At 38.4% G+C, this 69973-nt stretch overlaps 7 protein-coding genes and 1 long non-coding RNA gene across 15 annotated transcripts in view; 4 read left to right on the top strand and 4 right to left on the bottom strand.

The window, feature by feature from the left end:
* The first annotated feature begins 12604 nt into the window (after nt 1-12604).
* LOC112190798 (transcription factor bHLH68) lies at nt 12605-15844 on the top strand. Of its 4 annotated transcripts, none has more exons than XM_024330271.2 (9): nt 12605-13061; nt 13284-13650; nt 13784-13858; nt 14036-14101; nt 14317-14382; nt 14574-14633; nt 14827-14871; nt 15177-15224; nt 15473-15844. In XM_024330271.2, exons 1-9 carry the CDS (start codon nt 12904-12906, stop codon nt 15614-15616), a joined length of 1029 nt encoding a protein of 342 aa, XP_024186039.1. In that variant the 5' UTR covers nt 12605-12903; the 3' UTR covers nt 15617-15844. The 4 variants fall into 4 exon arrangements, with proteins under 4 accessions (XP_024186039.1, XP_024186041.1, XP_024186040.1 ...); XM_024330272.2 differs by having other exon boundaries at nt 12607-13061; nt 15476-15844; XM_024330273.2 differs by lacking the exon at nt 14827-14871 and having other exon boundaries at nt 12606-13061.
* A 14908-nt stretch (nt 15845-30752) lies between these two features.
* On the top strand, nt 30753-33381 carry LOC112190404 (probable inactive nicotinamidase At3g16190). Of its 2 annotated transcripts, none has more exons than XM_024329833.2 (5): nt 30753-30912; nt 30997-31110; nt 31407-31641; nt 31737-31853; nt 33083-33381. In XM_024329833.2, the coding sequence occupies exons 1-5, from the start codon at nt 30865-30867 to the stop codon at nt 33154-33156; spliced, it is 588 nt and encodes a 195-aa protein (XP_024185601.1). In that variant the 5' UTR covers nt 30753-30864; the 3' UTR covers nt 33157-33381. The 2 variants fall into 2 exon arrangements, with proteins under 2 accessions (XP_024185601.1, XP_040371681.1); XM_040515747.1 differs by having other exon boundaries at nt 30790-30912; nt 31001-31110.
* Nucleotides 33382-33574: 193 nt separating this feature from the next.
* Nucleotides 33575-37282, top strand: LOC112190405 (probable inactive nicotinamidase At3g16190). 2 transcript variants are annotated; one of them, XM_024329835.2, is made up of 5 exons: nt 33575-34901; nt 34990-35097; nt 35385-35619; nt 35711-35827; nt 36890-37282. In XM_024329835.2, exons 1-5 carry the CDS (start codon nt 34854-34856, stop codon nt 36895-36897), a joined length of 516 nt encoding a protein of 171 aa, XP_024185603.1. In that variant the 5' UTR covers nt 33575-34853; the 3' UTR covers nt 36898-37282. The 2 variants fall into 2 exon arrangements, with proteins under 2 accessions (XP_024185603.1, XP_024185602.1); XM_024329834.2 differs by having other exon boundaries at nt 36903-37277.
* Nucleotides 37283-38314: 1032 nt separating this feature from the next.
* LOC112187964 (AUGMIN subunit 4) lies at nt 38315-42646 on the bottom strand. Its single transcript, XM_024326946.2, has 13 exons — nt 42432-42646; nt 42279-42326; nt 42063-42188; nt 41281-41625; nt 41010-41109; nt 40557-40602; nt 40015-40108; nt 39843-39914; nt 39649-39707; nt 39402-39470; nt 39274-39325; nt 38752-38829; nt 38315-38677 (listed from the first exon to the last, which is right to left on the bottom strand). Exons 1-13 carry the CDS (start codon nt 42561-42563, stop codon nt 38600-38602), a joined length of 1299 nt encoding a protein of 432 aa, XP_024182714.1. The 5' UTR covers nt 42564-42646; the 3' UTR covers nt 38315-38599.
* Nucleotides 42647-51118: 8472 nt separating this feature from the next.
* Nucleotides 51119-52600, bottom strand: LOC121051491. The gene is made up of 3 exons (XR_005805876.1): nt 52485-52600; nt 52210-52326; nt 51119-52071 (listed from the first exon to the last, which is right to left on the bottom strand). It is a non-coding gene; the product is annotated as an uncharacterized LOC121051491 (long non-coding RNA).
* Nucleotides 52601-60359: 7759 nt separating this feature from the next.
* Nucleotides 60360-61591, top strand: LOC112188539 (hevamine-A). The gene has a single exon (XM_024327673.2). It carries the CDS (start codon nt 60623-60625, stop codon nt 61520-61522), a length of 900 nt encoding a protein of 299 aa, XP_024183441.1. The 5' UTR covers nt 60360-60622; the 3' UTR covers nt 61523-61591.
* A 599-nt stretch (nt 61592-62190) lies between these two features.
* On the bottom strand, nt 62191-63083 carry LOC112188540. Of its 2 annotated transcripts, none has more exons than XM_024327674.2 (3): nt 62837-63071; nt 62603-62740; nt 62191-62468 (listed from the first exon to the last, which is right to left on the bottom strand). In XM_024327674.2, the coding sequence occupies exons 1-3, from the start codon at nt 62999-63001 to the stop codon at nt 62301-62303; spliced, it is 471 nt and encodes a 156-aa protein (XP_024183442.1). In that variant the 5' UTR covers nt 63002-63071; the 3' UTR covers nt 62191-62300. The 2 variants fall into 2 exon arrangements, with proteins under 2 accessions (XP_024183442.1, XP_024183447.1); XM_024327679.2 differs by having other exon boundaries at nt 62306-62468; nt 62598-62740; nt 62837-63083.
* Nucleotides 63084-68671: 5588 nt separating this feature from the next.
* LOC112187693 (malonate--CoA ligase) overlaps nt 68672-69973 on the bottom strand; it is a 6330-nt gene continuing 5028 nt past the window's right edge. For both annotated transcript variants that reach the window (XM_024326581.2, XM_024326582.2), the window contains exons 13-17: nt 69947-69973; nt 69666-69739; nt 69328-69507; nt 69169-69222; nt 68672-69065 (exon numbers count right to left, since the gene is read on the bottom strand). The exon at nt 69947-69973 is cut by the window's right edge and continues 64 nt beyond it. In XM_024326581.2, the coding sequence (XP_024182349.1) occupies nt 69015-69065; nt 69169-69222; nt 69328-69507; nt 69666-69739; nt 69947-69973 (386 nt within the window). In that variant the 3' untranslated portion in view covers nt 68672-69014. The remainder of the gene's footprint in view (nt 69066-69168; nt 69223-69327; nt 69508-69665; nt 69740-69946) is intronic.

The following is a 69973-nucleotide window of genomic DNA, read 5'->3' as shown; positions in this document are numbered from 1 at the left end:
AGATCAATTCCAATCGCAATTTATTTTTACACGTTATCAGCACGCTCAGAGCCAATAGCCAAGAAAGAAAACCTTAGTTTTCTAGTTTCTTTCTTTCTCCCGTTGAAAAAAAAATTGTTCTTCTTCTGTGCCACCACCAATTCCCGCGCGCACCCCGCCTCGCAAAAGCCCCGGCACCCCTGCCCTGCCTGCTGCTGCTGCAAATCCCAGACTCGTGCCTTACTCGCCCCTAGTGCAGATCCTAGCCATCATGGCCTAGCCCCACATGCAGATCCTAGCGCAGCCCAGCCTCCGCGCGCAAGCCGATCCCAACTGCCTCACCTCGGCCTACACTGCCTCCCAACGCACTGCAGCCCAACCCCTGCCCAGTCGTACGACCTGCTGCACACCATCGTTGCAGACACCCATCTGCAATCCAGAAGGAAGGAGAAGAGATAACCGGAAGGAAGAAAGAAGACGCGAAGAAGAAGAGAGAGAGGGAGAAAAAAAAAACAGAAGAAAACCAAGGCCAAAGAAAAGGCCCTCGGCCCAAAGAAAAAAAAAAGGGAATCACGCCTTGTGCCCAAGAAAAAGAAAAAAAACAAGGCCTTGTGGCCTATTACTGAAAAAAAAAAACAATAAAAAGAGGAAGTGGCCCAGTTTTTCTTAAGCCCAAAAACATCGCTACGTACGCTTGTATCAACATGCGCGTGCGCTAGGATTGTTTTATTTTCTCCAAACCAAGTATGTTCTCTTTTATTTATTTAATTTCATACTATGGTATATTTAATTGTTTATAATTAGAACTTTTGAGCATGTTTAGTTAGATAATTTTGATCTTTTTAAGCATGCCTTTTTATTTATGTTTTACATGATTATGCTTAAGCATGTTTTAATTATGCTATGGTTTATACTTTATTTTGAACATGCCATAAATATATATATATATATATATATATATTTGTTATATATTATTTATGTAATTTTGAGCATGTTTTATGAATTTTATTTGCGCTTATATAATTATTCCTAAGCATGCCTTTATTTTTATTTTTTTGAATAAAGGGAGGTGTGGCAGCCCTGAAGCCTTGAATAATGAAACCGTCGAATACAAGGGGGGAGATTGAGCCAAAACCCCTGATTACAAAAAGCATATAGAGAACGACCTGAAATGCTATCCTGAGTCTCTACGAAATACTTGCATTCAACAAAGCACCAAATAGCCAAGAGCGCGCAACTGGCGACTCCACTTCCTAAGCATGCCTTTATATTATTCTATAGTTTATATTTTATTTTACGCATGATATATTATTGATATTATTATGTGTAACATATATTTTGTTGTATATTTGTGAATTTTGAGCATGCCATGTACTTTATTTTTATATATGCTATGTTTTATTTATTATTACATATGTATGGTTAATTTTAGAATGCAACATATAAATTCCGTTTTGTCATGATGATGAAAATTCATGCGCATTATCCATACATACTTACTGTGATAAAGCATTTTCACATAGCATCGAAAGAAAAAATGTGACCATTATGAATCTTGGTCTTGAAATCTAATTCATATTTCTGAAAAATAATTTACGTGGATGTCTTTATGACTGCGTAATTTATATCTTCTCTCTTGTTTATGTAGATGGTTGATCCAACTCGACTTGAATGTGACATTTTGGACTCAGAAGGAATTGAGTACCATCGTTGGGTTTCAGATGTAGAAACTGCTTTTGTGGCAAAAGACTACACTGCCACCATCAAAACTCTCGCCGACCCCAAAGACGATGGACCGTCTGACAAGGTAAAAGCAAATGCATTAATGTTTGTTAGGCAACATATTGATCCTAGCCTACGCTGGGAGTACCTTCAGTTGAAGACACCCAAAGAACTGTGGGACACCCTTAAGGGACATTTTGGGAACATTCATGACACTTTACTCCTAGAATTGGTCGTTCAGTGGAATGAAATCCACTTGCTTGACTACAAAAGGGTCAATGACTTCAACAAGGACATGTTGCGCTTAAAGGCACGTCTCAATTTCTATGGAAGGGAAATTAGAGAAGATGATATGATCGAAAAGACTCTTTCCACATTTCCTACTTCAGCGCTTACACTAGCGAACCAGTATAGGCTGGAGTATGACAACAAAAGAATCACAACATTCAATAAGCTGATTAGCCTACTGCAAGTGGCTGAGAGGCATAATGAGGTTCTCTTGAACAACAATGTCAGGCTGACTGGGACAAAGTGAATTCTCGAGGCTAATTATGGCAAAGAAAAAGGTGGAAAAAAATCCCAAAGCAAAGAGAGTTGGACGTGCTGATCCCTACCCACATGGCAACAATGCACCACGTGGCAAGGGACGTGGGGGCGTGGTATGGGCCTTGGAGGCCCTCCTAATGTACGGCGCAGAGATGGTGGTGCTTGCCCTTGTGATCATGGAAACAAGGTGCTAGGGCACCTAAGAACCATTCCGTCAAACAGGAAAGAGTTGATAAATTAGATTTCTGAACAAGACCTTGATTTGATTATCGTTGGCTTATTAATAAATTTCAAATTTTATTCTGAAGCACTGAATTTATTCAAATTTATTTACTATACACATATTTACATGGTTCAAAATAGCACTATAAAGATGTAAAGCAATACATCTAGCTAGAAAAAGAAAAAAAATTTTATTTGAATGAAAAGATTATCATTATACCTAAAATAGAAATACTCTAAAGAATATTAGATATATTTAATGCTACAGACGCTTTGTATGCACTAAGAGCTAATCGAACCTTGTTAAGTTTCAAAGATATTCGTGCCAACGGTTATCATGTAAAAACACACTGTGAGAATGAAACTGAATACCTTTATATTACCTCTAATAAATGTGGAAGGAAACACATTTTAGAGAAACTTATGGGTCAATCTAGTGGACTCTACCTCACTACGATTCGCATCATTGAATCCTATGCTGTCACCGACAATGAAATGTGGGACACTGACTCACACAGGCTTTGGCACGACCGCCTAGGGCACCTCAGTCATGACACGATGATCCATATTTCAAAAAACTCACACGGACATCCCTTCTTTCGAGTGAAAAATAAAATGGAAGAAAATCTGCCACACTGTAAGGTGTCGGTCCTAGTACTGCTCAAATGCAGCCATTACCTTCTGAAGTACCAGAAGCACTACCTCTCTCCCATTATGCCTCATTGACTATTTCAAAGGCACATCACTTGTTTTGCAAAACCTGCTCTTTAGCAAAAATAGGATCGAGACCTTCCTATGCTAAAGATACAAAACAAAACATTCCATTCTTACAAAGGATACAAGAAGATATCTGTGGACCTATCCATCCAGAATGTGGACCATTCAAGTACTTTATGGTTCTGGTGGATGCTTCGACATGCTGGTCACATGTCGTTTTATTGTCCACAAGAAATGTTGCATTTGCAAAACTCCTAGCACAGATTATACGTTTAAGGGCTCACCACCCTGATCACCCTATCAAGTCTATAAGGCTTGATAACGTTGGAGAGTTTACATCAAAAACATTTGATGAATATTGCATGTCTATTGGGATCGATGTAGAGTATCATGTACCCCATGTGCATACACAAAATGGTCTTGCATAAGCCACCATCAAAAGGCTACAGATGGTGGCTAGGGCATTGGTTATGCGCACCAACCTGCCTATATCTGCCTGGGGTTATGCAATATTGCACGCAACTTTACTTATTCGTTTCAGACCCATTGCTAGCCAACCATTTTATGCGTACTAGTTGGTAATTGGATATGAGCCTGACATTTCACACTTACGCATATTTGGTTGCGTAGTATATGTGCCTATTGCACCCCCACAGCGCATCAAAATGGGTCCTCAGAGACGATTAAGTATTTATGTTGGATACGAATCCCCAACAATTATCCGCTACTTGGAACCCTTGACAGGCGATCTCTTTACTGCTAGATTTGCGGATTGTCACTTGGATGAGACAGTCTTCCAGTCGTTAAGGGGAGATAGGAAAAAGGATTTTCCAAGGGAACGACAGGAATTGTCGTGGTTTTTCCCACTTTGTCTAATTTTGATCCCCGCACTTCACAAAGTGAAAGTGAATTGAAAAGAATAATCGATCTTCAGAACGTAGCAGATTCGATGCCTGATGTGTTTACTGATATCGCAAAAGTGACAAGATCACATATACCAGCTGCAAATGTGCCTGCAAGGTTAGAAGTCCCCAACAAGGGGCACGATGCAACAGATAAAGCCACTGCAACCACACTTAGTGGAGGTGTGGTTGAGGTCGTGGCTCCCCAAAGGAAGAGGGGGAGGCCACTTGGTTCGATTAACACTTACCCAAGGAAGAAGAGGGCGAGTAAGGCACAAACCGATCTATTAATAATCAATATATGTAGAGAATCCCTCCCATGAGATTGTCTCTGATTATAGTTATGTCCATGAATCAATACTGGAGGACGCTTCGATGTTTTAAATGATTACAGAGAACAAAGAAATCTCAATGGATTATGAGAGTGCATATGAGTTGATAGAAAGATCTTCCATACACATTGATGATGTATTTACATATACTATTGCTCAAGAAATCATAGAGCACGATGATATCAAACCACGCTCTGTTGCAGAATGTCAACAAAGAGCAGATTGGCCTAAATGGAAAGAAGCAATCCAGGCAGAACTAGATTCTCTGGCAAAGAGACAGGTATTTGGTCCGGTAGTGCTAACCCCACTAACTATAAAGCTTGTAGGACATAAATGGGTCTTTATCAGAAAGCGTAATGAGAAGAATGAAGTCTTGAGGTACAAGGTTCGCCTTGTGGCGTAAGGTGTCTCACAATGCCCTAGCGTAATGGACGTTATAACGTTCCGCCACTTAGTTAGCTTGGTAGTTTCCGAAGGATTGGAAATGCAGCTCATGGATGTGGTTACTGCATATCTCTATGGGAATCTTGATTTATATATATATATATATATATATATATATATATGAAAGTGCTTGATGGCCTTACATTACCCAAGTCAAGTGACTCTAAACCAAGGAGTTTGCAAATAAGTTGAAATGCTCACTTTACAGATTGAAACAATCTGGGCGGATGTGGTATACCCGTCTAAGTGACTACTTGATTGGGAAGGGATATAAGAGCGATGAATTATGCCCCTGTGTATTCATAAAGAAAACAAGTTCCTGATTTGCAATTGTAGTTATATATGTCGATGATATGAACATAATAGGTACTCTTGATGAAATAAGAGAAACCGCGAGCTACTTGAAATCCCAATTTGAGATGAAGGATCTTGAGAAAACTCGATTCTGTTTAGGCCTTGAACTAGAACACCGAGTTTGTGGAATACTAATCCACCAATACTCATATGTCCAAAAGTCATGCGATTTAACATAGACAAAGCGCATTCTGCTATCGCTCCCATGATCGGTCGAAGTTTGGATGCAAACAAAGATCCATTTCGTCCAAAGGAAGATGACGAAGAGGTGTTAGGAGCTGAAATTCCCTATCTAAGTGCAATAGGCGCATTATTGTACTTAGCCCAATGTCGTCGATTAGACATTGCATTCTCAGTAAACTTGCTAGCTAGATTTAGCTTAGCACCAACGCAGTGTCACTGGAATGGTATCAAGAACATTTTCAGATACCTAAAAAGAACCATTGACTTGGGACTGTTTTTTCGCTACAGAGAGACAAGAGGTACTGCAGATGGAACTGCAATCCCTAAAGAAAATGTTGATGGCGAAAGCGCCACTCACTACACCGAAACGCCAAATGACATTTTGGTTAGTTTTGCTGATGCTGGGTACCTCTATGACCCACATAAAGGTCGTTCTCAGACTGGTTAAGTATTTACCATTGAGAACACGGTGATATCTTGGAGATCAATCAAGCAACCCTTGTGGCTACCTCCTCGAGCCACTCAGAGATCATTACTTTACATGTGGCGGTTCGTGAGCGTATATGGTTAAGAGCTATCATTACACATATTCGAGAGACTAGTGGTTTGAGTTCTACCACTGAAGAGCCTACTTGCATTTATGAAGATAATGCAGCTTGCATCGAACAGATGAAGCTAGGTTATATCAAGGGTGATAACACAAAACACATATCACCAAAGTTTTTCTACAATCAGCAACAATAGGCACTCCTCTTGATTCAAGTGAATTAAGTGAGGTCTGAGGAGAATGTGGCAGATTTGTTCACCAAATCATTGCCCAAGGCCATATTTGAGAAACATGTGAAAAACATAGGAATGCGAAGACTTTCCAAGCTCCCTTGATTAATGTAAGTATCAGGGGGAGGTGTAGACATCAGGGAGAGTCTAACACACACATGTCATCCTCAATGTAGAAGATGTGCTCTTTTCCTTCGACCAATGTGTATTTTTTGTCCCACAGGATTTTTATTGTTACTTGGCAAGGTTTTTAGCTAGTGAGGCAACAACTCATGCACCATTTCGTCTTTGACTTTGCACAAGGGGGAATGTTAAAGGAAAAACATATTATGTGCCTTCGTCAAAGCGACTGACGAAGAAAGAATCAAGGAATCATCTATTACCATCAATCAACACAATTACAGATCAATCAACATTTAATGGCATAATTGTAATTGATCTTTCCGTTGAAATTCTTTCCCTATATAAAGGGGTTATGAAATGAAATGAGTAAACCAATTCCAATCGCAATTTACTTTTACAAAAGCGGTCTTATATGATATTGGCCTAATTAATTTTAGGCTTGGGAATTGCAACAAGCATCATATCAGAAAGCTCATTGTTAACTCATATATGGTGATTCGAAGTCACTTGATGCAAAATGACAACAACCCCCCAGAGAGCCGTACTTCCAAATCGTAGATATATCCCAATTCCCAAGTTGCTGTCTTCTCAAGTATATATAATTTGGAGATCGAGCAAGGTTTTCGTTTCATGGCCAGCCCTCATCCTCATGCTATTCTAGATAATGAGAATATCTTATACTAGGTCTTCTTAATTTTGTATTTGTTTCTTGTGTTTTAAGCTTTGTCAAGGGCGGAGCTAGGATGTTAAAATGGGGTAAGCTAACTAAGATATGTTAATAAAAGTTTACTAATTTTTTTTTTTTTTTTAAATTTATGTTTTTGTTTGTTTGTTTGTTTTTTTAAATAATTTTACTAGGAACCTGCAATAGTCTTTTCTTAAGTTAAATTACATTGTAGATTAAACACATGTCAAAAATAATCAAATAGCCAACTGATCCAAGAAAAAAAACAACTTTATAACGTTTGATAGTAATTCGATAACTAAAGTCTAAGAGTCAGAGATGTGACATGAGGTTGCTCATTGAGTATTGTACCATCAATATTGGATGCGGGAGCAGTAGGAACAAAATCTCTAGGTGTTGAACCAACAATAGGAACAAACTCTCTAGGCTCTTATATAGGAGAAGTGACATGATGATGCTTATTGATTATTTGTACTATCAGTATTAGATACATTAGCAATAGGAACAAACGCTCTAGGCTTGAGTATAGAAAATATGACATGATGATGCTCATTAGATGCAAGGGGTGTATTGCTATATTATGATATTCTCTTATTTTTTTTAGCCATGAATCTCTAGGGTTTTACTTTAGGGTTTCTACTCATGGCTCAATTATGTTGTAGCCGGGGATCCGGTGAGTCATTTTGTAATGTTACCTACATTTACATTCAATGGATTGACGTCCCCCTTGGGTTTCAAAAAAAAAGAAAGAAAGAGATTTTACTTTCTTTGTTAATCGATTATGATCAGACATTATATTTAAGTACCTAACCATCACCAACTGACAAATACAACAATAAAATCAACCATCTATTATAGAAGAGAGTTTCTATTGGGACATCTTAATTTACTCACTATACCTCCCTTATTTTTTTAATTATTAAATAACTATGTATCCTTATATCAAAAGACTGTTATAGACAACAAATTAATAAGGAAAATTAAGGAAAAAATGCAGAGATTTACAATAATAGAAACACATTATAGTATTCTTATTATTTTTTTCCATTTTAGTTCTCATCTCCTACTTCTCATTTTCTTTGTTTATAAAAGAAGAAGTTTTAAATACACACCCCTAATTACTTAATACACATTCCATACTTAATACACCACCCATTTAATTTCTCATTCTAATATTTTACTAAATACACAACCCAAAGTACCTAGAATATCCTTAATCTAAAAAATCATGAAATATCCTACTTTTTTTTTTTACTATATTAGGATTACTATTTAATACGATTAGTATATTCTATTGTATTGACGTTTTGTAAATGACAATATTGATTACTTTTGTTTGTTATTGAGAAATCCATAAAGATTTATTATTGTTCCCTTTAAATAGATGTATATAAATAGGTTTTGTGTTATTTGAGCTCACATCTACCAAACACCATGTTAATCAAGTATAAAATTATGAGTTGAACATTCAACCAAAACTATATAAGTAGTTTCTCACTTTCTCCACAGTAGTTGAACTAAAAAGTTGTCAACTTGTCATTAGAGGGATCAAACAAATTAACAGTTGCAAAGTTTTTTCACATGTTTTATATTAGAAAATAAATTGATTAATCATAACTCTTAGAACAAAAAAGAAAATTAACTAAAAAATGGGAGTAAAGTGATATGTTTTAAAAATATTTAATGCCATTGATTTTGAAATTCTAAATATTATGGTTTCTAACCTCATTTAATTACAATTTATTTAAGGAAAAATTAAATTAGATAGTTTCTAACTTTGTTCTTGTATTAAATTGGGAGGCCATGTATAGAAATTTTTTTGTGTTTATCTAACTATTTATACATAAATATTTAAATAGAATAATATAAGGAAAATATGACTATTTTTTTTCTTCTAAAATGCATAGATGTCTGTTTTTGTCATTTAACCTACCTACAAAATCTAATTTGAAATATAAAATAATAGGGATGTGTATTGAGTGATTAGGGATGTGTATTTAAAATTTCTCTTATAAAAGCTTTCAAAAAAAAAAAAAAAAAAGCTTTCGAAGAAAAAAAAATCGAGAGAAAATGCATTCAAAATTACTTAGTGAATTATAGAAAAATAAAACTATGATGCAAGAAAGAAAAAAAAATAGACAAAGGTCTCCCTCATCAATATTACAAAATCATGAAACAAGGGACATAGAGCGCTTGTGTAAACTAACCAAATAAATTTGTGAAGAGGCATATAAGACAAAACTAAATATTAAAAAAATGAACAAATCTAATTTTGCAACCTATCTAAAAGTCCAGCAACCATCAACCATAAGATTTAAGCTTTGGAAATCCATAATTAAGCATGAAATATTAGGCTTGAAAAAACGTCTAATAATTTTTTGTTAATTAGTTACACTATCTTTTTTCAATAATTATCTCAGTTTTTTTTTTTGGACAATGTCAAGTTTCTTTTTGGGTAAATAAATAATTATGGGAGCATTATAACTCATCCTTAATGCTCGGAAACATTTCCTTGTATGAGTAAGGTTAAGTTAAGTATTTGAAAGAGGTTTACTTAGCAAATTTTATTTTTTAAAAGTAAATAGGAGGTGTAAAGAGATGAGATGTCAAATGAGCAAATATGGAGGTTTCAATAGAAAAACTCATTATAGAAAGCATAACAATTCAAAATGAATAACATAGATCAATTGATATAAAATACTATGAACAATGAATGATATATTGAATTATTCGAGATGAATATATAATTTGTAATAAAGAGAGTTATTTACATACCAAGAACTTGGATTGGTGATGTGAAGTGAAGTGATTGGTTAAAAAATCAAGAATTTGGTTGAATTTCATGAAAGCTACACAATTCAAAATTTCAAACAATAATAATCAAATGGAAAATTCAAAATCACCCTTTTGAATTGAGTAGAATATACTCAAAAGTAATATACTTACCAAGCAGTGATGTTAATATATAGAACAACAAAAATTTCTGATGCAGAGAAGAAAATTGTGGGGCTGAGTTCTAAATCCCTTTCAAAAAAAAATTGTGGAATGTGGAATTAGAGTTTTTCCTCTTTCGTCAGTTTGTTTGATCTTTTTCCTCTCTCGTCAGTTTGTTTGATCTTTTTCCTTCTCGACTGACTCTTTTCGACTTTGCCTTTTTTAAAATTTTTTTCCTCTCTTATTTTGTTTTTAAATCATGCAATTGATTTAATTAGGATAGTTTTTATGTGGCAATGACTTGAGTAATATGGGCTAAGTTTAGAAATTTGGGGTGAGCTGTTTTTTAATATTTTTAATTTTGTAAACTAAAATTAAGTTATAAATTAATGTTTTTTTTTCAAAATTTGACTTGGGTTATAGGCCACCGCAATCCATATATAGATCCGCCCTTGAGCTTTGCCCCCATGGAACCAAAAAAAAAGGAGGAAAAATTTCTTCTTGTTTTTTTTTCTCATTCCTCTAACTTGTTTTTGGTAGATAATCCACCAAGTTAGTCAATCAATTTCTACTAATATCTGTGTACGTCATTGAAACATGTCCAATGTCAACCTCTTTCTCTAACTTTTATTTTGGTCAATGGCAACTTTACTTAAGAATGACGTTGTGATTGCAAATAGTTATACTGCCAATATCTCTCCAGAAACTTTGCATTTGAACTCAAATTAGCTAGATTTGGGTATATATGCTGTTCAAAATGGCTAGTTGATTTGGGTACAGCCTCTCACTCATTGGCAGCATATTAATTATTTGATGTCATGGTGTGGTCTTATTAATGTTATTTTGATATACCCCGGGACGGAGGTTCCTTCGACTGTTTTAGTTGTTCTAGATTGGAGGTTCATGCTTCTAGTCATTTGGGCACAGTCTGAAGCTCCTTCTATTAAAATTCAAATGGTTTGTTAGCCCATTATGAAGCATCCTTGGAGTTGCAGTTGGCTTATCTTGGAGATTTTACCAAGTCATTTAGAAATGGATATTAAGAAGTGAACACATTGTTTTCACTTCCTCATTTCGGGTATTTATATATCTGTACCTCATGAATGTAATCAGGCAGCTAGCACATATTAAAAATGCATTTTTGCTTTATACATTTAGTGTTTAGATCAAGGATTGACCATCTTAGCTATCATATGTACTAATATGTATTCCATGTATTATGAATTTCAATTAATGCATTTTATTTCATTCGGCCAAAAAAAAAATTGCTACAGTTTTTTTTTTTTTTCAATTATGAAATGAATTAATGAAACATACCCAAGAGCGCCAACAACCATTCATAAGTAGGAGATCTTAGTTTGGTTCTAATGATCGTATATAGCTTATTGTATTGAAATTCCTAAAAACAAAATCTAAGATAAAAATATGTGGAGAATGGTTATATTAGAGTGGCTATTGGACGTGACTTTATTACCCTATAGTGAACATCAACGAATGATTTTTGAGTGAATGATATGTAACCAATTAAATTGTCCTGCGTAACATTGCTGAACATACTTTACTATGTTTAATTTCCTCAACAAACTGAAGGATTAAGAAATAGTACTGTACTCGTGTTGTTTGTTTTCCATGTATAAGCAGCTAGAACCAATCATTTTAATTCTCAATGATCCTATGTTTAATAATTTCTTGTTGATAAATTATAAATCCAACATTGCAATGGTTATGGATTCGATTCTTACTGGCAAATGTAAAAGTGGGTGAGCTAAGAGATTTAAAAATAATAATAATAAATAAATCATTTCTTGAAGTTCTTAGTTATATATACTCATAAAATAACCAAATTATCTCTCAATTAATGGATATAAACCGTAGCATCCTTGCTTCCGTACGTGTCAGCTGCTATGTAGTATTACTTGCATAATCGTTATCATGACTAGATCTTGTTCTGGTAGGGCTAGAATCAAGCATAAGGGATCTTGAATTGGTCGTGCAAACTAGAAACCTATGCTTATATTTTCTATGCCAATTTAAGTCTCTATTTAATAATCTCCTTTTAATGCAAACTCTAAATGCTAGTCTATAATATGTTGCTCTATGAGTGAATAAAGTGTTAAAATATATATCACAACTAAGTGGAGATTATATATATAGTACTCTTATAACAAAAGTTGATCTCTTATGTATTTAGATTTAAGATTCTAATTTGGATTATCAAAAGAGAGAATAGGATTCAAATTTACTTCCACTATAGCTGCCAACACATATGCATGACAGTCAAGTGTTTCTAACGCTTTTTTTTTTTGTAGGATTTCCAACATGATCTATATCAAACATTTATATATATCTATTGTTTTATTTTTGTTCACCCACATGTGGTTTATTGAAGTGAATTACTGCATCAAGAAATAAACCATATGGACATTGATACTACAAATAGTAATAGGGCTAACTTCAATCAAAAGAAGACCCAACTTCCTAAGGTACAACCCCAATTAGAGGAAGTAACCCCTAGGAACCATTAAATAGTTAATGAGGGCCAGAAAACGCTCCCTCACCAGCTTTTTTGCTATCACTTTATTTAAAAAGCAAAAGCAGGAATAAAAAAAAAGATATTACTAAAGAAATGAATTGAAAGTTTGAAACAAGAGAAACACATAAGCAAAAGGTTTCTCAATCCACCCTCTCTATAAGTTTTCTTTAAAGCCACAGACTTATAAGCTTCCAATTCAACCTCATCGGAGAAAAGCAAATAGTACCCACAAAAGCTTTTAGCTAGCAAAGTCTTGTTTGGGTGCACATACAGGGAAATATAGAAAAGTGAGAAAGAAAGCAAAAGAGAAAGGAAAGCAAAGGGAACCAAAGAAGAGGAAAGGAGAATTCTTTTCTAGTTTCCTTTGTGATCTTTGGATCGTTCAAAGCGCGCATGAAGTAGTGAGTAGAAGACGCTAGTGTTTTTCATTAGTGGTCATAAGTGCAACAAATGATGGCCGGAAACCCTAACTGGTGGAGCACGCATCCACCGTCATCTATCTTCCCTTCTCAATATGTGCTTGGATCTTCTAATTCACTCCCTCAGCTCAATTCATTCCCTGATCAGCATAACCTACAGCCTCCTCAATCTTGGAGCCAATTGCTTCTGTAACTACTCTCTCTCTCTCTCTGTTATTTGAGTAGTACTTCTGCAAACGTTTAACTGCTGGGTGTATCTGTAAGTCGCATGCACACAGTCACACTTTAACTTGGGCTTATTATGACTTCTTTCTCTGTCACGATAGTCGGTGACATGAAGTTGCAATGAAATTATGTTTGTGGGATTTTCATAATTAGGTGGATGTTTTTTTTATCTTTTTTTTTTTTCAGGGGCGGATTGTCCGGAGAAGATCAAGACAACTTTGGAAGTTTGAATCATTTTCCACCTAAAAGGTTGGAAAATTGGGAGGATCATCAGCAGCAAATATTGATTCCACAGTCGTATCCAAGGGTTAATCCTGTTGTTGACAGTAATATTATAAAGCAAGAGGTTAATTCCCAGAACAACAGCAACTTGTGTGGTGGAGATGGAGGAGAAGAATTTCAGGCACCTTATAATAATAGGCCATCTTGGTCAGCAGCACAAATCAACATGCCAGTTTCATCCCCTAGGTCTTGTATCACTAGTTTAAGTAGTAACAATATCTTGGACTTTTCCTATAACCAGAAAAACCAACATGCAGATCACTCATCTGAGGTAAGTGATCACAGTATTGAACCACACCCCCCCCCCCCCCCCCCGGTTCATTTGTATTTGTATTATTGTAATTTATCTGGGTTTTTTTTATATTTTCCATAACCAACATGCATATGTTGTTTTTCCTTACCAGTGCAATAGTCCTCCCACCGACGGAATGTGCAAGAAAGCTAGGGTTCAACCATCTTCAAGCCAACCACCATTAAAGGTTAAATCTCTCTCTCTCTCTGTAGGTTACTATATAATTAATGTGAAGTCTTAGTTTATCAAATTCAATTATCTTGAGCACTCAAGTGTCTAATTAAATTCTCAACTGATGATCATCACATCCTAATTTAATCACACTTCTAATTTAGTTTTCCTTATATGTACTGTGCATAACCAGGTGAGAAAGGAGAAGCTAGGAGATAGAATAACAGCCCTTCATCAAATAGTTTCCCCATTTGGAAAGGTCCAGACCCTCCTCCCTCCTCCCTCCTCCCTTCATCTAACTCATATTGATTATTAAGTTATGAACAACAGCGGTCATACTCATTAATTTCAATTATCTTCTTTATGTCACTTGGATTCTCTTTTGACATCAAAGAGGAGCAGAAGCTAGAGATGCCATATATACATGACTTATTTAAATGTTGAGGTTTGTGCATGTGTATTTCTCTTTTGCAGACTGACACTGCTTCTGTCTTGTTAGAAGCCATTGGGTATATCAGATTCCTCCAGAGTCAAATTGAGGTGATGTTTCTATGAAATTGTATATAGTACAATGCTCTGCTACTGCTAGCAACTCAGAATCACGCACTTAAAGTTGGTTCAATAATTCATGCTTTCTCAAAAAAAAAAAAAAAAAAAGGAGGAAGAAGACATTCTTTTCTTATGAAAGTCAGACTTTATAATCCTTTCCTCCTTCCTTTTGAACATTTCAGGCCCTCAGCTCCCCTTACTTGGGCAATGCCTCCAAAAACATGAGGAATAATCCCCACTCTGTAAGTTCCCATACTTTTGCATACCGATCCCATTTTCCAAAGCATATATAACCAATTCTCTCTCTCTCTCTCTCTCTCTCTCTCTCTCTCTCTCTCAAACACAGTCACGAAGCATGTGGACAAGCTTAGTTAGTGTGTTTTTTTAATTATTAGAGGATATAATTGATGAGAGAGATCAATTTAATCACCTTAGGTTCAAGGAGAAAGGAATTGTGTGTTTCCTGAAGACCCTGGTCAGGTATGCTTTATTGGATCCATCACCCCCCACAAAAGCAAAGCACATCTAGCTAGGGAGGCTTTGAATATAAAAAGATAGCATATATCTAATGAACTATTTTAATCACATATATATGATAAAGATCAGAGCACTATAGGAACAAGGTTCTCAGCTTTATACAAAACTTTTATAGTATTTAAAATGAATTAGAAAACATAATCTGTTGCAAATGGGACTACCAAACTAGCTAGCTAGGTTGGAATCAAAGGGAGGAGAAACATTTTAAACATTACTGATACTTTTCTTTTTCTTTTTTGCCTATTTAGCTGTTGAATGACAACTGCAGCCTGAAAAGAAAAGGGGCTTCTAACCAGGTATATATTCCTTGGTCTCATCACTAGCACTGTTCCTTTCTATCCCCAAATTGCTTATAATATGTGATGCACTGTATACAATGACGATCAACATCATCAGGCTTACTCTTAATCATCATACAATAATGAGGAATAAATAGTTAATTAGGGCACCAGTGCTGTTATTAGTTTTAACAGTTTGGATTTCAGTTTCTGACATTCTAGAACAAAAAGAATTGATTACTTCCTATTATGATGTGGTTATAAAGCAGGATTCTCATCAAGACTATAAGGCAAAGGATTTAAGAAGTAAAGGATTGTGTTTGGTTCCTGTTTCTTGCACTCAGAATGTTGGGGGTGACATTAACATTGGAGCTGATTATTGGGCTCCGGCTTATGGGAGCGGGTTTTAGTTTAAGACTCTAGGACTGGATGCAGCTAGCATATATTTGTATGGTACGCTGCTTTTGTAGAATGAGATAACATAATGAGCATTCACTCTGTTAGAATTTAATAATTAAGATTGATTGCTCATCATGCTATTTGCATTCTAAATTAGAAGTGTACTGTTGTGAGCTAGTAATTTATTGCACTACTTAACTAATTAATTAAATAAATTAAGCTACTCTCTCTCTCTCTCTGTCAAGATCTTGCAAGCTTAATTATTCTAAGTAATATATATTTTTTAATATAAACTCAATTTGGCCAGGAGTTCGGTTTTAAGGACCTCTATAATTTAGTAAAATAGAAGAGATCGAGATGCTTGGTAGACTCCACTTTCCAAATTAATAAATCCATCCATTTACCAGCTCTAACAGATAACACAGTACAATATTACATGTTACTTTCTACACTATGAGAGTTAAAAAAAAAACCAGATAATTATGTCTGTTTGTTTATCTGTTCACATATGGAAATTAGGGTTTCGTTTGAAGAGCTTAAGAGCTAGCACGTTATAGTAATTGCAACAACAGTCCTTGTACAGTTTGATGCTGCATCATGCAGGGTTTCTGGTTCTCTGGGGTTTAGGGCTATAAGGAGCATCAATTTTGCATGCCAGGATAATTCAAACATTAATCTTTCATTTTCTGCATTCAGGGCATGGGGTTTTAAATCTTATTTTAGAGTTCAAGGCCAAGTACACCCACATTACATGTTGATCCATGACATATGTCTTAGACGTACAGTTCAAGGATTTGCATGGTTTAGTTTTTAATTTTATTTGCCAATAACTATGCAAAAAATCGTCACTAAGTATACTCTTAAACCTTATAAAAAAAAAAGTATGTTTAAACCCCCGGATATATCTTTCTTATTTTTTCTCTACATTCAGGGGGGTTCATTGTAGGATTAAGGACAAATAGATACGTAGCGCTCGTGTTGCTGAATCATGCTGATCATCCTCAACATTCAGTTTATTATCGTTGTTAATTTTGTACTCAAGATAGCTAAGCATACATAACATGACGTCAAACCTGAAAATTAATTAAGGAATGGTATATATTATTTCCCATATCAAATCCATGTTGTTTGGCCTTGCCTTTTCTAGCTCTGACTGCCTAACTGGAAAGTTGAAAGAGCTCTAGACCAGACACTCATGTGGGCATCCTCTGTTTGAGTCTGACTCGAATAATATGCCAAAATACACCACATTTTCGGGTCCTTTTTCTGGACCACTTTAGTTTATCGACATGGCCCATACTCTGCACGCTTCTCAATATATACAGCACCACATTCATCGATCGATGGCAACCTTGACGCTATATCATGCATCACAAATTGTTTTCCTCAAAAAACAAAGAAGTGCATCACAAATTATATGTTCACAACCAACCATATAATACATATATAACTCGGTCTAATAGATATGTTTTCTTTTCTATCCTGGCCATTGAGACGTACTCATGCTAAAGCAGTAAAGCCCTAATTCTAACAGCACTATTTATACTTTGCGTGAATGCAACACACTGCAGCTAAGAATCGAGAATAACATGGGAGAGTTTTCGGTACATGGCGTGAAGATATACGCATCGTTGAGATTGAACGGTTTTGAGTGATAAATAACGGACCTTACATATAAACGGCTGAGATTATATATTTTGTGTATGTGGACTTACACCGCCGTGTATAGAAGAATTCTGGAATAACGTACACTCAAATTCACTACAGTTACAGAAGTTTAACAAAACTCACACGTCACTTGATTTTTGTTTTTAGGTGAGAGAGTATCCTTTCGTTGTCAGTCTGTTAATTTGGCTCTAGACTCAACATCAATCAGCAGATTTATTGATGGAAAGGTACGTTAACGGTTGGGTTGATTTGATGAAAATTTGAACCTCCCGTATTCTAAAAGCTCGCACCAAGAACATCGACCTACTTGCTTATAGTAAAAAAAAACAAAAAAAAGGAGACCAACTTCTACCTCCATTTCTGAGGAGATGACGGACCGACGCTCATATAAACCTGACATAGTAATGTACATGTGTTAGGGTTTGTTAATCAAGTTCAAGCATATAATCGGCTATTTTATTCAATCAACGTCAAAGTTTTTTTTTTCGTTGAAACTGAAATTAAGTTTGTTTGACAGGAACATATCTGTGTAGTACGTGATATACGCAGGAACATATCTGTGTAGTACGTGATATACGTATCTTCATTTTCCAAATGACATGCATATTGATTCATTAAATAAAATACTGTTCCCATGCTTGCAAGCTAGTTAAGTTGGGTTCTATATAGCTAATAAATGCAAGTGGTTTCGTGATTGAAACTCTTTTATTCATTTGTAAAGTTGAACGTCTCATAGATACCCTAATGGCCAACAGCATTGCCGTTTACTTGGCTCTTCATTATATAAATAATGAAATTGAGAACCTAAAATAGGTAGGTGTTTGACGAATATCAAGAACAAAATTGTACAGAATATAGGAGGCCATGCCATGCCTAATTATCATTTAATTTTTTAATAAATAATTAATATCTAATTGGATACTCATAAAAAATATTTTTGTTCGGATGCCCATGCGCCTATACTTTTTAGTACAGTGCAAAACAGTACATTTAATTATTTAAATTCTGTGAAAAACATAGTAATTATTTGTTGTGATTAATTAATTTCCAAATGGTCGTTCTCATTGGTTCATTGACTCATAAATGAAGGGATTATGAAAAGGATTGCCATGCATGTGACACATACAACTAGATATATAATTTAGTTAGATATAGCTATAACAAGAAGATTATATTTTCTCAATTTTGATGAAAAGGAGTTCAGATTCTTTCCGGGATCTAGCTATCTAGCGCAGGGAAGTTGGGAATATATTTCTCTCAGGCTAACTAAGATTAAGAATCTCAACATCAACTTGCTTTACTTGTCCAATTATTCGAAACCATCATAGCATGATAGCTTATTAAGGTAATTTATCAAACAACTTGTGTTGCCGTTGGTTCAATTAAATTTAACAAATATTTGGCTTCCCGTCGTAGAAGTAAAGAGCAAAATGCATGAAACTTTTTCCTTTTTTCCTTTTTGTTTGTTTTTGAAAGGATACATGAACATACTTTGATGGCTGAGGAAAAAAATGAAAGAGGCTGTTGCTCCTCTTTGGTAGCCGCTCCTTGAATTCCCACCCCCACACCCACCACAAAAAAACCACACACTCAACAACAACAACGTTGATATCAATTCATGATTATTGGGCTGAAGGTTGCAACTAATAATACTTAATCACTCATTTTCGTTTATGGTGAAATTAATATATTGATTATGGGATTTTTAGGATTTATCAGCTGATAATGAGATCGAATATGGGGGATGGCTTGAACTACTTTATGTTGAAGTCTTCCACATGCATGTGTGCACGTAGTAATGCAGGTTCTGCTGGGAGATTACTGATGTGGGACTATAATAAGTTTGAAGCTTGGCTAAAAACCCAGTTCGATTAGATCATTTGATTAAATTTTGATATATAGTTTGGACTGCTTCCCCCTAAAATTGCATAATGGCATATAGCTTAATTTACCTCCTAGGATTTGTGGAAAGCCAGTGATGCAACCACGAACTACATTAAACTACGTACATACATGTTTTTATTTCTGTTGTACATGTTTTTAAATGTGTCCAATCAAGACTTAAATGCCAGCTAGTTGTGTATCAAATACTTAGTTCACCTTAATTTACTGTAAGGGGCCGGGACAGTCGTATTGTTTTGTATGAAACAATTCCCTAGCCACATACATAGTTACGAGTAGATCGATACATAAAAAAGCGACATTGATGAGAAGTTAAGTATCATTAAGACTTAAATGCCAGCTAGTCGTTGTGTATCAAATACCTAGTTCACCATAATTTACTATAAGGGGCCGGGACAGTCGTATTGTTTTGTTTCACGCATTCCCTAGCCACATACATAGTTAGGAGTAGATCGATACATAAAAAAGCGACATTGATGAGAAGTTAAGTATCATTAAACAACTGTCAATTATAACCCTAAAGCAAGCACAAAATGGACTGAGATGTTGAGAATATATACATCCCACATGAGAAAAATGGGATCTTGCGTATGAGTTTATAAGGGTTTGGGCCACTCCATCCATTGTCAATTGGTTTTGGATGTGAACCACAGATTACTTTATCATGGTATCAAAGTGGGTTACCCACGTGTGCATGCCTAACGGCTACACGGGCTCCACGTCACCCAAAAAGTTGTCCACGTATATGGCTTGAAAATTGGCCATACGTGCGGGAGCGTGTTGAGAATATATACATCCCACATGAGGAAAATGAGACCTTGCCTATGAGTTTATAAGGGTTTGGGCCACTCCATCCATTACCAATTGGTTTTGGAATTTGAGAGAGAGTATTCAGTGCACCGACGTACACTTGCACTAACATATAGAAATAGACGTTGGATAATATTAAGTACATTTTTGGACTAAATACTGTTTAGTCCTTGAGCTTTTGATCATAAAACACTTCAGTCCCTGACCTTCTAATTTCACACGTTTAGTCCTTGTACTTCAAAATTTCAGACCAATAGGTCCGTGTCATCTAAAAGTCGCGGTGAAATGTCTATTATGCCCTCAGTTCTTTTTTTTTTTAAATAAGTTTACTCCTTTCTCTTTTTTTATTTTTTTATTCTTTTTCTTTATTATTTTATTTTATTTTTCAAACAGAAAGAAAGAAAGGGAAAAAAACAGAAAAAAAAAAAGAAAGGGAAGAAAAAAAATTCCTTAAAAAAAAATTCCTTTTAAAAAAAATAATTTTTACTGAGGGCATAATAGACATTTCGCCCCTACTTTTAGAGGGCAAAGATCTATTGGTCTAAAATTTTAAAGTACAGAGACTAAACGTGTGAAATTAGAAGTTCAGGGACTGAAGTGTTTTATGGTCAAAAATTCAATGACTAAACAGTATTTAGTCCTACATTTTTTATATAATTAAAAGAGGGTTGCCTTTAAATATCAACTGTTGAGAATGCTCAATTCGTTGAATCAATTGTAGCGCCGGTGCATAGAAGAATTTTCCATTGAACAAGTGCTAAAATCCTAAAGTAACACAACATGGATATCGAGACTCCACCTAACCGAAAGAGAATTCTCAACTTCATTTAATATAATTGTCACAATTGTCAAATAATGTCAACTACACGAGTTTCCTTAAAACATCAATGAGACTTGTAGCTAGCTAGCTTTAGTTGTAAACATAACAGAAAGCCTTCCACAATTTTTGCTTCGACAAAGAATCAAACCAAAAGACAAGAAAGTGCACGGGATTGTTTTGGTCAGACTCAAAGTTTTCGCCGGCTGATTTGGTGACGTTTCTGTGTCACCTTTGGGATTGGCTGGTGACGGCGTCGTCACTACGTCATCTCTCTCCTAGTGGATCTGCACTGTGGTTGAAGCTTGTAGGGCTGTTTGGGCTAGTTTGTTTTTGTCTGTTGGTTTTTTTCTTTGGGCCATTTTTGAGTCTTTTCCTTGTAATGTAGTTTTTGTTTGAATAAAAAATCTTTCCATCACCCAAAAAAAAAAAAAAAAAGTGTAAGTAAAGCAAAACCCTAGTGATAAAAGAAAACCTGTAAGGTCAAAAGGAGTTAAGGAGGCCGTTATATGAATCTTACATGTACTATTTTAAAACCATGTACGTTATACTCACTCCAGGCAGCTTTCACATAATGAGATGTATATAAAATAATTCCTGGAATCTTAAAGAAACATGTAATGATCGAAATTGATTCATGTTTTCTTCATTAGATAAAGGGAAGTTTCCAGCATGAGTACTACTCATTATAGCAATCATACATGTTTGTTCCTTACCTCTCTCTCTATCTTTCGGTGTCTTTCTGGAAATGATTGCACATTCAGGCCCCAGCTCCACACGCTCCTAATTAATTAACTGTCCCAGCTGTTAGGGTTTGCAATCGTGGGGCTGACGTTTACAATGCATCAGCAACGGTGCGTTTCAGCTGCAGACGATTCTTTTCTGCAGACGATTTTTCACAGTTTTAGATCCTTCTGTTATTGCAGGTTTTGGGTGTTTGTTGGTTTGGCCATTCCTTTTCCTCTATAGTCAAATAGACGTTATATGGTTTTCCGCAGCTTTCTCAATCGATGAGTGAATATTAAATATTTGAAATTAAGAAATTTTATATAAATCATTGATTAAGTAGGTGCTTTCGATTTAATAAAACAAGTAAAAATAATATACAATCCCCAATAGCTTACATGCGTTGGTTAGGTGCACCATTATCAACTGGTTTTATAATCATTGTTTTGATTCTAATTAGTAATTTATTGGGCTCCAAATTAATTAATTAATTGACAGGAGAGTTTTTTTTCCTTCCATTTCGATGGGTTACTTTGACTTTGTAGATATTGACATTGACATCAAGAATCTCAATATAGGCTAGTCAGTTCAGCAAAAATATTCCGCAAACACTGAAGTTAGCCAATAATATTTTGAGAAAATTTACAGAGTTAATAATGAAAGACATGGCGAGATGTGATATTTGAATTGATTAAAAACACTAGGATAATTGTAAGAAATTGCAAAAACCTTTCTAATAATATATAACATTTGTTGTTGGCTGGTCTATTTCTTTGTACTCATGGTTTTGACGTGTAGAATCTTAATCTTGCTTCGCTGCTAAGTGAATTGTCAACATCTAGTTCTTGTACATAGTGGCGGATCTAGGATTTAAGAGTGGGGTGGGCTTGAATTTTTTTTCTTCTCAAGTACAGTGATAAGAGAAATTATTGCGACACCAATATTTAACTAAATTATATGCCTATTTTATTGAGCTGTCAAAAACATAGACACAACTTAAACCAATATTAAATAAATCACAGCAAAAGAAAAATAATTTGGAATCATTTTTTACTAGAAGAACATAATGAGAGAAATAATATTTTAGACAAAAAAAATTAAACCTATTTAATAGAGGTATGAGTGGAAGAAAATAGGAAAAAGTAATTAAAACTATCATTTAATAGGTGTGAGTAGAAGAAAATAAGAAAGTAATTGAACACGTGGTGGAAGACAATAGGAAGAAGTAAGAAATATGATTGGAAGAAAACAAGCGGAAGATGAAGTAACCAAAAAAAAAACAGAAAAAGAAAAAGGCAAAAAGGAAGAAGTAAAAGAAAATATGAGTGCGATGTAGCCTGCAAAGAAAAACACGAGACTCGAACTGGGGTTGGCTTGATGAAAGCAAAGCATGTTTGCCAACCGTCAATGAAACTCCCCAATAGACGTTGCTTATACCAGGAAAGTTATAATGCAAATCTCAGGCGGGCTTGAGCCCACCCAACGATGTACGTAGATTCGCCACTGCTTGTACACATATCACCAACAGAAAGAAAACTGTTTTTCTGGTTTGCTTCATTTACCTTTGCCAAAACATATGACCTTCAATTTTTGGTAGGTCAATTATATCAAGCGTGTGATTATTGCCAACCTACCATCAAATATTTTGTTTATTCCACGACTCTTTACACCCTATTTATTTGAATCACATGTTACTTAAGGTTTTATTTTTATTTTTATTATTATTATTATTTTGTTTTTATAAATTAAAGATGAATTTTATTAACATGTTACTTAGTTTACCCATTCATACTTCTCAGAATACCTCTAAATGTAAAATTTGCTAAAAATTTAAAAAATCAAAGTAAAAAAAAAAAGATTGTCTGTCTTAGTCTTGAGCCACACTTGGAGCAGAACCATTTGTCCATTTCTTTTCCTTAAGGCTTTCCTTAATCTATATCTATACTATTAGGATGGTTCTAGTTGGGTCTCCAAATTTAATATTTGAACCTCCATTTTTCTGCAATTACTATTGGACCTTATCAACTCATATGAAAAGACAAATAAGGATAGAGAGAGGAAAAAAAAATGTAAGTAGATTTGTCAACTCATTAAATCATTAATTTCTTATGATGGCCCCCCAATCTAATACAAGAGTAAATTTGAGAATGAGAATGAGTTCATCCCAATATAGAATTTTCCTAAATCAATTGTCATTTATAATTTTGTATGGTAACTAAGAGCAAAATCCGTCGACTGCCTTCAATTTTTTATTTGGATTCCTTTATTTTATTCTATAAATTGAGTATGTTTCCTTCTATAGTCCATTCCTTTATAATTTTACCAAATTGTTCCATCATAGCTACTGCGGATTGATCAACTTGTACACAACTGAATAGATTACCATGTTCTCTTAACTGTCTCTAATCAGAATTCTTCTTGGTTGAATTGATAGAGATAAAAACTAGAAGCAAAAATTAATAAATAAAAAAAAAAGAATGAAAGAAAGAAAAGAAAAAAAGAACAACAAATTGTTTAAGATATAGAGTTAATTGTTCAAGGGTGTTTTGATAAAATTAAGAAAGTGTATTTAGCTTTTCAAGTATTCAAAAAAGTGAATTAGAGGTTTAATAAAAATGAGAGGTCCAAATATTAATTTTAGAGGTCTAAAATTAGAATAGAAAATTACATAGTAACACATGACTAAAGATGTAAACACAGAAAACCCACATTCAAAAAGATTTATACAAATAAGGACATGAGCCGAGGCCCAAAAGCCAAATGATACAAGCTTGATTCCTAATTTTAATGAAAAATGACCAAAATGCTTGAGTTTCATCACAATTTACGACACTGCCACTATCCAATACCCAAGACCTAAACCGAGCTAACGCCAAAACATAAACTCAAATACCCAGCGATCTAAACCAAGCTAACGCCAAAACATAAACCAAATACCCAAAGATCTAAATCGAGCTAACACCAAAACAAAAACCCCAACACCCAGTGACGGGGCCAACGCAGTAGCAGCTACGATTCCGTGCTCAGTTTGAATTTGGCTTCAATGGAGGTCGATAAGGTAAGCCCTTACTCCAATTTCGTTGTCTTTGTTTATGTTTCTTCAAATTAGGATGTGAAAAGATGAGGTGCTAATGAGACTAGAGTGGAGATTACTTATCGGGTTGGTTTCGGGTAGTTGGGTTGGATGTGAAGATTTGAGTTGCAATCTTTAAGTTGGGTTTGGTTTTCAGTTGCATTTGGTAGTTTCATAGTGGAAATTTGCTTCATTTTGCTCTTTTTCTTCATGGGTACTTTCAATGGTGTCTAGAGAGCTGTTGAATTCATGTATTGGGTTGGTTTTGAGTAGTTGATTAGCTGTTATTTCCTCATTTGATTAGTACTATTGAAATTGATCACAAAACTCTCAATAGCATCATTGCACACTTCTTTTCCCTAGAGCAGATAGAAGGTTTATGATTAAAGATTTAGAGGTATGATTTTTAGTAGGATGTGGACTTTTAGCTAATTCAGAGGATCATAGTTTTGAGGTAGGTGTCATAACTTAGTGTAATTTCATCTTTGAGTTCCTATTCTTCTGGTCGAAAAGCAATGATGGGAAACTTGCATTTTCAATTTGAATCCAACCATGGTAACTCATGTTACTTGTAAAATGTAACATGATGTAACCGGCTGCAGTATTTGCCAAAATTCATGGGCAATGTAAGTAGCATGAAGTCATTAACCTTTTGGTAGGCTACTGGCACTTCAAATGCTACATCTAATTTAGCCAAATTGTATGAGTGATGACTCTTATGCTGTACGCACATTACACTCTTTCGTTTCTAGTAGGCCTTTATACAAAGTTAATTTCATTTATGCCAGAGTCAAAATGTAAATTCATCGTTGTTTTGTCAGCTACAAAAGTGTGTTTCTTGGTGGATGGCCTTTGAATTTCTTCAAAATGCAACCAATTTCTCCTTTAATTGGTATCTGTTTCTTGCTGTAATGTTCTGCTTGAGTTATATCTGATGGCAGTGGAGGATTTCTTGAAATGTTGGCTATTATTATCAGACCTAGATCCATTTTACAGATAGTGGATGATAATAGCAAACATTTCCCATTACTTTCAGCCTTCGACAAAACACTGGATTAGTTTTCTACTTATATATTATTGGTATGTGCTACTATGTGTGCAGTACATATTCTTCATGAATTTATTTGTGAACTTTATTTGAAGGTTCTGGTTTTTTATTAATCAAAGTTTCTATAGTTTACTTTGATATACATGAGGAGCAAATTCATGAATTTAGTATCACTAACAAATGCAGACAACTAATGATGATATGCAAAGGGTAGAAAAAGATGTGTCTGGGGATGAAGAGGGTGATGAAGATGCTCTTGCTCCTGCTCCTACTCTTGCTCTTGCTCTTTTTATTGCTGCTGCTACTACTCCTACAAATAAACCCAAGGACACAATCAGAGATAAAGAGAATTAAAGAAAAAACTGACCGGAAAGAGAAGCAACTAGAAGGTTTCGAGGTGCAAAAACCATTGAAGAAACACAGGAAGAAGAGCGATTAAAGGACTTTACAAATATATTAGTAGTCTATTTTGGTGCACCAATTGTATGAGATTTCGGTGTTAAGTTAGTCATCCAATTTAGTACATATTTTCATGTGCAGAAGATAGGGATATGTTTGTAGATTTGCTATTGCCTATAGTTGTTTGATCTTTGAACAAGCCAGGATGGGGAAGGATCAAAATCTTGAATTGGAGAGTTGCTTAAAAGTTTGAAATTAATTCAAGTTTCTAAGCCAAACCAAAATTTAATGTCAGTTGGTGTGATATTTTGTTGGGGAACCAAACTGTAGGAATGCATTTGATTGTGGTTTTCGAGTTTGGTGTTCTTTTCTCTCTGATTCATTTGTGGTGACCAAACATAAAATGAAAAAGATTGAACATAAAACAAGACAGCATGCCATTGCACTGCCAACAGGCCCTGCTACTACACTAAAACATTCTGCTACTACACCACCTAAAAAAGACAGAAGAGTGAACATAAACAAATCTGCTACTTCGTTACTGGAAACCAAATATAGCAATCATTGAAATTAAATTTCTTTCTATAAATTTTGAAAATCTTTAATTTAATTTGCTACAACGAAACAATGTCATCTGCTACTGCTTAAAAAGGGTGATCCATGACCATTTATCCCTACAATACTCAGTTCCTCATGACATAAAAACTTTCACAAGAGCTCAAAAAATTAATATGAGGCATTGCTACAATATAAAATTGCAGTGAGAAAATATATGAACCAAAAAATTAATCTCATGCCATGTGCTACTGTTACTGTTGAATATGCTACTACTACTACTCAGATAGCCACATTGCATGACCTACAGTTATGGTGGCCAAGTTGATCACACCGTGTGCATCTCACTAGTATGGACTCTTCCCCAAATAATTTGATCCTCCTTGTCCCTGGTCTTTCTAGAGGTTTTCGAGTCTTGCATGGGAAGCTGCAAAGCTGAATCACCAAAACTGCTAGGATCGGGCTATTAATGCTATATACTACTACTGCATAACCTGAAAGCAAAACAATTAAAACAGCTACTATGATAATAGTAAAACTAAACATCAAATCAAACTTTGCTATTGCTCTTCAAGATATCAAACCTCACATACACAATAATCAACCACCTGCTACTACTATTACACAAATTCAAACAATTAATGCTATATACTGCTACTACACAACCTGAAAGCAAAACAATTAAACAGCTACTATGATAATAACAAAACTAAACATCAACTCAAATTTTGCTATAGCTCTACAAAATATCAAACCTTACATACATATATAATAATCAACCACCTGCTACCTCTATTACACAAATTCAAACACCTGCTACTGCTCTACTACAATTATACCACAATTATAAACCATTAGACAATCAAATCAAACTTTACTATTGCTCTACAAGATATCAAACTTCACATACACAATAATCAACCACCTGCTACTGCTCTACTATAATTATACCACAATTATATACCATCAGACACTAAGATCACAATACTCCAATTATAAACAAACTCAGACCTCAAACTTCATGATTGAATATCATGACCTTGACAGTATATTCCCGTACCAATTATGAAAAGACACAGAAGGTAAAAAAACCAATACATAAATTCAAAATTGAAAAGTAAAAAAGAAAAAAAAAATTCAACCTAAAAACAGTTCAATAATTCAAAACGAAACAAATTGAACAAGAACTAGAAGAAATTCACAAGAAATTGAAGGAAACAATAGATGATCAAAATCTTAGAAAGCATGAAATTGACACAGAAACATGAATTTAAAGCATGAAGACATGAAGAATCTTAAAACTAACCTGAAAATTCGATCGCCTTCAATAGGAGGAGAGAAATCAGAAAGCTTCCATGGGCGGGTTCTCTCTCTACGTTCAAATTAAAGAAGAAGAAGAAGCAGTCGACCAAGGAGACCATCTCTCTCTCTCTCTCTCTCTCTCTCTCTCTCTCTCTCTATCTCTCCTTAACGTAGCATAAAAAGCAAAAAGGTCCAAAAAATACGTTAAGGGCAAATAATTAATTTATCTTATGACAAGCGGCAATTGGAGAGCAGATTGTCTTATTTGTAAGATTTAGTCATTACATGTTTAATTTCATCTTTAAAGGATGTATTTGTTAAATCATCTTTTGTCAATAACTTATATGTAATTTGTTAAAATTGAACCACCCGTACTATTATTAAGAGAAGAGGAGTTGTCAGCCAAAATAAAAAAAATAGATTTGATAAATAACCCTGGAATTTTTTTTTTTTTTTTTTTTTCTTTCTTTAAAGAACTCTCATGGTGACTCAAACCCATGACTTCGTCATTAAGTAGTGGGTGCTCTAACCACTGAGCTAACACCACTTCGTCATTAGGTAGTGGAATATTAATAAACTTTAGTTTTCATAAAATAGATAGGGATAATATAGTCAAATGACAAAAAAAACAGAAAAATAGATTAAAAAAAAGTAAAGTAATGGTGAAATAGACAAGTACATGGCAAGAATGATCCACTCAGTGAAAAATTACCCATATCCTATTTTTTTTTTAAAAGAACAAAAAAAAACAAAAAACAAAACACAAAAGTTAAAATTAAAAAAAATTATAACAGATTCCACGTTCTTTACATCTATCTATAGATAGCTACCCATTATCTGTAGATAATTAACTTTCTATCTTTCTATTTTTTTCTAACGGGAAAATTTCCTTACACATGTAAAGCATGTGGTTGGAGACTTTTTTTTTTTTTTTTTAATTAGTGGTACGTATAAAGTAATTAGCACATCAATAAAATTTCTCTTAAAATTGTGAAATAATAGTTTCATAATGGTTTTGATTGTGTTGGAGCACCTTCCAAATGTCTTGATGAGTTTTAAATCTCATGGTGCAACAAAAATTGAATAGCGACAAGTCAAAGTAATAAAACCACAACCAGCAAGATGCGCTAATCTATTTGCTGTACCATTTGCTTACAATGAATATGGCGGAATTGGAAATAAATCATAGAATACACATACCTCCTACAATCATCCACAATTCGGCCAACGTCCGAATAGTTGTCCACATCCTTATTAAGAGTATTAACTAATGTAGCACAATCAGATAAAGGTATTGTATGCATGTCATATGTTATCGTATTTTAGAATTTCACTTTTTTATTTGTTTAATTATGAATTGCTCGATTTTTTTTTTGTGTTTATATTTTAGTCGACAATTATTACTTCCATGGATCAAACAATGAGCAATTCATTTCTATCAGCAACCGACTACTACAATCAAGAAAAAACCCTAGGGTTTTTTAGAAGAGAGAGCAGCGGCGCCTCCCGTTGGCTCTAGCAGCGGAGGCTTCTCGTCGGCGGCGTACGTGGTCTGCGTGGGAGGCAGAGGAGCGTGGTCGTCGCTTGGGCTGAAGAGCAAGTGTCGGGGTTGGTTTATTTTCTCCTTCCTGGGTTTACGTCGGAACTGGTTTGCTCAACGGCGACGTTGGCTGGTTTGGCTGGTATCGAGGAAGCGGATTAGGGGAAGTGAAGACTGCTTCTTTCTGGTTCTTGATCGATCGACTGATTGCAGTGGGTTGAGGTTGTGTTCTCCAGATTTGTAGCTTTGGTTTGAGATTGCTTGATCGCCGTCGGACTCGGATCTCCAGAGCGGCGGGGAGTCTTCTTCTCAGTGCAGGCTCTGGTTCTTTCTGGTCGAGGAGGCGCCGAGGCCGAGGAACAGGCAAGCTTGACCGCCCCTGAGATGGGATGGGGGACTGGCCGGCCGCCGGACACGGAGGTGGAGGCAGTCTGGCAGCTGAAGCCTAGGGTTTCAGCCTTGGTGGTTTGGGTTTGGGCTTGGTCCTTTGGGCCTGGGCTCAAACTTGGGTTACTGGGGCAGGGGCCTGCGCTTGGGCTGCTGGGCTTGTTGGATTTTGTTTTTGTTTCTGCTAGACAAGACTGGATTTGGGCTTGGGCCTACGGGCTTGGGCTCGGGTCCAGGCCAATGGGGCCCTAATGTTTTAGGGTGTGAGCCTGTGTGAGGTTGGATTAACTTCTATGAGTCTTCTATGAAGTTTCTAGTTTCTTGCTTGTACCACAATTGCGTGCCTGGCAAGCGAGGGCTAGTTGAATGATTTCTTTCCGTCGGAGGCGAGGTTTTTCATTCTTGTATAGGCTCGCTTAAATGTGAGCGACCCAGTTATCTTTAAAGGTTTGCTTTTGCTTAGGTAGGTTACTCCGGATTTTCTTGCCGGATTTCTTATGTAAGTTTTGGTAGACTTCAGCCTATTCGCTGTTGATCTAATGATATCAACTTATCTTTCAAAAAAAAAAAATGAGCAATTCATTTCTAAAGCTTTCTTAGTTTCCTTCTAAAAAAACAACATGATTTTAAAGTGCCATTTTCCATAAAAAGCGTGTGTCATATAGTAAGCAAATTTATGTCCATTCTTCATGTTTCACAAGTGCCAAATCAAAACATAAATCTCAAACAGTTTTCTATTTCAAATATGTGGCTCCTAATGTCATATCTAGAGATTTTGGGAGTTCCAATCCCCGAACTTATTCTATATTTTCTCAAATTGAAAATTGAAAATTTGGTGATTGACCTCTCCCACCAAGGTAAAGCAGAACCTCAATTAACTCCACGGCGTTGGAAAAAACAAAAACTAAGGAACGGACTCCAGCCCAAATACCTGTGTACGGGCCTTTGCCCACTAAGGTTCTTCAAATAGTGCCGAAGCTATATGAAGGAAAACGCTGCCAAAAACTGATAGTCCTTCTGAGAGACTGAAACATGGGAGACAGATGGAAGCACACAGCTCTCCTTGTCGTTGACATGCAGGTTTCTCTCCCTCTCAAACTTTTAGTTTCTGATTTCTTTTCAACTTAAACGAATATGGTTTCATATGTTGTTTTGTTTTCGTAGAAAGATTTTATAGATGGGGATGGTCCTATGCTAGTGAAAGGAGGCAAAGCCATGGTCCCAAATGTAATAGAGGCAGTTCAAATGGCTAGGCAGCGTGGCATTCTCGTAGTTTGGGTACGTAAAGCAATCTTTCCTAATCCGCTTTTCATATTTTTAGCTGAATTTCTAGCATACCATACTTGCGCAATGAAGAAAACAATACCCAGAATTTTGTAAACTAAGTAGAGCTTTACCTCTTCAGATTATTATTGCCACTTACATAAAGACATGCTCTTTATAGTTGAAAATGGACTTGAGCAATTGAAATTGAGAAAAAGAGTGTATTTTGACTCTTATTGGGGCTAGTTGCGTTATTTTCACTTAAATTTACAGTTGAAAATGGACTTGAGCAATTGCTGAATTGGGTTTAGGTTGTGCGTGAACATGATCCATTAGGAAGAGATGTTGAGCTATTTCGCCGGCATTTGTATTCTTCTGGGAAAAAGGGTCCAACGGTTAAGGGTCAGATAGGTGCTGAACTTGTTGATGGGCTTGTGATTGAAGAAGGGGACTATAAATTAGTCAAGACCCGGTTTAGTGCATTCTTTGCTACACACCTTGATTCTTATCTTAAGAGTAATGGGGTTGACAGTTTGGTTGTCATTGGTGAGTAAGATATCCAGTAAGTCCTGTTTTTTTTTTTTTTGGATGGTGTTTTTGGTATTATATGAGGTGGTAATCTTCTGGTCTTTTTATTTTAGGTGTTCAGACTCCAAACTGCATTAGGCAGACTGTGTTTGATGGCGTAGCTTTGGATTACAAATCTATTACAGTTATTGTTGATGCCACAGCTGCTGCTACAGCTGACGTACACGCTGGTATGTGCTTTCTGTATTTTGTGTTGGATTTCCAAAAACTTATGCTTCACCACTTCGGTAACCATCTCGATAGGATCTTCCCTTCAAAATTTGATAATTAAGAATTGTTTTTGAAATGGCAATCATCTTGAGATTGATTATTCAATGCTATATGCTCCTGAAGTTGATTTGGATCACATTGATAAACTAGCATTGAAGATTGGAAAGTGAGTATAACTGTATGAGAATATGCGACTCATATCCTTCAGTGATAAGGGCTGATTTAGATTGCTGATACAGTATCAATCCTTAATGGGGTTTTGGTATATAGATCGAATATGTTGTTATTCATCATTCTTCAGGTAAATCCCTTATGTAGCCCATATCCTTCAGTGATAAGGGCTGATTTAGATTGCTGATACAGTATCAATCCTAAATGGGGTTTTGGTATATAGATCGAATATGTTGTTATTCATCATTCTTCAGGTAAATCCCTTATGTAGCCCTTTCTTGATTCCCTGTTTCCAGTGTGCTAGGGTTCAGAACTAAGTATTATCAGAAAGGACAAGTAGAGATTTTGGAATACCAGGATATGGTTCCAGAAATGTTATACTCCTGTTTGGCCCTCTTTAGCTTAATACTGAACTGAATCTGTTGAGATTTTTGCTGGTATTCTATATTGCTCTTTGAGCTAGTCTTGCTAATTTAAAACAAAGCTTGAAAAGAGCTGAATAGTATTGAACAAGACATCAAAAAGCTCTGCAACTCAGGAGATCAAAGCTCAATTTAGAGGATAGTTCTGATTCTCATACTTCCTATAACATGTGTAATCTAGCAGAGTAGTAGGATAGAAAACAAGAACCTATCTTATGAAATATCTTAAATCTTTTAGCATGAATAACTAGATGGATACATGCTTCTTTTCTTTATAATTCAAGCCCAGGAAAAGTATTTAACAAGATTTGGGTTGATTTAAACGGGATTATTGAAACATTTCTTCCACGACTTAATTTGCTTGACGAAATCTCATGCTGTCTGATGAAGCTAATGTGGCTATAATCACCAGAATATGCTGTATTTCCAGTTAGACTCATTTTTCTTACACGTTAGTGTGAGTGTGTTTGTGTTCAACCCTCCAGCATGTTCTGGGGAGCAGTTTTTCCAGTTATACTACTTTTGAAGTATTCAGTTTTTCCTTTGAAATGAATACAATGATTCCATGACTGACATTTCCCAATTCTCTGAACCAGCCAATATATTTGACATGAAAAACATTGGAGTTGCAACACCAACCTTACAAGAATGGTCTGAATTGGGAGCTTGATCTGGTAACCGCTACATATCCTTGATTGTCGCAATAATATGGTCCTATATATGTGTAGAGTGTAGACCAATGAAAGAGCTGCTTCCTTCCTTTAGTTTGATTGTATACTATGCTAACATTTCAATAAAACCAGTATACAATTTAGATCTACACTGGCTTTGATGTAAGGAAAAACAACAGAAGGAAATAAATAACTCTGCTGGCTATGCAAGCAATGTTTGGACATACTTATCTTTTGTTTGCAGAAGTACTTGTACAGATTCCATTTTCTCTTCATGTTTGGACGTACTTATCTTTTATTTGCATATTTATATATTGTCTTTAAATCATACCTAGAGTCTCATCTGTTACATCACTTATACTCCTTACAATGCAGAATATTGAATCTTAGCCACTTAAGCAGTGCCCTCTTGCTAACGATAAATCTGTTAGTCAAGATTATTGATCAGTGAAATTAAATCTAGAGGTTTGATGAGTTGGATCTTACTATATCTAACTTAGATATTTAGCATATGTGGACTTTGTAGAAAAATATAGGTCATGTTTGGTTGGGCATGAAGCAGATTATCATGGGAGATGTAATTAAGACCCAATAGAGTGACATGACATATTTCATCAGGTCTCCGATATTGGAGCAATGTATGCTTTTAAGATAATGGTTTCATGTCAAAATGATCTTGCTTGATGCTGAATTCATGCTCGACTAGTAAGTCGGGATTAACCACGACTGTAATTTTGACCCAAGTGTCACTCCACCTTGACCTGGAGACTTGTGTTTAAACTCGGGGTGATGTTTGCTAGAAGCTTGGTGACTAATAGGTTGACACACGCTGGCTCGGTATGCTTTACATGGAAGTGGTCTTTTACAATCTCGTAATTGATTACCATCTTGCGGAGCATGCCACCAATCTCACCTGATAATTTGTAGGTCTCCTATATATGTTTGCTAAAATGAATCAAATCGGAATTTATATGGAACAGTTGATTATATAAATGTTGTCAGCAGTCAACAGTGTAACCTACGAGTAAAGCTTGTCTGGTCAGAGATCCCGAACAAGAAATGAGCTAAACGTCCTACAAGTCATCCCAAATCCATATATCACTGTACGTGGTACTAAATCTGGATGTTGGAAATGACAATACTTCAAGAGGAAAAGAGGGTTGGGTTTCAAGTATTCCCAACAAGGGGCATTACAACATGTATATTTGGCTAGTACGAGTTATCAGTTGGATTCATGGACCATGTGCAGAGCAATCACTGGCAAGCTTAATTTCCTTTACCATGCTAAACCATTTCAAAAGTATAACTCGATCTTCAACAGATGCTTCGATTGAGAGAAGTCAATACACAATGTGTCTCTGCAACTATTTTACTTGGTAAAATGAAGTTCTTGGTACAGACAGAATTGTACATACTATCGGTCAGATTGGAAGCCAATTTCCATTACTGTTTACAATGCAACCAAACAATCAGTAAGCAGGTAATGAATCGATTGGAGGCTTCGGCGACTACAGCTGGGAATGGGATGCAATTTGGCTTTATCTACATTTTGTGAATATATAGAGTATTTCACCATCTTTCTTATCGAACTTTCTCGATATTTCCGTCGAAATATCTATTTTTCGGACCGGTCGAAATTTCGTCCATGAGTCGATATTTTGGTCCCTGGAACTGATAGTCTTTCTGAAATTGAAGCATGGGAGACAAATGGAAGCACACAGCTCTCCTTGTCGTTGACATGCAGGTTTCTCTCCCTCTCAAACTTTTAGTTTTTAATTTCTCTTCAACTTAAACGAATATGGCCGGTTTCCTATGTTGTTTTGTTTTTGCAGAAAGATTTCATAGATGGTCCTGTGCTAGGGAAAGCAGGCAAAGCCATAGTCCCAAATGTAATAGAGGCAGTTCAAATCGCTAGGCAGCGTGGCATTCTCGTAGTTTGGGTACGCAAAACAATCTTTCCTCATATTTTTATCTGAATTTCTACTTTACGACACTAGCACAATGAAGAGAACAGTACCCAGAATTTTGTATATTAAGTAGAGCTTTTCTACTTCAGATTATTGTTGCCACTTACATAAAAGCATGCTCTTTATAGTTGAAAATGGACTTGAGCAATTGAAGTTGAGAAAAAGAGTGTATTTTGACTCTTATTGGGGGCTAGTTTGCGTTATTTTCACTTCACTTAACAGTTGAAAGTGGACTTGAGCAATTGCTGAATTGGGTTTAGGTTGTGCGTGAACATGATCCACTAGGAAGAGATGTTGAGCTATTTCGCCGGCATTTCTATTCTGCTGGGAAGGAGGGTCTAGCGGTTAAGGGTCAGATAGGTGCTGAACTTGTTGATGGGCTTGTGATTGAAGAAGGGGACTATAAATTAGTCAAGACCCGGTTTAGTGCATTCTTTGCTACACACCTTGATTCGTATCTCAAGACTAATGGAGTTGACAGTTTGGTTGTCATTGGTAAGTAAGATGGCCAATAAGTCCTGTTTTGTTTTTTTGAATGGTGCTTTTGGTATTATATGAGGTGGTAATCTGCTGATCTTTTATTTAGGTGTTCAGACTCCAAACTGCATTAGGCAGACTGTGTTTGATGGCGTAGCTTTGGATTACAAATCTATTACAGTTATTGTTGATGCCACAGCTGCTGCTACAGCTGATGTACATGCCGGTATGTGCTTTCTGTATGTTGTGCTGTATTTCCAAAAATTTATGCTTCATCGCTTCGGTAACCATTTCCATAGGATCATCCCTTCAAACTCTGATAATTAAGAATTGTTTTTGAAATGGCAATCATCTTGAGATTGATTATTCAATGCTATATGGTCCTGAAGTTAATTTGGATCACATTGATAAACTAGAATCGTAGGTCGGAAAGTGTGTACAAGAATATGAGACTCATATCCTTCAGTGAAAGGGCTTATTTAGATTCCTGGTACAGTATCAATACTTACTGGGATTTTGGTGTGTGTGTGTGTGTGTATATATATATATATATAGATTGAATCTGTTGTTCATCATTCTGCAGAGGAATGCCTTCTGTAGCCCTTTCTTGATTCCCAGTTTGCAGTGTGATTGGGTTCAGAACTAAATATTAACAGAGGAAAAGTAGAGAACTTGGAATACCAGGATATGATACCAGAAATGTTATACACCTGTTTGGCCTCTTTAATTTAGTACTGAACTGAATCTGTTGAGACATTTTGCTGGTATACTATATTGCTATTGCTATTTGAGCTAGTCGTGCTAATATAAAACAAAGACTGGAAAGAGCTGATTAGTATTGAACAAGAAATCAATAAGCTCTGCAACTCAGGAGATCAAAGCTCAAATACTTCCTATACATGTGTAATCTAGCAGAGTAGCAGGATAGAAAACATGAACCTATCTGATGAAATATCTCAAGTAAAATAGAAAGAATGAATAACTAGATGGATGCATGCTATTCTTTTCCTTATTATTCAAGACAAGGAAAAGCATTTAACAAGATTTTGGTTGATTTAAATGGGATTATCAAAACATTGCTTCCATGATTGAATTTGCTTTAGGAAATCTCATGCTGTCTTATAAGCCTAATGTGCCTATCATCATTGGAATATGCTGTATTTCCGGTTAGCCTAATTTTTCTTACATGTTAGTATGTGTGTGTTTGTCTCCAACCCTCCAACATGTTCGGGGGAGCACTTTTTCCAGTTACAACTTCTGTAATGATTCCATGACTGACATTTACCAGTTCTCTGAACCAGCCAATATATTTGACATGAAGAATGTTGGAGTTGCAACACCAACCTTACAAGAATGGGTTTGAATCAGGCGCTTGATCCTCAATCTGGAACCTTTACAAATCCTTGATTGTTGCAATAATATGGTCCTGTATGTGTAGACCAATGAAAGAGCTGCTTCCTTCCTTTAGTTTGATTGTATATTATGCATAGCATTTCAGTAAAACCAGTACAACTTAGATCTACACCAGCTTTGATGTAAGGAAAAACAACACAAGGAAATAAATGTCTGCTGGCTATGGAAGCCCTGTATGGACATACTTATCTTTAGTTTGCAGAAGTGCTTGTACAGATTCCATTTTCTCGATCTTATATTGCTGATGCCTAACATATGATCATTTAATGAGCTTTTCTAGCTCCATGGCAATATTCATTCTTTATAGAGAAAAGGAAAAAGGCAGCATATTGGTGCATTCATCTTTTTGTCTTTAAATGATACCTAGATCTCATCTGTTACATACATATACACCGATTAGAATGCAGAATAATGAATCTTAGTCACTTACGCAGTGTCCTCTTACTAATGTTAAAACTGTTGGTCAAGATTGTATCAGTGAAATTTAATCTAGATGTATGATGAGTTGGATGCTTACTATATCCAGCTTAGACATTTTAGCCTCTCTGGACTTTGTAGGAAAATGTAGGTCATGTTTGGTTGGGCATGAAGCAGAACAAGACTCGCAGAATCAATAGAGTGACATGACATATTTCATCAGGTCTCCAACTCTCCATATTGTAGCAATGTATGCATTTAAGATAACGGACCATGTCGAAATGATCTTGCTTGGTACTCAATTCATGCTCGACTAGTAAGTCGGGGTAACCACTACTGTAATTTTGACCAAGTGTCTTTCCATCTTGACTTGGAGACTTATGTTCAAACTCCGCGATATTTGCTAGAAGCATAGTGACTGTAATAGGTGACACACGCTGGCTCTGTACGCTCTACATGGAAGAGGTCTTTCACAATCTCTGATTGGTTACTACCTATCTTGCGAAGTATGCCACATAATCTCATCTCAGTCTAGATCATTTGTAGGTCTCCTTGAACTATATTTGCTAAAATAAATCAAATTGGAATTTATATGGAACAGTTGATCATACAATTGTTGTCAACGTTGTAACGGACAAGTAAGCTTGTGCGTTCAGAGATCCTGAACAAATGAACCAAACGTCCTACAAGTCATCCCAAATCCATAAATCACTGTGTCGCTAATTCTGGATGCAGGAGATGACAGTACTTCAAGAGGAAAAAAGAGTTGGGTTTCAAGTGATCCATTATGACAAGTATATTTGACTAATACGAGTTTGTAGTTGGATTCATGTACCACGTGCAGAGCAAGCACTAGGATAGTAGGATTGCAAGCTTGATTTCCTTTACACAATGCTAAGCCATTTCAAAAGCATAACTCTTCAACAGTAGCATTCGATTGAGACAAGTCAGTACACAATGTGTCTCTGCAACTATTTTACTTGGTAAAATCAAGTTCTTGGTACAGACAAAATTGTACAAACAAATGGTTAGATTGGAAGCCAATTTCCATTCCTGTCTATAATGCAACAAAACAATCACTAAGAAGGTGATGAATCGATTGGAGGCTTGGGCGACTACAGCAAAATAGGATAACTCAGCTCACAATGCCAAACAGAAACAAGAGATACTATGCATTTGCGTGATCAGGGAGACGTTTTAGGTCCATTTCAACCTGGTGGATTGTCCATTGCATATTTTCCAATTTCTGAAAGGGATATTGATATTATTTAGATTTAGCCCAAAAAGCAAGTAATGGACATCAGTAAGTGTTGTTATTACCTTTACAATATCATGGTACTGCCTTGCAATTGTATCGAAGTGAGGATCAACACCCTGATACTCTCGAAGACGAGTAACCTGATTGGAAAAGAAGACTTGTAAGTTGATAAGAAAACCTGGTAGGAGCTGTGCAGTCAAAAGAACCAAAATATTGATCAAGTATATTAAGTTGGACACAAGTAATCAGGAAAAATTGACTCAGGCATATCTTGACTATATATTAGCAGCTGGGAAATATTCCAGAATATCAGCTTGTGAATGGGCATACTTTTCATAATGCAGATTATTAAATATAGTTCCAATATCTATCATATAGAAATACAAGGAAGTTGAAAACCAGAAACAATCAGGTGAGAAACTAACTAAAAAAGAATGCCCAGAAACAGAAGTACTAGGCCTACAAAAGTGCTAGAAGCCAGGGAGATTGTTAAAATCATTTCCAATGTCTCTTGGTCGGCACACAAAATTACAACTCATGAGAAATCACATTAGATAAAACAGATGGGAATTAGAATAACATACCGCTTTATTATAAGCCATAGAAGCTTCTTCTGTAGCTTCAAGAAGATATTTCCTACATATGAGTTCAAATTATTAGAATATCCTTCAACCTGTAAGTTGCAATTATTTCAAAGAGTCGTCACTATTACCTTATTTTATGAAGGGCCGGTATTGACTCATTAGTATAAGTTTCAAGAAGGAGAACATTCTCCAGAACCCTGAAATAAAATGGGGAATATTATAATTAAGAAACCATACTAGAATGAAAAGCATAAATACGGTTTAGTGGTGTCTAGTGAACTTTCTTTGTATAAGACGACCACAACAAAAAATTTCACATATTCAGCAACACTAATGTCACAAAAAAACAATTAGAAGACAGACCAGGCAACAAACCTCAATTTTGCACTCATGGTCTCACACCTTTTGCACAGCCATGTTTTTTGCAGATCTTCCTATCAACAATACATAGAACAAATGTTCAAGAGGACTTATCATCATGGGAAACAGAATACAGAGAATAAGAAAAAGTCTTTGAAGGTGCATCAACAAATTTTTTTCCTGAACATATATGAAACACAGGTGCTTACATATTTATGTTGATGCTGCAACTTCAAATCTTTGACCAGCTTAATAAGCACTGCCAGAATCTGCTCTAAGACCTAGTTTGTTCAAAAGAGGTTTTACGTCACATATCCTCACAAACAAGATGCATCCAGTATGAAACAACAAGATCATAACATCAATTATTCATTCCCATACGTTATAATATTCAGCAAATTTTCTATCTGCAGAATATAGATCGTCTTGAAGAGCTGCTTCATCCCTTTCCATCTCCTCAATTATTAACTTTACCCTGATAAAATAATGAGAAAATGCAACATATTGAAGATCAAAATGTTACTGATATTTAACAGTGGTTTTGAACATTATGGATCCAATAGAAGCAAAGGTCAGCATTGCAGTTAAGAAAACTACAAAAAACAATGGAAAGGTCTTGTCACACATATAGTTTGCAACCACTAGTTCAATAGTGTGCAATATGAGTCCTCCAACGACCTTCTGAAAGTAAAACTAACGATTTTCTCAAAATGGAACAAAAAAGAGAAAGAAGTGATTCTTGTATAGCCATTGAGTGCGTAACATTTTCTATTCTTCTCTGATTATGAGTTTATGACTACTCATGTTGGGTACTAGCCAATGTAACAGCCTTTTTTGTGTCAAATAATATTGTCAAACACCCATTGCTCATGGAAAAGGGACTTGTCATAAAACAAAAACTACATTAGAAGAGTAACTCGAACCTCTCTGGAAGACGAGCATTTAGATTTTGATGTCCAGATGATGAGTCTGCAGCAATAAAACATTGGTATTAATCATGCTGATAACCTTTATGCTTGTGTAAGTATATAATTATCTACATAGTGCATCATCAAGTTATAAAGTCCATGTTTAGTTTATTAAGCTTCCAGGATATTTGCCAATGTATTCATCCTCATGGCCCCTATCAGAAAGTGAAACCAAATACTGATTTATGGTAATAAATCTGCGTATCTCTCCCACAACAAATATTAAGCAAACTATAAATGACTCCATCAAATCATCAATAGTTTGACGCAAATGATGATTTGACTTTTACACAAAATTGAGAAGTAGAAAAACAATATGTACATCATCAGATTGAACTAGATATGGATTTAATTTATGCATGGGTTGGAACTTGGAAGGGAGGAATAGATAGAATGAGAGAATTGTACCAGTGTCATCCATTATAACGGCATCAGCTAGCTTGTCACATTTAGCATGCAAACGAGCCTCAATCTCACGTGAAAGAGACACCTGATATTCTGTCATATCCTGCAGTTGGAGCATCACTAATGTATCTCAAATACTCAGGTAATAAGAGAGCCTAACAAAGATTAAATCTTAATTATTAACAGATTTTATACAGAAAATGAACATAATGACACATAAAATTAAAAATCAAATATAACTGTTTTTAGGTCAAAACCAGAATGAACATCATACCGGGGAGAATGGTGTTTGCTGCAGCTGTGTTTGCCATAGATAAGCAGGTGTAATTCCAAGAAAACAATTGGGAACACCACCAACTCCAGGTTCCACAACATCAGAAGCACCAAGTGAAAGATTGTTGTTTGCTGCACCACTGGTGCCAGTTGCAGTAGTATAGCTTGTCGAGTTGGAACTTGAGCTGATTGTACCAGTGCTAGTACTATCAAGGGAAGTTCGTGACAAAACACTGCATTTCTCAATTTCTTCCTCATGGATTTCACCATCTTTAGAGATCAGAGGAAGCCTCAACCTTTGAGCTGCTTCTGCAACGATCATGCGATGCTCTAATGTCTCATACAGCTAATAAAGACACAAAAAATCCCACTCTGATCAGTTTTAGACTACCCAAATGGCTCACACATACAATAGAGTACTAAGGCACATTTGAGCATGGATGCAGATTGAATGAACCTGTTGTCGATTGTCATCTCATAGTAACTTAAATTTTGCTTAGCCAATTTCATTTTAGATGATGTTCTCCCCACCACTATTTTGTACTAAAAATTGAACTAGTAGAAGGAAACCATCCAGTTCCGATCCAAAGAAAACCGCACACACACTTTGATTGTACACACTAAATATCGCAGTTAGTAGTGCCACCAAGTTTACATACATTACAGAAATGAAGTTACCATTGTGAGTGTCAATGCAAGATCATGACTTGATTGACATTTGACACCACATGCTGTGAAATGCATTTCAAACCAAATAACCTACAAATTTCAAAAAGCTCGAACCTGTGGAGAGTTGTTCAAGCCCAATTGCTGATAGACACCCTGCACATCTCGACTTCCTCCAAGGTTAGCCATCGAAACCGCTTGCTGGTACTCTTCCACCATTGCCATTGCCTCGCTATACAGTGCCTACATCAAAATTCACACTCTTTTACAAAAACCCTATTTGCCAAACCAAACTTCAAACTACTCCAAAACCCCAAATTGAATCAAAATTACCATTGCTTCCAAGTATCGCAGTCTTTCCTTGGACATTTCCTCCCTTGCCTGCAGCAAACAACATCCAACAATTTGGGTTTCACGGTGCTCGATTCTGTACTTAAAGCATTGATTTTTACAGGGCGCAGTAAATGTGGAGAGGGAGGAGATTACCAGTTGGAGGTCGTAGAAGGCGGATTTAGAGACGAGGGAACCATCGGGAGCCAAGCAGTGGCGCTCCAACTGATCAATGACTTGGGTCAAATCAGCCGGCAAGTTTTGGCCTTGTTGAACTCCCTTCACCATTTCCTGCTCTCTGGTTTTGGTTTTACTCTCTTCCACCAGCAACACAGACGCACTCACAAGCACAGCAGAAATTTAAAATCCTAGGCCGGTCTTTGCTTCCACTACCAGCAAAAGGTTAATATAATTTTTTTTAATAAATAAAACTTTATTTTACTTAAAATATAAAACTTTAAAATCTCAATCTTGTACTACCTTGGCAAGTTTTACGATGCAATTATGTATCGATATATTTAATAGACTTAATTTGATATCGAGGCACATTGGATGTATTCATTGGCTATCTAGTATGATGTATCGAATTGGTCAATTTGATGTGTCGGACTTAGTATATTGATGTACTGTAGATGAACTCTTTCTTATTAGTGCTTTTTCATTTTGATTCGTTGGGTGTTGGTATTTGTTAACGTTAGTGATCCGTGGGATCTCTAGTTAGCTTTAGAGAAAGAGAGAGAGAGAGAGAGAACGACACAAGCGAAGTATAGTGGTTCGCTTCCGCATGAGCGGGAGACTACGTCCACTTGAATGTTTAACTATGTGTGTTGAGCCTTGCGGCCTAACATGATTACAAAGTGTGTAATGGAGTTGAGATGGAATGAATGGTGTTTAAGTGGGAGGAGAGTTCCTTTTATAGGTGAAGGAAGTCATCTCCTTTACATGGTTTTCGATGTGGGACAAGCAAACAACTATTCTAGCATAGAAATGCATATTGTGGAGGCAACTTGGCAAGGCCGGAAAGGTGGCTTCCCGGCGACGGATTTGCGACTTCCGGATACCGTAGCGTAGCTTGAACATAGGGCTACAAGATGCAAGTAGCGGTTGGGCCTCACCATGGCTTGTGGGTGTCCCAAAGAGGGTGTTACTTATGCTTGGTGAGATAGCAAATACTCCATATTGTTGGAGGTATGTACAAGTCCCCGAAGTCCCCAAGTAAGAGGAGCTTCTTGGTTGGGGAGTTATACACATGATGTCACCAAGCATAAGTAACCGGGCGGTACGGAGCCCCTACAAGTCCCCGAACTCCGTAAGCAAGAAGGGACTCGTTAACCTGCACAACAAAGACAAAAAACAGGCATACGTAGAATGCTCGTTGCATTGGGCAACAAATGTGAGTTGTATGGGTATGCGTTGGCATATACGAATGTATGAGGTGCGTGATACATGGTCGTGTGAGCATATGGATTGCATATGATAAATGTGTTACGCGCGCAAGGAGACGAACGAGGTCGAGTTTGACGGGGTTACGCTCGTGAGATGTAAGTTGCATGAGTGCCACGAATGTATGCATTTGTAACTCATGAACGATAACCGTGCGTACGGTTGTGTCTGTTTGGTTTTCGGTCGTATTAATGGAACGCGAAAAGAATTTGATTTGTCGCGGTCGGTAAACGACAAATGGTAGAAAAATTCAATGTTCCATTAACGTGTGGTGTGTCGAGTAGACATGAGCGTAAAGCTCGAGGACTGCCGGGAAGGCATGAGCGGGGAGCTCGTGGGTTGCCGGGAAGGCATGAGCGGGAAGCTCAGGGGTTGCCGGGAAGGCATGAGCCGAAGCTCGGGGGTGCCGCGAAGGCATGAGCGGGGAGCTCGGGGGTGCCGGGAAGGCATGAGCCGAAGCTCGGGGGTGCCGCGAAGGCATGAGCCGAAGCTCGGGGGTGCCGGGAAGGCATGAGCGGGGAGCTCGGGGGTGCCGAGAAGGCATGAGCGGGGAGCTCGGGGGTGCCGGGAAGGCATGAGCGGGAAGCTCGGGGGTGCCGCGAAGGCATGAGCGGGGAGCTCGGGGGTGCCGGGAAGGCATGAGAGGGGAGCTCGGGGGTGCCGGGGAGGCATGAGCGGAAGCTCGGGATGCTGGGGAGGCATGAGCGGAAGCTCGTGAGCGGAAGCTCGGGATGCCGGGGAGGCATGAGCGGTAAGCTCGTGAGCGGAAGCTCAAGGGTGCCGGGAAGGCGTGAGCGGAAGCTCGTGGTGCCGGGAAGGCATAAGCAGAAGCTCGGCGGTGCCGCTGAGGCACTAACGGGCAGCTCGATGGTTATGCCCTGGGGCATGAGCGTGGCCGTTGCTAATTATGCTGGGCTGTATGTGCAAGTCCCTGAAGTCCCCAGTCAAGGAGGGTGTTCTTGCGGGTTGATACCAAAGCGTAGCTTTGTGCCGTATATCAAGCATAATTAGTGCGAGTGCGTTGTCCATCTAGAATTGGTTGGAGCGAACGCTTTTGCCCTTTCGGGTGGGCCCCTGCTAGGCCCTGCGAGGAGTCCCCCACTCCTGGCTATAGACCTCCGGATGGTCAGAAAATTGTTTGATGAGGGGAGCTGCGCGGAGCAGAGGGTGTTGGGTAGCGAGCCCAATCTTTGGTACCCGAGCGTCGGGGTTAACTGCCGGATCAATGGCTGCCGTGGGCTGTGTTAACTAGTCGCTTGCTGTTTTCTCGAAGGAGAAAAGCTTGACTGCAATGCCGCGTAGCGGTCATTGTCATTATGAGGCGTTGCCTTACCGCTTGGCGGTTGAATGAAAAATGATAAACACAGAGCAAGTAATAAAATTTTGCTTGAGTGTCCCATACTTATTTAATTTTGCAATTAAAATAGAAGCATGACATATGTGTATAGCATATACTTGTAGTAAAGTTGCTAATAATATTTTATAGGCATGCTTAGAGATCGTTTGAGATCGATATAAGAAGCATGGCATAGCTAGCATGGCATATGTGTATAGCATGTACTTGTAGTAAAGTTGCTAATAACATGTTGTAGGCATGCTTAAGGGTTATAGAGACATGTATAGTCATGGCATCGGCGGTAACTCAAATTGCAAGAGCGTAAAGATAAGAGGAAGGCACTTATCTTGGGCCGGTTTGGAGGCTAGAGGAGTTGGCCGAGCATGACGGTCCAACATTGCTTTGGCGAAGTTCCTTGGTAGAAGGGTGATGATTTCGCCATTTGGAGAAGTGATCGGTGATTATGTCTCCTTAGCATAAGATAGAGAAAATAATTAGCATCGTTCATCATTTACACATGTTTGAATCATGTTGTTTCAAATTTATGTGTGGTACTAACTGACATGAAGTGCTTGAGTTTCATGAGCATGTGAGATGCACGTTTTGATGTGTACATGAAATGTACCTAGGGATGAGCGAGTGGCGGTTTGGTAGCATATAAACCATAATATCCCAAAAAGGTGGCACATGTGCATAAGCTTAATTTCAATGCTGTGAAGTTTTAACAAGCAAACAAATGAAATACTAACAAGCTAGTTTCTGTGTGACAGAGTTCATTAACATGCATGTGCGGTCACAGAGGAAACTTAAGCTTAATTCGGACATGCCCAGTGATATTGCAAATAAGTACCATGTGGTCGTCGCCTAACCCACATATCAATAGGCAAATGAGTATGCATGCCCAGTTGAGGAATTATACCTTTGTATGTGCATACAAATTTAATGTGATTGAATAGAGCATGCATGTGTCTAGCAATTAAGCTATATGTGTGCAGGCGTATAGTATAGAAAAATAAGCCAGGTCCAATTTGTATGGTGCCAATAATATTATAAACATGGGAGCATATAAGGCTCTGTTAACCTTCTGATTGGTGGTCAAGATAGTTGTATATGTATGTGAGGTGTCCAATTGAGAGCTATGTGCATGGCATAGAACTAACGTGTTGGACACGTGCAGCAAAGCTATGTACAAAATGTGTGTACGTGTGCATGGGCACACACGTATAAGTATAGATGCTTAGGAGATAACCTACACGGCCATTAATTGTATGATCAAGCAGGTATACGTAAAGCATAATCACACATTGCACAATTGTTCAGTAAGATCAACAGGAGTTCTGAAAACTTAGTTTTTTGGTGATGGGTGCAACAAGATGGGCGTGGTCTGCAAGATTTGAATGAGAGATGAGCTGACGAGATAGAGGTGCTGACAAGCTAACGAGAGTCCAGCATCGTGCAAGTTGAACATCAGACTCGTGCTCTGAAAGTCAAGCTTGGAGCGAAGAGATGATTTGAAAGTTACTCCAAATTGATTTGACAAAGTTATTAGCGTTCGATGTTCGCCGCTAGGTGCTGCTGATGGAGTTGCCATGGGTGCCCAGAGTAGTTTTTTCGGGTGACCGGCAAATTGAAGTTCCGTCAGAAAAATTGAAGCTCCGCTAGGTCCGCTGGGACTGCTAGAGATTGAAGTTGATGCTTCGCTGATGCCTGGGCTAGCGGTGTACAGTTCAGCGGATGATGGTTAGCGGTGGGTGTCTATCAGTTGGGTTTGCCGCTGGTGGAGGTTAGCGGAGGATTGCCGCTCATGGAGCTCAGCGGAAGAAGGTGTCGCTGATGGCCTAGCGGAGTCGTTGAGGTTAGCGGGGCTGGCTACCGCTGCTCGTTCCGGCGATTGTTGCTGATGACGGACCTTAGCGGAAGAGAGCGGCCGCTGACTTTGGCTCTTCCGCTGACTCGAGCTCTACCGCTGCCGCCGACTAAAGATCAGAAACCTGCTACCGCTGCTTGAGCGCTAGCATGTTGGTAGGTTGGTTTGACTTGATATGCTCAAGGTGATGAGTTGCTGCACTTGGACGATGACGCTGTGCGTCGACTAGGATGCAACGAAGGTTGCTGCCGGCTTGGCGGTGCACTGAGGTTAGCGGAGCTTTGATCGAAGGACTTGGGAGGTGGTTCTTGTTGGCGGTGCCACAAGAAGCAAGGCTAGAATCTGGCGGTGCCTCATGGTGTGCTTGGCGGAGACGGCGGAGATAGCGGAGACTCAACACTTGCCGCTGGCTCAGGCTAGCGGTGCCGCTGAAGCTGCTGGCACGTTGGTGTGCTAGTTGACGAGCTTGTCGTTGACGGAGGGCGTAATATTGACGGAGCACATGTACCCCTGGGTCGCTGCCATGGGTGGAGAAAGGTGAGCTGGAGTGGCTAGCGGTGGCTCAGCGGAGGAATTTTGGCTAGCGGAGCGGAGGCCGGTTAGCAGAGATGGCCAGTGGTGAAGTTCGGCGGTGACCAGTCCGGTGGAAGCGAAGATTGGGCGGCGAAGTTTGAGCAGCTGATCCCTGGCCAGCGGAGTCTTGGCCGGCGGTAGCGGAGGCTTTCCAAGGAAGGTGCCCAGCTGTGAAACCCAGTGCTGAAGTCCGGCGGAGAAGCTCGTTGGGGATGTTCAGCGGAGATGGTTAGTGAGTGGAGGATGCCGGCGGGGGTCCCCCGGCGGACGACTCTCTGGCGGAGGGTCTGGAGCTGCAACCTGGCGGATGATCGTAGCCGGCGGTGGTGCCAAGCGGACAAAGCTTTGGTGTTGGTGCTGATGATCGATCGAGAGAAGCCTGGGTGCCCAGAGAAGTTTTCTGGGTGTCCAGAGAAAATTTGCCGCCAAGGTTTTTTTTTTTTAGGTTCAGCGTTGACTAGCCTTGGTCAGAGTTGACCAAACGTTGACCGGCCCCCTGATGGCGTTGACCGCTTCCGCCGGGCGTTGACCAGCCATGTCGGGCGTTGACCGACTCCGCCGGGCGTTGACCGTCCCCAATTTGATGTTGAATGAGCGTCGACTCGACATTTTCGGGTCAAAGTTCGTGGTAGGTGACGAAGCCTTTGTGTTGGCTTCCCACAGACGGCGCCAATGTTAACGTTAGTGATCCGTGGGATCTCTAGTTAGCTTTAGAGAAAGAGAGAGAGAGAGAGAGAACGACACAAGCGAAGTATAGTGGTTCGCCTCCGCATGAGCGGGAGACTACGTCCACTTGAATGTTTAACTATGTGTGTTGAGCCTTGCGGCCTAACATGATTACAAAGTGTGTAATGGAGTTGAGATGGAATGAATGGTGTTTAAGTGGGAGGAGAGTTCCTTTTATAGGTGAAGGAAGTCATCTCCTTTACATGGTTTTCGATGTGGGACAAGCAAACAACTATTCTAGCATAGAAATGCATATTGTGAAGGCAACTTGGCAAGGCCGGAAAGGTGGCTTCCCGGCGACGGATTTGCGACTTCCGGATACCGTAGCGTAGCTTGAACATAGGGCTACAAGATGCAAGTAGCGGTTGGGCCTCACCATGGCTTGTGGGTGTCCCAAAGAGGGTGTTACTTATGCTTGGTGAGATAGCAAATACTCCATATTGTTGGAGGTATGTACAGTATTATTGCATGCGTCTAGTACATAGTATTTGGCACATATTTTTATAGAGTCATTAGATCTAAAAAGTAAAAATATTCAATGGTTCTAATGTGTAATGTATTTTTTTAATTTTATTTTAAGAAAATGGCTAATACAGTTGCACTCAAATATTAGTCATTAATAAAATTGTAGAATACATGGGGAACATGATACCTAAACCCCGAATTACAACAAGTATCAGTAGAACATCTCAAAATAATATCAAGAGTCTCAACAAAATATATATATTCTGGCAAGCACTATTTAGCAAATAGTGGTTTAACAGCTACTCCATTTGCTTTACAATTATGATAATATCGGAAAGAGATTGCTCTTGCAGAGCCAGAGTTTAAAAATAATATCAGCTTTCCCACCATTATTTTCTACCATAAAATAAATCCGGTGACACTTTGGTTCATCATGCATGTCATTAGAAGACTGCGACTATTTGACAAAATAAGGAACTCGCAGCTGAACTAGGCAGACCAGACACTCAAGGTGCACAAACCAAGATAGAGCCCACCTTGTCCTACCAGTAAATGGTAGTGACTCACTAACAATATAAAGCCACCAACTACTAAAACATGAAAATAACATATGAGCAAGCAAGGGCCCAAAGACTTTTTGAATAGAAGAGGTCATCCATTATGCAGCTCAGCAATCAGTATAAAAATGATCCCCCTCCTATGGGAGTGACAAAAAGAACCGTTCCATAGAAACTACTACAAAGCCGGTTACCTAAGAGCAAACCAAACTAGTAAATCTCCTAGTACACCCACATTCTAGGATTAAGCCCAAACAAAGAAAAGTAGAGCCCTAAGGAATAAAAATTAACGCCCTGAAGAATCGAGGCCCAACAGGGTCACTCTTTACTCTGCGATCTTTTCTACTCAAGCAGATAGAAAAGAAACTAAAGCCTCCTCATAAAAAATAAGGAAGCCCACTTTAAAAAAAAAATAAAAAATAAAAACAGGACCTAATTGTGCCCACATTAGGCCCAACATTTTGTTTGGAGCCCAAACACTCAGCCCACATGAACCCCTAGCCTTTGAGCCTCCGCACCCCTGAGCCTCCGGATCAACATTGCCACAAATGGCTCTTTCACCACTAGAATAGCCACCCCTGTCATCGTACCTGCCACTGCTACCGTACATATTGCTACCAGCGTTCAAGCTACCAGCACCATCCACAACAAGGGAGTACAAATTCAATATCCACACCCATCGCAATGCCCTTAACCGTCAAATCTGCCCAAGAGTCGGGCACACCTAATCTGGTCCCATCGCTCACGACCGCGATCAAAACCATGCACATGGAGCACTCAGATCTCCGGACTCTTTCATCCAGACTGCAATTCGAGCAACCGAGACCCCATCTCGGCCAAAGACAACTCGGTTTATCACTGAGCACACCACATGATCAGCACCGCCAACCCTGGTTGCACTACCCGCATCAGTAGAAGTATCACCAAAACTAGTCACCGTTGTAATTTGATTACTTCATTGATTGTTTGTTCTTCCATATGTTATCATTCATACATTTTTACAATGTGTAAAGTCCTTCCATATGTTATCCACTCAACAAATACATAAGGCCACGTTTGTTTCCCCAGATATAAGGGATGTATATGACAAAAAAAATCCAATCTGACCTCATGTCATGTTTAGAGGCCCAGACATGAGTGGGCTGGAAATTTAAATCTTATCTGACATGGATTACGAATCCAATTGAAATGGTGTCATTAAATTAAATCCAACTTCGTTTCGACCCATTCCCGACAACGCCAAAACTGCAAAAGCTCATCTCTTTCTCTATGACTATCCCCGAATCCATCTTCAAGCACAGTGACTTCATCTCCATCAACAATCCCTCGCTATTATCCACCTCACCATACTCGTTGTCAGAGCGGGCTTTCTTGAGGACCTTCAACGCAGCCTTCTTGGTCTCCTCTACCTTGACGAGCAGGATCTCGACGCACTGGTTGATGATGTTCTCTCGTTGCTTGAGCTCGTCGAGGCTCTCCTTGATCTTGTGCTCTAGGGTTTGGATTTTGGGCTTGATGGCCTCCGATTTATGAAGGAGCTTCTGATCGAGTGAGAGGAAATGGTTGGAGAGCTCCTTCCAGACTAACATGGCTGTTTTGGCTTATCCAATCAGCTATAAATATATGCCTACCAAATGTGGTATTGGAAATATGCAAGACATCTCCAATCCAATCTAGTCAAGTCTGATCAAGATTGGATTCTAATCCATGGTAACAAACACAACATCATACCAAGTCATTCACTAGTATCATACATTAATTGTTATGGAAAATGTATATTCGTTGAGAAGATATAAATGGTATCTAATTGAAGTCAGTCAATATATATAGACTTACAGATGATGTATAATTAAACTAAAATCCAGACAATCATTTCCCAATTTGTGTGCTTCATCTCTACATGCATAGTGTTAGAGCAGAATTACATCAGCTAACTTGAAATATACTATTAAGTTTTATTGAGAAGTAACAATACTAAAATTTGGTAAATCGCTGATCCAAATGAAGATATTTTTTTCCACATTAAGAGCAAGTCCACCGGTCTCTACTTGACAGGGCACCAGCTCAGAATTGATGATGTGTTGCCCAGCTGAAGGAATTTTCATCTTCCACCAATGGATTCTTCACCAGCCAAAACTTTGCTTTGCATGACCAAGGCGAAACAAAAGGGCAAGGCCCTGACTAAACTCCTGACCAGTCAAGCAAACGCTCCAGCACAGCCCGCCCCCCACGTGACTGACGTCAGCCACTGACTCCATCTTACCAGATGCGCTGGAGAAGAGAGTGGACTGCACGGAAGAAGCAGGAGCCGCCTTTCCACGTGGGGGTCACGATTTTGTCCTGTAGTGCTAGACAGGGACGAATGGTACTGCGCCACGTGTCCAGCAGCAGTTGTATGAGGAGAAATTTGATTCCAACGGTCCTTTAAGCTGTATGAACAGTTAAAATCGATGAACAGTTTTGACCGGTCAAGAAAAAAATGGGTGGAAACCCATGTCCAGTGATAGTGAATTGTAACTTGACTGGTCGAATTCTTGACTTCTCGACTTTGTCTTTTCTTGACTACGGGTGAACTTGCTCTAATGGATCGAGACATAACTAGAGGGTTTGGATATTTTGCCGCTTGTGGTGGCACTTTAAAGACATGGTCCACGATGGAGTTGTAGACAATAATGTACCTCGTTGTCATATTTGCAATAAATTGGCACACAGCGTCCTCGAAAGTAGCGATTTGTAACTCGGAGATCTGTTATCTATTCGGCTTCCATCTCCCTAGCGTGATGCAATAGAGGCATCCTACAAGCTTTCTCTTACGCCTTGAAATGGTGCCTACAAAATTGAAACAACAATTGACATGGGTCAATTTTTGTTACACATACCATAACTCATGAAGGATTCAAGAATTATAGATATTAAAGTTTTGTAACAATAGAAGAAAAAAGAAATGAAGAGATGTATTATTTATACCATAATCTGGTAAATCATTGATTCAATTGAGTATTGATGTCTCCATTTTCAATTATATGTGTCCCATTAGTTTGAAAAGAAGATTTCTCATGATTCATCATTAACTTCTGATATGTTCTGCAATTAAAAAAAAAAAAATTCATAAGGGTCCTTAAACTCATTTATATCAAAGAGGTCTCGTTTGAGCATCGCTAGACGAACATGAGGAAGAAAGTTCAACAAGTATAAAAGAAAAAAGAAGATTGAGTGCGAGAGAAAAGATCTATAGATCATACAATGGGAAAATGACAAGGCTCGGTACGAACTTCACAACACCCATAGGAAATCTAGACATCTAGTGGCCGTTGTCTCCAATCTCTCTACCTTCTGAATGGCTCATTGTTATAACTTGATCAATTTGGTTCTAATGCTTGAGTTTAGACTCTAATAAGTCATTTATATAGTTATTTTTAGCACTAATTCTGGTAAGATTGTGATAATGTAATTAATAACCATATCAACCATTGAGATATTCTTCATGTTAGACATTTATAATTTTTACTGAAATAGCTGGATACGATTTCAAAACAGCAAAATTCTTACCAAGTGTGTGATTGTATTTCATTTATACTAAATTCTAGCAAGAATTCCGATAAAATTGTTGAATGACTATTAATGATCATAATCTATTAGTGAGATATTTTTCATATCACATATATATTTTACCAAATTAGCTAGATTCTTTTTATGAGAGTATACGATGACAATTGTTTAAAAAAAAAGAGATTTTGATAATGTAATTAATATTCGTATCAACTATTGAAATATATTTCATATTGAACATTTAGAATTTTTATAAATTTAGATGGATGCAATTTCAAAACTTTGACCAGTAATTCATTTATACCAAATTCTAGCGAGAATTCCGATAAATTTTTGAATATATCCATTATTGAGATATTTTTCATATCACGTGTTTATTTTATTAAATTAACTAGATTCTCTTTTTTAATATAAGTCGATCAATAACGACTACAGGTGGTTGAGTTGGTAAGAGTTTCCAGGTGTGGAATCCCTACACCCGGGTTCGAATCCCGCCGATGCTGATTGGAGTTAAATATCAATCTATTCTTGGTGACCAATGAGAGGAAGCGTTCTAACATAATCTCCCAGCACGGATTAGTCTATGAGTCTAGGAAGATTACTCGCATTTATATCACCATGGGTGGATTGAGAACAGATGGAGCAGCATCATGAACGATCAAATCAGTGGTCAATATGATTTATTGACAGCAAGCAATCAATATGATTTATGTTTAAGTATATTGGTATTGAGAGAGATTGATGAGAGAAGTGTGTTTCATTATAGAGAATAGGAGCCCTATATATAGGGATTACAAAGTGCATAATCTAATGTTACAAGGAATACCAATCCGTGTAGGATTGGGAAATCTAGAAACTTCTCTCCTATTCCTATTCCTAGTTTGATAAGGCACACTAAACTTGATTTTCCTTCAACACTCCCCCTTGTGCCGCTCAAACTTGGTGGTGACGCTTCATTCGTTGCCTCGTTAAAAACCTTGCCAGGTAACAAAAACCCTGTGGGACAAAAATAATCCTGGTCGAAGGACAAAAAGAGCACAACACGTCCTTCACTCTTCGAGATCGAACATGTAGACATCATGACTCCCCCTGATGTCGATATCTCCCCCTGATTACTACAATCGTGGGAGTTCGGATAATTTTCTCAATCCGATGCTCTTCACATGTTTCTCGAAGGTGGATTTAGGTAACGACTTAGTGAATAAGTCCGCTACATTATCCTCTGATCGGATTTGATTCACTTCAATCTTTAGAAGTGATTGTTGTTGCTGATTATAAAAGAACTTAGGCGATATATGCTTGGTGTTGTCGCCCTTGATGAAACCTAACTTCATTTGTTCAATACAAGCTGCATTATCCTCATAAATGCATGTAGGTTCATCTGTGGTAGACTTCAAACCACAACTTCCTTGAATGTGTCGAATTACAGACCTTAGCCATACACATTCACGTACAGCTTCATGTAGAGCAATAATCTCTGCATGATTTGAGGAAGTAGCAACAAGGGTCTGTTTCGTAGACCTCCAAGATATCGCAGTGCTTCCCATGGTAAAGACATAACCTGTTTGGGAGCGACCTTTGTGAGGGTCAGAGAGGTACCCTGCATCAGCAAAACCCATAAAGACATCATTGTCGTTTTGATGGAGGGAGATAGGAGGACGCCGGCCACCATGAGCGGCGGCGGCGCCGGCGCCGGCAACATGGCCGGCGGCCATTCCATGGACGGGGGCGTTTTGCCTTTTTGGGTCCGATCCCAATTTTCCGTCATTCCTTTTCTCTCTGTAGGGATAGAATAGGCCCATATCAATCGTACCTCTTAGGTATCGAAAGATGGTCTTTACACCAATCCAATGGCGGCGTGTTGGCGCAGAGCTGTGTCGAGCTAACAAGTTCACTGCGAATGAGATATCCGGTCTTGTGCATTGAGCTAAGTACAATAATGCGCCTATTGCACTTAAATAGGGCACTTCGGCCTCTAGGGGTTCTTCGTCCTCATTCCTTGGACGAAACGGATCTTTTCCGGGCTCAAGACTACGGCCGATCATGGGAGTACTCGCAGGCTTTGCTTTATCTTCATTAAAGCGCCTTAGAATTTTCTGAGTATATGCAGACTGATGGATCAAAATCCCATCACTACGGTGCTCGAGTTCTAAACCGAGACAAAACCGTGTTTTCCCAAGATCTTTCATCTCAAATTCGGATTTCAAGTAATTAGCAGTTTCCTTTAACTCATCTAGAGTTCCAATTAGGTTCATGTCATCGACATAAACTGCTACGATTGCAAATCCGGAACTTGTTCTTTTAATGAACACGCATGGGCATATTTCATTGTTAATATATCCCTTCCCAATCAAGTAGTCACTTAGACGGTTATACCACATCCGTCCAGATTGTTTTAATCCATATAGTGAGCGTTTTAATCTTATTGAGAACGCGCTCCGTGGTTTAGAGCCACTTGATTTGGGTAATTGAAGTCCATCTGGAACCTTCATATATATCTCTGAATCTAGATCCCCATAGAGATATGCTGTAACCACATCCATAAGCTGCATGTCAAGTTTTTCGGAAACTACCAAACTGACAAGGTAGCGGAACGTTATAACGTCCATTACGGGAGAATATGTCTCCTCGTAGTCGATTCCAGGGCGTTGTGAGAAACCTTGCGCCACAAGGCGGGCTTTATATCTTACCACCTCATTTTTCTCATTACGCTTTCTAACAAAGACCCATTTATGGCCAACAGGCTTTACACTTGGGGGTGTCTGCGTTACAGGCCCAAATACCTGTCTCTTTGTTAGTGAATCCAATTCAACCTGGATCGCATCTTTCCATTTAGGCCAATCTGCTCTTCGTTGACATTCTTCAACAGAGCGAGGTTCGATATCATCATATTCTATAATCCCTTTCGCAATATGATATGCAAATGCATCATCAATCGCCATAGAATTTATATCCATCATCTCATGTACACTAGTGTAATTTATGGAGATCTCTCTATTCTCTGGAGTTGGTTCTGACATTGGAGCGTCCCCAATGATGTCTCTTGGACATAACCATAATCCGGAATATTCTCATGAGATGGATTATTTATATCGATGATTAATGGATTATTCTGTGCCAAACTCGCTTTCTTTCTTGGGCGAGAATCCATCGAACCTATGGGCCTCCCGCGCTTCCTGGCAGGAGCCGTGGGCCTAGCCATAACGTCACCATCATTGAGAGATGGGACGTTGGCGCCATGCTCATGCACTCTTGAGTTGGCGTCATGTCCTCTACTTTTAGGGACATCAATCCTTGCAGGCACGTTTGCAGCAGGTATGTGTGATCTCGTCACTTTAGCGATATCAGAAAACGCATCAGGCATCGATTCTGCTACGTTCTGAAGATCGAGAATTCTCCGCACTTCAATTTCGGACTGTGTGGTTCGGGGATCAAGATGAGACAGAGTGGGGACAGACCACGACAATTCCTGTCATTCCTGTTGAACATTTATGTTCTTATCTCCCCCTAACGATGGGAAGACTGTCTCATCGAAGTGACAATCCCAAATCTTGCGGTAAAGAGATCGCCTGTCAAGGGTTCTATGTAGCGGATGATCGTTGGAGAATCATAACCAACGTAAACGCCTAATCGTCGTTGAGGACCCATTTTGGTGCGCTGTGGAGGCGCAATTGGCACATAAACTGCACACCCAAATATGCGTAAGTGTGAGACATTAGGCTCATACCCAGTCACCATCTGGGACGCAGAAAAGGGTTGAGTGGCAGTGGGCCTCAGACGAATAAGCACAGCTGCATGCAATATTGCATAGCCCCAAGCAGAAATAGGGAGATTGGTGCGCATTACCAATGCCCTAGCGACCATTTGTAGTCGTTTAATGGCGGCTTCTGCGAGACCATTTTGGGTGTGAACATGAGGAACAGGATGTTCAACATCAATCCCAATGGACATGCAATAATCATCAAAAGTCTTTGATGTAAACTCTCCAGCATTGTCTAATCTGATAGACTTAATAGGATGATCAGGGTGGTGAGCCCTTAACTTAATTATTTGTGCTAGGAGTTTAGCAAATGCAGCGTTCCTTGTGGACAATAACATGACATGTGACCAGCGTGTCGATGCATCAACCAATACCATAAAATATCGAAATGGTCCGCATGATGGTTGAATAGGTCCACAAATATCACCTTGGATTCTTTGCAAGAATGGTATATTTTCTTTGGTGTCCTTTGCATAGGATGGTCTCGATCCTAACTTTGCTAAAGAGCAGGCTTTGCAGAACGAATGATGGGCTTTGGAAACAACCAATGAGGATTTTGGTTGAGCCATGAAGTCACAAGTGACTTTAGAAGTAAAAGTTAGAGACAAAGGAGCCTTGGTGGCGTCAATGCCACCCTGAGGCCGCAGGGGGAAGGCGGCGCCGGCCAAGGATGGCCGGATTTGGGGGTGAACGGCGCCGTGAGGCGCAGGGGCTCCTTCGGTGTCCAAAAACCGAGTTTTACTTCTTTTCGTTCTGAAAAAGGGATGTCCGTGTGAAGTCTTTAATATACGGATCATCATGTCACGACCTGGGTGTCCCAAACGGTCGTGCCAAAGCCTATATGTGTCGGAATCCCATAAATCATCTCTCATGACATGGTTGGATTCAATGACTCGAATAGTGGTTGCATACAACCCACTAGAGCGACACATAAGTTTCTCTAAGACTCGTTTATGTCCGTAGTCATTAGAGGTGATGCAAAGGAACTCTTGTCCATTCTCACAATGTGTTTCCACATGAAAACCATTGGCTCTTATATCTTTGAAGCTCAATAGGGTTCTTCCTGCCCTAGGAGCATAAAGAGCTTCGGTGACATTCAAAGTAGTGCCATTAGGCAACATAAATTGAGCTGGTCCTCGACCATGAATCAATTGAGATGGTCCAGCCATCGTAGTCACAGAAGTTCGAGTAGGCGCCATCCATAGGAATAGCTGCCTGTTTCGAAGGATAGTATGTGTAGTGGCACTATCCACGAGGCATTCGAGCTCTCCGGGAAACATACTGAAAAAATAATAAAGTTCGAATTTAGAATATGTCCAAGACATTTGAATAAAATAAATCGATACTTTATTAATAATAGCCAATGATTACATCAAAGTTTCTTGACCAGAATCTAATCCAATATAAAAATCAAACCGTAGACAAATCGTAGTCACTCAATCCTTTCGGTAATTTCAATTTAGTTGTGACCAGGTAAGGTAAGGCGAGATTTTGGTGGAGCGTTGCTCACTTTTAAAACCGTTCTCTCAGATCAAACCTTGCCTAGACATCACAAGTACTCTTGAGTACGCCTAGAGGGAAATAGTTAATACAATAAGTCATTTTATTGATTTAGGGCATAATTGCCATTACATAATTCTTGGAAAAGTAAAGGACTATACTAATCAAAATCTGCAGCATCCTTGTGCAATTCTTTGTCAGATTTGAAGTCCGCTATGGTGAGATTGACGTCGGCATCATCACCATCTTCTTCTATATTTTCGGCAAAATTGGCTTCATGCTCTCTGAAGTCTCTAAATGCCTTGTAATGCGCAGCCAATTGTTTGCTTGCGTTGCATTGTTTGAACCAGTGCTCACTAGATCCACATCGATGACACATGTCATGGTGATTTCCTCCCTTTAATTGAGGTGCATTGTTTGCACTTGGGTGGCGTCCCCCATAGGAGTTGGCGCCATTCCCACGGCCCTGGGTGGTTCCTCCATGTCCTAGAGCCCCACGGCCTCCTCTCCCACGTTGCCATGTATTGCCACGTGATCGTCCTTCATTCTGACGAGTACCTTCCTTTGTAGGGCGGTTATATGGACCAGAACGTCCGTTGTGTCCCTTATTCTTAGGGTTCCGCTCCTTGCGCCCTCCGTTGGGTGCATTATTATAATTCGCCTCATGAACGCTCTTAGTTCCGATAGGCCTTGAATTATAATTCTTCACGAGGATATTATCATGCTTTTCAGCTACAGACATAATAGTAATGAGCTGATGAAATCTCGTGATCCGTCTAGTATCGAATTCCGTTCGATATTGCTTTGAGAGCAAAATTGCTGAGACGGGGAAGGTGGAGAGAGTTTTCTCAATTAGTTCTTGCTCTGTGACGGGTTGTCCACAGAACCCCAACATGGTTTTGAGGCGTAGAACTTCTGAATTATATTCAGCTACAGACTTGAAGTCGGCGAATCGTAGATTGCCCCATTGAACTTTCAAGTCAGGGAGGAGGGTATCCTTGATATTACCAAATCGCTCTTCTAGCGCGACCCATAATTCTCTAGCATCCTTGATTGCCATGTACTCCAGTCGGAGTGATTTATCCATGTGGCGCCTCATCAAGATGAGGGCGGTGGCATTGTTCGTAGCCGTACGCTCAAATATGAGAGTAGGATTAGGAGCTTGAATTAAGGGTAGGATCCCTTTTGAAGTGAGATGGTGCTCAACATCCGTGGCCCAACTATGATATTCCGAGCCAGTTGAGGTAAGTGCAGGAAAGTCAAGTTTCGACATCCTGAAATAAGAAGAAGAAATATATTAGTTTCGGAGTTAAAACTTCCACGACAACTAAATATTAAGATTTCCGAGCTATGCTACCAAGAAATCGATTTCCAAGAAAATTGGATTAGACCGAAACAATGATGTTTATAAGGTCATAAATCGATGCTTGCGGACGCTCTTAGTCCGAAGTCTTACGAACGCTCTTAGTTCGTTAATTGCGTGAATCCCCACGATTCCGCTTTTTAATGATCGAACCCACGTTATAAGAAAGGTGGGATGAAGAAGAAGAGAGGTTTTTAAGTCCCCGAGAAAAAGAAATAATTTCAATTTAGGAACTTTAAAACTTACGCTTTTGGATACTTACTTTTTGGTTTTGGATCACGCGCGTGTCGATGCAGGCGTGATGGAGCGAAGCAATCCTAGTAGAAGCGTGCAGCGAATGCGGGGCAGCAGCGTGCGCAGGTGTGCGCGGGGAAGCAGGGACGCTGCAGGGGCAGCGTGGGGTGGACGCACGGGCGCGGGGCTGCAAGGCAGCGAATTGAGAGCGGGGGCGCGCTGGCAGGTATGCAGGCCGAAAGGGCTGCAGGAGCAGCGGGCTAGCAAGGGGCTAGGTGCAGGGATGCTTCGGTGGCAGCAGTGTGCGCAGGGGCGCACGCGGGGCAGGCTGCAGCGATGCTAGCACGGGCTAGGGGCTGCGGCAGTTTTGGCGATATGAAATTCTTTTCGGGTTTTGTGGTTTAGGGCTCGTGCTGATAACGTGTTTAAGTATATTGGTATTGAGAGAGATTGATGAGAGAAGTGTGTTTCATTATAGAGAATAGGAGCCCTATATATAGGGATTACAAAGTGCATAATCTAATGTTACAAGGAATACCAATCCGTGTAGGATTGGGAAATCTAGAAACTTCTCTCCTATTCCTATTCCTAGTTTGATAAGGCACACTAAACTTGATTTTCCTTCAACAATTTATTGATTGTTTAGAATTGTAGCGTAATCCCATTCCCACGCAGCCCATTCCCACGCAGAAAACATCATTTAAGTTACTGCCTTCCTTGGTTGCAAAGGGTTTTCAGTACTAATGGACAACAACATACAGACAGTGTATTCCATTACGATTCAAGTGTACAAGTTCGAAGGCAAACAGAAAAAACAAAGAAAGGCCTACGTGACCGTAATGCCACGGTTCATCTCATGAACATTAGCACAAAAAGCTATGGCTTTCCTCTATAAAAGAGTTCCAATTCTTTCATAATTCACATCATCTATCGCTGAGCGTATAGTATCGAAAGCTTAACAAAAGTTTGCTTATATGGCATTCAAGTCTATATTTTCAGTAGCATTATTGCTATCTTTAGTGACACTGCTTCTGGCTGTTGGGTCAAATGCAGGTGGAATTGCTATTTATTGGGGCCAAAATGGAAATGAAGGCACATTAGCACAAACATGTTCTTCAGGGAATTACCAATTTGTGAACATAGCTTTCCTTTCATCATTTGGTAATGGCCAGACCCCTATCATAAACCTTGCTGGTCACTGTGATCCATCCACCAACGAATGCACCAAGTTAAGCCCAGATATCAAGTCATGCCAAGCCGAAGGCATCAAGGTCATACTCTCCATAGGAGGAGGTGCTGGGAGCTATTCTCTAGCTTCATCTGATGATGCCCGACAAGTTGCTATGTACTTGTGGAACAACTTCTTGGGAGGACAGTCGTCATCCAGGCCGTTGGGAGATGCTGTTTTGGATGGAGTTGACTTTGATATTGAAGGAGGAACTGATCAACATTGGGATGACCTCGCTAGGTACCTTTCTGGTTACAGCAAGAAGGGCAAGAAAGTTTACTTGACTGCTGCTCCACAGTGTCCCTTTCCTGATGCTTATGTTGGAAATGCACTAAACACAGGCCTCTTTGATTTTGTTTGGGTACAATTCTACAACAACCCTCCTTGCCAGTACACTTCTGGTGATGTTTCAAATCTCGAAGATGCTTGGAAGCAATGGACTTCTGCCATTCCTGCACATAAGATTTTCTTAGGACTTCCTGCTGCACCTCAAGCTGCTGGCAGTGGATTTATTCCTGCAGCTGATCTCAACTCACAAGTCCTTCCGGCTATCAAGAATTCGGTAAAATATGGAGGTGTCATGCTTTGGTCCAAGTATTATGATGATCTAGATGGATACAGCTCTTCCATCAAGAATGATGTCTAGAATGTAATTAAAAAAGGAGCCTTGTGTAGTATGTACCTTCACCACCATATATAAACAGAGCTCTTATATGGAGTTATTTCTTTTTGGTTACATTGAAGGTGGTCGAACCTCCGACTTATTCTAATCGTACGCATTTTCCCACCTTCCGCTTGAGCTAACCTACCGGCTCAACAATTTCCTTGCATACTGTGATGTATTGCATAACCAGCTCAGGAGGCCTATCCCCCAAGGGCAAGAATTTGATACATTCCAAGTGATTTTGTATGAAGGATTCTGAAGAAGATCAAGATTATGGTGTTGAAATTGAACTAGACTGGTATGTTGTTCCTGCCAGGAATGGTTGGTGGGAACTTTTTGGCTGCCAAGTAGCTAGCATCACAGGTTGGTAGAAACAGTTGGTAGAAGGCGGCATTTAAGAGGCCAAACAACATTGACCCCCTAGGAAAAGTGATTGTATATCATAGGTATGTCAACTGTACCGCAGCATTTTGATAAAAAAATCAGACATACGCAATTAAAATGTTAAAAGGGTGACGTTCTTTTGGATATGGGAATTTCGTACTGAGGCCTTCAAGGGCTCCAATTTTCTTTTCTAAACAATTCCTCTCACAAGTTAGATTAGTACTCAATTAAACTTCCTCACTGTGTCAGACCAAACAAACCAAACAAACCAAAGAAAAAGAAATTCTCATCACATACATGATTCAGACTTTGAAAGATGAAAACATACTTGTAGTCTAGAAAATTTGGTCTAGATTATCAAAGTAGTACATTTACCTCAAAGCCTACTAGTGACTTGAGATTGATTGGTCCTCCTTGAAAATGAGGCCATCCATTGCTTACCCAAAGCAACGCTTTCTCCATCCTCTTTCCTTGTCACCTTTACCACCACACATATGAGCTTCCCCATGTCCCCTACAATCTCAGCCTCCAACTCAACCTCTTCCTGCATCAGAGATTCAAATATCAATCTCAAGCACAAAGGTTTCAAAGACTTTGGTGATATGCGTCTGACTCAAAAAGTTGAGTTAAGATAGAGAGAGAGAGAGAGAGAGAGAGAGAGAGAGAGAGAGACTGAACTCTGGTCTTGACCCTGGAGTAATATGAAATGGTGAAGTCAACGGATTTGACATCACCAACAGTTGAGTATACGGTGGCGGCCCCAACATCGTCGATCACAGTTGCGATAGCTCCGACATGCCAGTTTCCATCCTGGTCCTATGCAATCATATATATTCATCAACAATACATTGAAGAAGAGAAAATGGTAAAATCTGAATAAAGGTAACGTAGTTTAATTTAGTGAAGATTTACAGAGAGATGGTCTGGAACGATGAAGTTGCAGCGGAAGAAGCCCTTGCGGGCATTCATGACCTGCAGGCCAACATGAGTTAAGGCCTCTAGCTCGTTGATACCTTTGGCACCTGTCGACAGATCGTGAAGCCATTTCTTGGACTTCTGTAGCTTCTCGTCTTCCATTTTCTGATCTCTTCGTTTTGCTTTGTTTGAGACCTATAGTCTACTCTTTCCTACGACGAGTCGTGTTAAACAATAATTAAAACAAAGTGGGGCCCCATCCAAACGGAGACGCAATTTTTATCGGAGTCATCAAAATTGCCTGGGCGTGCATGTGGCCCCCTCCAATTGCTTCCGCTTCATTTGCCTAAAAACTAGCTGATTTTCTCCTATTGGTCCAATTTGTTCTCCACTTTTATTTTGCGGCAATATCATCATCTTACTAAAACTTGTCACGTTCTATAAGATTAATTTAATACTTAAAGTATATATTTTTGAATAAAACACTAGCCCTCCGCACATGTCAATTGACTTTTATTTTTATTTTTTTAAATTTAAAAAAAGTTATAGCAGTTTCTCTCCTGATTTTGAGGAAGAGAGAAACTTCTTTCATGAGAGGTATTGCAATATTTTGAAATATGATATAGTCAGTTGACTATCTTATCCTCATATAGAAATATTTTATTTATTAATATCTATATTATGTGATGGCATATATGGTAGTTCAAAAATTTAATCATTCCCTCAAGAATTAGCTTAATTATATAAAATTATGATCAACTATAATTATATTATTTTTTGTAATAGCTATAATTATATTTTATAACACATAACAGTTTAGGGTTTAGGGGTAATTGGACGTGGGCGCTTCTTCTTCTTTACTTGATGCTCACACATCTATTTGGAAGCGAATCTGGTCGGCTAATGTGCTGGTTAAGATCAAAGTCCATATTTGGAGGGTGGCATCTTATATACTTCCTACAGTTTCTCAATTACGTGGTAAGCATGTTTGGCTTGAGAATGGCTGCTTCTTTTGCAATGATAGTGATGAATCCATCGAGCATGTCTGTCGGGATTGATGGTTTGTTAGGGATGTGCTTTCTATGTTTTTAGAGTTTAGTGGTATTACTTCTACTCAACTTGTCCATTCTTCCATGATGGATTGGTTTGAGTTGTGTCTGGGGATGCTAAGTGGTGAGCAATTTAATCTGCTGCTCACTTGCTTATGGTTTTTATGGAAAGAACACAATGGCAGGGTATGGGCTGGTAAAGGCATGATGCTGGCACAAATTGCAGGTCAGGTGCGTGCGCACATATTGCTTGCACGTTCAGTGCGGTCACAAGCTAGATAGGGATGCTACAGACCTCGTAAACCTTGGACTCCCCCTCCTATTGGATGGTTGAAAATCAACCTTGATGGTGGCTTTCAGAAGAGTACTAACAAGGGTGGTATTGGGTTGATTGTAAGGGATCATTCAGGGACTGTTTTGGGAGGTATGTGTTGCACAATTGGCTACGCCGAGGCGCCGGAAGTGATCGAGGCCTTGGCAAGCCGTGCGGCAGTTCAATATGCAATGGAGTATGGGCTAGCTCCTGTGAGTTTTGAAACTGTCTACCTTAAACTGGTTAATTCATTGCTTGCTGATGGTGATGATCTCTCTGGTTTTGGTACTACAGTTGGGGACATTGTGTTCCTCAAAGAATCTATTCCTTGTTCATCTTTTGTTCATTGTTACAGAGAGGCTAATTCAGTAGCCCATAGGCTAGCTAGTTTAGCTCTCAACTCAGATCTCGATCTTGTATGGCAAGGGCTTGTCCCTGTAGCTATTAGTAGCGTTGTAGCTGCTCCATGTATAAACTAGTTCTTTCATATATAAAATTGGCGTCTTCCCCCTAAAAAAAAAAAAAAAACCACATAACAATTTTCTATTGAGTGGTGATATCACCACCAAAGCATTGGTGCTGAGCAAATTTGAATTCTTATTTGCCCGATTGATAAGTGCCACATGGGCATGCCTGACGCCAACGTTTTTTTTTTTTGACTGATCCTATTTGATAATGGTCATTTAATATCAACCGTTGACTGATCCAATTTGATAATGATCTTACGGCTGCAATTAAATGACAACAGTAACATTTATTTTTTTTGTTTTCACCCTAAAAATAAATTTGAAGAAAAAGAAAATCTTAAATTTATTTTCAAAATTCTATAAATACCAATTCCCTCACTTTAATTTCTCACACCAAAATTTCTGAAAATTTTATCTCTCCATCAATTCATTCTTCATTCCTTAAAATTTATTCATTAACTTTTTAAGATTAATATTATATGATTAATCTCATTATTAGTTATTTAGTTAATTAAATTATAAGTTCAACACTATTTTGAATTAATGAATTATTCAATTTTGAAGTGTGATTAGTAGATTGGCAAGCAAATTACTTTTTATTGGTGCATTGTATAAGCTACAAGCGATTGTCAATTTTAGATGAATAGTAGATTGGTTGTACCAATTTGGTTGACAAATCAGCAATTGCCCTTAGTTCATGAGTGCATTTGCTCTTATAAGTAGGTAAGAGGTCCTGAGTTTGATTCTTATATTTGTTTACTAGTGAATTTGCCCATGAACATTTTGTCTTCTTTGTAAGAGAGAATTTTTGAGCTAGACTCGTTGTCGTCTATAACTGTACGGTCAACCAAGTTGGGCGCTTAGCAATGCTACTGGTATATTCAATACTTCTCGTGTCTGAGAACATAGCTATGAGGGGGACTTGGTACACATTGGATCAGACATCAGATCATACAAGCTATGGTTTGGGTTGTCAGCTGTGCAGCTTCTCAAATCGTTGAGTTTGGATTGAAATAACATGAATGACCTTAGAAACACATGAATGACCTTAGAAATAGGAAAGTTTCTAAGGATGGAACAGATGAATAACCTTATGGCTAGTTTGAGATTGCTGTGATTTTTTTATTATTTTAAACTGATGTTGCTGTGAATTAAAACAGCTTCGTGTTTAGTAAATAATATTTTTAAAAGTGCTTTCAATACATAAAAAAACTTCAGAGCGTGTTTTAATTGAAAGCAACTTCTAAAAGCAAAATCTGCTGCCAGTGACCTATAATTTTCAATTAAAGCTGCTTTTTATTTAGGGAAAATTTCGCAAACAGTACACCAAGTAAAGGTCACTAATAATTCTTATACACAAAGTTTCAAACCAAACATTTCGATACACAAAATCTGAAACTCGATCCACTATCAGTACACGACGTCAATTTTTGACACCAAAATGTCCATTATGCCCTAAGTTCTTTTTTTTTTAAATAATTTTTTTTTCTGTTATTTTTTTCCTTCGTTTATAAATGACTCGAGTCATTTTTTTTTTCTGTTATGCGAGGTGAGGAAGGCGGCGTTGGAAGCGAGGGAGTGAGCCCGGAAGAAGGAAGAAGAAACGAAGGAAAAAAAAATAACAGAAAAAAAAATTATAAAAAAAAAAACAACTGAGGGCATAATGGACATTTTGGTGTCAAAAATTGACGTCATGTACTGATAGTGGGTCGAGTTTCAGATTTCGTGTACCGAAATGTTTGGTTTGAAACTTTGTGTATAAGAATTATTAGTGGCCTTTACTTGGTGTACTGTTTACGAAATTTACCCTTTTATTTATTTCCCAAACACAATAAAATCTAAAATTTTAAACAAAAGCTGATTTTTTTAAAGGGTCCTTGACCAAAAGCCCCAAAATGAACAAAAATTATCCTACTTACCCCAACAACATATTTTTATTCCCACTAACCCAATTTAAAATAAAATGACAATTTTTCCCTAACTTAATTAATGAATTTACATGGTGCCATTTCAATCTGCAAATGCCTTCTCTCTCCTACACCTCGATCTCTCTACCCGACTCGGTCACCACAGCAGAGACTTCCGGCGCTGACTGACCGGGATGACCTTGCCGGCCATCCTTCCTCTCACTTTCACCTCGATCTCTCTCTACCGGCGCCGACTTCGGCTTCTTCTTCTTCTCTCTCTCTCTCTCTCTCCAACACGACGCCGGCACTGCCGCGCCATGGAGGGTCCAGATCCGCCCGCTCTCCAGCAGTAAATTCTGTAACTTCAGACTTGCCAGCTCTCCAGCAGCAAGCTTGTTTCTCCAAACCTGCCGGCTCTCCAGCAGCAACTCTTCGAGTATGGCGACGGCGAAGTGTCCGGGCTTGGAGAGGCTTTGGTAGTTCGCGTGCGTCCCTGCGGTGAATACGAGGATGGAGTTGTTCGTGGGGAGGAGTGGTAAGGCCTAGAAGTCGGAGCTCGTGCTGGGAGAGGCACGACCAGATGAGGCGGTTGGGTATGGCGGCGGGTCAGCATTTGGTATGGAATTTGGGTCCTTGAGCTCGGACTCCTTTTTTGTTTTGAGAAGGGAGCTCCGACTCCATTATTGACATTGGTGATATAATCTAGAACTAAACTGGGTGTTTCTTGTCATAATTAGAAAGAGTTAATGGTACATGGAGGTTTGTTTTGCACGAATGGTACATTGATGATGATAATGCAAATTTAACAAAAATGGCTGAGTTGTTGGTCTATTGCCTCCCAATAGACGTCTATTGGGGAGCAATAGACGTTTTGAATTAATGTAATCTCCTCGTTTTTTTCTTTAATTAAAGTTATATTTGTGTAATTTTAGAAAAATTAGTTCTCATTTCGGTAATCAAAACGTCTATTGGGGGCAATAGGCTCCTATTGGGGGGCAATAGACGTTTTTAAATTGATATAATTTCTTCATTTTTTTTCTTTAAACAAAGTTTTATTTGTCTAAATTTAGGGAGATTAGTTCATATTCTGGCAACCGAAAGTTCTATTAGGGGACAATAGACATCTATTGGGGGGCAATAGACGTATATTGAGGGGCAATACATGGCTGATAGTCGTCTATTGGGGGACAATAGAGGTCTACTGGGAGGCAATACACAGCTGGTAGTCGTCTATTGCCCCTCTATTAGGGGGCAATAGATGTCTATTGGGGGCAAAAAAACTTTCCGGTGAGATTTTCAGCAAATTCCGGTGGGTGGCAGCCGGTGATCGGATTCCGGCGAAAGTTGGCCAGATTCCAGCGGCCGATGACCGGATTCCGGAGATCGGTGACCGGATTCCGGCTGCCGGTGATCGGATTCCGGCGGCCGGTGACGGGCTCCGGCGAAGTCTCCTATGGTTTCTCTCTCTTCCATTTTCTCTATCTCTCTCTCTCTAAGTAACAAAGGCGCGAGGGGTAAAATGGTATTTAAAAAAAATTAAAAACAAAAAAAAAATCTTAATGGGGTATTAGGGAAGACTCCTTTAGAGTGTATTGGGTAAGAGAGAATTAAAATAACTTAATGGGGTAAGTGGGAAAAAAATCCCTAGAAATGGGGTAAATGGACAAAAACCCTTTTTTAAAAGCGAAGCAATTCCAAACGGGCTAATTATAAGAATCGAACACATGACTGACCTAAGAAACAGGAAAATTTTCGGATTTCATTTGGGTGCACCAAAATTATAGGTCTTCAGATTAGAATCGACTGGAATCTGACTATCCAATCCAACTTGCATCTCTAGTTTCTAGACTATGGTGCACTGCTGAGGGTTTAAACCTCTAGTAGGATTTGTGGAGCAACTGATAAAACTTTCCCAACCAATGACCTTTAACAGTGATTCTGTTTGCAAAATTGAAGCTAGAAAGACTGGAGTGCAAATGACCGGAACTGCAGAACACTTGATTTGTCAATTCCTCCAAAATTATATGGTAATAAGAACCTAGAATGACAGTGCAGCACTTCCGTATGAAAGGACTAATATCATATATCATTGTAACTTTACTTGAAATAGGCTGATAAATCACCTGTTCTTTATTGAGAGATAATGTACAAAAAAAAAAAAAGAAGCAAGAAAGAAAACCAAATCATTTGGTTCATGAAGAACGTCAATAATTGGTTTCCTCAATTAACTGCGATATTTTTAATATAATTGACTAATTTACCAGCCATCTAGGGGTGCGATATTTTTACTATAATTGACTAATTTACCAGCCATCTAGGGGTCACATTACGTAAGGGCATGACGCATGAGAGTGAAGGATTGCCTTCTAGCCCCGGATTGAAGTCTTATTTTGAAAGCCTCTAGTTGTGTGCCACTTATCTATTTCTTTTGTCTTGCAATCAAATCTGTTGATCAGAAGCCAGAACTTTCTTCAACTCCTTCTTATTCACCTGAAAACATATATGAAATGTGATTGAAACTTACAAGTTAAGAATAAATTCAAATATACTACCAATCCTCTCATAGAAAATAAGAAATAAGTACGTAGATTACCTTCCCCATAGCATTACGAGGCAGTGAATCCCACACAAAAAGTCGTGTTGGTAGCTGGAAAAAAAAATAAAGTAGTTATATTAAGTGCTCACTTGAGACTTGAGAATCAAGTTTTGCAATTTGCAATATATGTGAATGACGGTCACTCGTCAGTAATACCTTGTATGGTGCAAGTTTGTGTTTAGCCCCAGAGCATAGCTCTTCCAAGCTTATGGCAGGTCTCTTTTCTTCCTCTTGTTTCCTCTTTGCTTCCACATCTGGCACTACTATTGCACAGACAATTTCTCCATAATCTTTGTCAGGTAAGCCCAATACACAACACTCCTCTACAGATGGGTGCTACACAAAAGCGTGGTTCTAGACTGTTAGTTGTTAGTATTCAGTTCTTCATTCAGCACTTCAATTGTTATTTTTTCCTTCTTTTGACCGAGTTACAAAATAAATGGATTGCAAAGAACACATCCATACCAAATATGGAAGAGAGGTCAAAAACTCACCTCTAAAAGAATTGATTCAATTTCTAACGCTGATAACTTGTATCCACCAACCTTCATTATATCAGCACTTGTACCTGATAAATGTTATTCAAGAGAGTAAGAGAGGGTGGCCGAAGAAAGAAAAATTAATGCTCAGTTAGTGGATCCTCTAGGCATCTGCATTAAATCAAACACAACAATTCTTGGGCGTAATCATTTGTCTTTTGTGACCTATAAAGAAAATATAGTTGAAAGAATGCACCAATATGAGTATGATGCACATGGGTTCTAGATCTGCTTACGTCCCAATATGATGTAGTAGCCATCTT

This window comes from Rosa chinensis, chromosome 2, assembly GCF_002994745.2.
Source record: "Rosa chinensis cultivar Old Blush chromosome 2, RchiOBHm-V2, whole genome shotgun sequence".
Classification (NCBI taxonomy): Eukaryota; Viridiplantae; Streptophyta; class Magnoliopsida; order Rosales; family Rosaceae; genus Rosa; species Rosa chinensis.
Note: the sequence above shows the minus strand (reverse complement) of the source record. Positions and strands in the feature narration are given on the sequence as shown.

Bases quoted from the DNA above. Each gene is read 5' to 3' on its own strand.
- LOC112188540 (XM_024327674.2), bottom strand. From the start codon at position 63,001: ATGGAAGACGAGAAGCTACAGAAGTCCAAGAAATGGCTTCACGATCTG. The intron at 62,741-62,836 runs GTAAATCTTCAC...ATGATTGCATAG, and splicing joins TCGTTCCAGACCATCTCTCT to GACCAGGATGGAAACTGGCA. The intron at 62,469-62,602 runs GTTCAGTCTCTC...TCTCTGATGCAG, and splicing joins ACTCCAGGGTCAAGACCAGA to GAAGAGGTTGAGTTGGAGGC.
- LOC112188539 (XM_024327673.2), top strand. From the start codon at position 60,623: ATGGCATTCAAGTCTATATTTTCAGTAGCATTATTGCTATCTTTAGTG.
- LOC112190404 (XM_024329833.2), top strand. From the start codon at position 30,865: ATGGGAGACAGATGGAAGCACACAGCTCTCCTTGTCGTTGACATGCAG. The intron at 30,913-30,996 runs GTTTCTCTCCCT...TTGTTTTCGTAG, and splicing joins TCCTTGTCGTTGACATGCAG to AAAGATTTTATAGATGGGGA. The intron at 31,111-31,406 runs GTACGTAAAGCA...AATTGGGTTTAG, and splicing joins GTGGCATTCTCGTAGTTTGG to GTTGTGCGTGAACATGATCC.
- LOC112190405 (XM_024329834.2), top strand. From the start codon at position 34,854: ATGGGAGACAAATGGAAGCACACAGCTCTCCTTGTCGTTGACATGCAG. The intron at 35,098-35,384 runs GTACGCAAAACA...AATTGGGTTTAG, and splicing joins GTGGCATTCTCGTAGTTTGG to GTTGTGCGTGAACATGATCC. The intron at 35,620-35,710 runs GTAAGTAAGATG...TCTTTTATTTAG, and splicing joins TGACAGTTTGGTTGTCATTG to GTGTTCAGACTCCAAACTGC.
- LOC112187964 (XM_024326946.2), bottom strand. From the start codon at position 42,563: ATGGTGAAGGGAGTTCAACAAGGCCAAAACTTGCCGGCTGATTTGACC. The intron at 41,626-42,062 runs GTTCGAGCTTTT...TGTCTTTATTAG, and splicing joins GCTTGAACAACTCTCCACAG to CTGTATGAGACATTAGAGCA. The intron at 40,109-40,556 runs GTTCGAGTTACT...TTATTTTATCAG, and splicing joins AATGCTCGTCTTCCAGAGAG to GGTAAAGTTAATAATTGAGG.
- LOC112190798 (XM_024330271.2), top strand. From the start codon at position 12,904: ATGATGGCCGGAAACCCTAACTGGTGGAGCACGCATCCACCGTCATCT. The intron at 13,859-14,035 runs GTTAAATCTCTC...GTGCATAACCAG, and splicing joins CAAGCCAACCACCATTAAAG to GTGAGAAAGGAGAAGCTAGG. The intron at 14,872-15,176 runs GTATGCTTTATT...TTGCCTATTTAG, and splicing joins TTCCTGAAGACCCTGGTCAG to CTGTTGAATGACAACTGCAG.